Source organism: Lytechinus variegatus, chromosome 8, assembly GCF_018143015.1.
Source record: "Lytechinus variegatus isolate NC3 chromosome 8, Lvar_3.0, whole genome shotgun sequence".
In the NCBI taxonomy this organism is placed as follows: Eukaryota; Metazoa; Echinodermata; class Echinoidea; order Temnopleuroida; family Toxopneustidae; genus Lytechinus; species Lytechinus variegatus.
In genome coordinates, this window is record NC_054747.1 from 36,281,956 (window position 1) to 36,354,044 (window position 72,089).

At 35.3% G+C, this 72,089-nt stretch overlaps 1 protein-coding gene and 1 long non-coding RNA gene across 2 annotated transcripts; both read left to right on the top strand.

Moving 5' to 3' along the window:
* The first annotated feature begins 18,700 nt into the window (after nucleotides 1–18,700).
* LOC121420265 lies at nucleotides 18,701–19,701 on the top strand. Its single transcript, XM_041614839.1, has 2 exons — nucleotides 18,701–18,769; nucleotides 19,269–19,701. The coding sequence occupies exons 1-2, from the start codon at nucleotides 18,719–18,721 to the stop codon at nucleotides 19,608–19,610; spliced, it is 393 nt and encodes a 130-aa protein (XP_041470773.1). The 5' UTR covers nucleotides 18,701–18,718; the 3' UTR covers nucleotides 19,611–19,701.
* A 29,004-nt stretch (nucleotides 19,702–48,705) lies between these two features.
* Nucleotides 48,706–51,799, top strand: LOC121420721. Its single transcript, XR_005970808.1, has 3 exons — nucleotides 48,706–48,786; nucleotides 50,662–50,781; nucleotides 51,722–51,799. It is a non-coding gene; the product is annotated as an uncharacterized LOC121420721 (long non-coding RNA).
* The last annotated feature ends 20,290 nt before the right edge of the window (nucleotides 51,800–72,089 follow it).

Sequence of the window (72,089 nt, forward strand, 5' to 3'; positions counted from 1 at the left end):
TAAGTAGGCCATTGTACATTTTATGCTGCAGAATTGCTGCGTGACGAGTTTTTTTGTTTGTCATGAGTATATCTTAAAAAGCGAAATGGCTAGGTCCTAATTGAATCATCCAACTCATAGTAGGTTGAATGACGATTTCTGTTTTGAGTTGCTATACCTTTGTGTTCTTGAATATTTGACATAAAAACCCTGTTTTACAATTTTCCTTTTTATTATTTAGTATGTTCGTTCTTTAAAATTCTATCTTGGTTAAAACGAAAAATAATGAATAAAAGTTATTTACGATTCAATTTTTTCCCTTGGGCTCCTGTTTTCACGCGGGAAGGTTATATATCTAAAGCTCAAAACTTAAAACATTTGAAATTTATATATCCATCTCTATCAGTAATAGGCCTATAACTATCCAAATTATTTGGATTAAGACGTTTAGAAATATGTAAACCCCGCTTCTGCCACCTATTGGGAATAGTGGTATTCAGATTAAAGCTGTAAAATGACAATTGTTAAATCAACAAAATAAAATATAAAACTTACTTCCCTGATTAATAGGATTCTCAAAACCATTTGTCTACGAACTTAAATAAAACTGGCAATTTGTTTGGCTAAATATCACGTGGTATTCATGCGGAATGTGACCTTTTGGTCTGTTGTGATTAACGAAGAAATACAATGTTTGTTTTTTTTATTAAAGGTTTAAAACGTATAAATGTAACTGCTGGAAATGACGTCACGCTACAGTGTCCCGAAATCGACCTAACCAATGTACTGCAAGTAACGTTGACGCGGAATAACGGCTTAGACAAAGTATTCAATTGCGCTAAAAAGGATCATCCATGTGACAGAAATGCTTCGGTGATCGCCTCTAAGCTAACAATATGGAATGCTTCGCTGACAGATGAATCAGAATACCATCTCCGTGTGCGTCGTCCTGACAACACTGAAGAATGCACAATCAACTTGACTGTCAATGGTAAAATACTCTGCTGCAATTAATACAAGTTATGATTGAACTTGCTGCATTTTGGACAAGTAAGGCATCACAACTAATAACTGTCAGAGTCGTAAGATACTGGAGTAAAATGCTCGCGTTTTTTTAATTATCATTTAATATTAATATATGCAACGTAAATTATTTGTCATAACATGCATAAAATATAAAGGAATTAAATGAAACGTATAAGGGAATTGTATACAAACTTTAGGCTTTTTTCTTCCTCCGTTAGTTTATCACGTATGTTGCCAAGCTCCTTACTTTATTTTTACAATATACCCCTGCAAAGATTAGACATTCTTGTTATCTCCATAAACCCACAAAAATTACAGTTAAGGCCATTTGATATGATTAATAGATTCTCTCGATTTCCAAAAGACAGCGCTCATGTTGACATTTAAAGGGCTAACTCTGACTAAAGTTTTAAAATGGCATGTCCATGAGTGAGATGCCTGCTAAAATGTCCAAAGTAGGTTTTTATTTTTCTCAAAAAACATGCTTGCAAATTATAACAACAGTTTAAATCGGGTAATTATTTAATCTGTAGTTAGTTCTTTAATCATAAAAACTTATATTGACTCCTAATTTTCTTTTAAAAATTCATGTACTAGTTCCAGTAAAAGGGTTGACGTTGGTTGAAGATGCCTACGACCGGGATGATAAAATCATTCCGAAGAACGGATTAATTGCTGTTGAAGAAGGGGAAAACAAGACGTTAGTCTGTAAGACAAATATGTCAGTGAAACCACCTGTGGACCTGGAGTGGGTCATTCCAGAGGACATGCTGGAGTATGTCGTTCAAACGCCAAAGCTTCTCAATGATTCAAATGATAAAAGACTTGCTTTGCCTGTACAAACAATAGACTTCTCACCAACTTATATGGATTACGATGATGGTGAAATAGAGCTCCTTTGTGTCGTCAAAAATTCCAGCCAAATCAATGCATCCGTCATAATAAAAAAGAAAGGTGCGCATGGTGACTTCGTGTATTTTTTTTGACACAATTATAAGAAATTGAAATCATTTCCTAATAAATAACCCTCAAATATTGCTATATCATTTAAACGAATGTGTGCATTGCATATGCAGATGGAAGTGAGAATTAGATTTGTTTTGCATTACATGCATATCCAATCAACCAAAGATCATTTGTGAAGGACGAAACACGGACTTGGGTCATTCTTACAGTTTCAAATTCAACCCCCCTTTTTAATATTTATTGCGATTCGTGTAGAATTTGATACAGCTGAACCTTAATTAATATGAACGAAATATTGTAGTTTATGATTCAAAATTACAAAGAGCAAAAAGAAAACTGTTACGGATTTTTATTCAGTAAATATCTACAAATGCGCAATAGTGCATATATAACTATGAATTTATTCATTCATTTTTCTACTTCACAATCATCATAGTGGAAATTACCGTTTAACACATTTATAGTTTATATTTTCATTATCATCATGTTTTTAATTTGTACATGACTTGTATTTTCAATTTACATATTAGTCGATTTGACAGTCTCATAGGCTCAATACACCAACCTAGAAATGTTCTTTCCGATGAAGTTTTTTTCTTGATTCGTGTTCCTAAGGGGTCCTAGAACAAATTCAGCTTGGTTGCCAAAAGTTGCCGTTTGGGCAATTTTGCTAATTTGCATAAATCCAAAATGGCCGCCAGATGCCATCTTGAAAACCTAACTTTTGAACCCCTGTCCACAAAATGATGAGTAATGACTCGTTTTAGGGTTTAGAGATGTGTAGAACTGATTTCTGTAATCATTTTTGCAATATAAGGTCATCTTCAGGTCAAATCCAAGATGGCCGCCATATGCAATCTTGAAAAATTGACTTGTGTTCCCCTTGCCCCAGAATGACGAGTAATACCTCTACTTAGGGGTTTTGGGTGTGCAGAATCCATTTCTGCTTTCTATTTTGCAATAAAATGTCATCTTCAGGTCAGATCCAAGATGGCCGCCATATGACACCATCTTGAAATATCAATTTTTGAACCCTTTGCCCCAGAATCATGCATAATAACTCTATTCATGAGTCATTAGGTATGTTGATTCAATTCATGTAGTTATTTTGCACAAAGGATAATCTTCAGATAAAATCCAAGATGGCCGCCGCCAACCGCCATCTTGAAAAATTACTGTCTGAGGCTTATACGTGTTAGAACTAATGTAAAGGGATTTCAGTAAGATACTCATTTCTTTTATTAATTCTCAAGTTTTTGTCCCAGAATCATGAATAATATCCCTCTTTTCGTGAGTTATTTGGTATGTTCATTCAATTTCTGTTCATAATTTTGCAATGTAGGATCATCTCCAGGTCAAAATAATCCAACATGACCACTAAACGCCATATTAAGAAATAAAAAAAACTACTTCCGAGACTATTGAACCTTGAAGAAGTGCTGTCGCTAATAAGGTTGTTGTTATGTATTGGAGCTCATGTAAGGGGATTTCAGTGAGAATGATTCATTTCTTTTAATCACTCCATTTTTAGTTCGAGGTCAAGTCATGTCTAAGATGGTCAGATGGTTGATAGATTTCGTCATTAACCGCTTACTTTAGAATTAAACCATTCAAGGGTTGGGCTATGATTTCGGGAGTTTTGATCCTTTTTTATTTCTGTGCAACCATACTTTTCCAGTGAAATGACTTTAAAGTATTATTTGAATTAAAAAGTGATTTCTCCGTATTTTTTTCAAAAAAATTGATTTAATTATTAACTTCCTTTATAATTATTATTGGACTTTTCCTCCTGACAAGAGCCATTGACTTGGTCAGCAGGAGTGCACTCTTTAGCCTCCTGCAGAAGATAGGCTCCTCAAGACTGTTCCACGGTCAGGATTGTTCTCATTCGTGAAATGTTTTACGGAAACGATGTCGCCCCTGCCTCTCAAGAAGTGGGAGTACAAGACCTAGTCATACATAACAGCTGCCTGTCTTGTGCATGTAAGGGGTTTGGACCATCCATCAGACTTTGAGACAGTCAGAAATCCTGATAGACTCAAGACACCGACTGTCCTCCAGATATGTATATCAACAGCACACACTCGTCTGGTTATGGTGGACTCCTCACCTACCTTGGACCGACTATATGTCTCTTGTCCCCTTTCACAGGACAAGCATATAAGCATCAGGATTGTAAAATCTGTCTCAGTCATGGCCAAGCTGCACGGAAGTAAGTCCTGGAAAACGTACGCCGACCAAGAAAAGTGGCTGAACACCTTCCATGTCAGCTGCCTCGGACGTATCATGCACGTTAAATGGCAGGACAAAGTGAAAAATACAGAGGCCCTTCAGCGTGCGTGCTAGCATCAAAAGCTTATTCTCGCTCCTTAGTCAAAGGCACCTCAGTGGTTGGGGCATGTTTGCCCCATGAAACTTACCTTACCTTGGCGAATCCAAGAAGGGATTCGCCAAGGTAAGGTAAGCTGTGTGATTGGTCTCACCCCATCGATAGATCACACCTCCGTTTTAAAGACACATGCAAATATGACATAAACTTGCCGGCATAGACACTAACACTTATGAAGGTGTAGATGATAGTTGCCATCCATTCTACGGAGAGCTACTAAGTACAGGGTCAAGACGTCAGAAAATAATCGGAATGCTAAATCGGCAGACAAAAGGCCTAGGAGGAAGGCTAGGGCAGCATCTCTATAAAACGTGTGTCAGCGCCATCCTCCTTCATCTGTAAAAATTTGCTCTAGAGACTGCCACTCTAGAGTGGAGCTCTATAGTCACTCTCGAAAATGTAAGGCCTAGCGCTACACCATCGTCTTTTAAGGCGAACTGATGCCTACCAATCATTGGACACATTGATTTAGAAAAATAATATTGATAAAACACTTTCAAATTGAAATAAGACCCTAAAAGCCTCTTCAGTACAAAGGTATGAATGGACCTTAAAAATACACTCGAAATGGATAGCCCAAACCTAAAGAGGATTCATTTTAAGTTGAGCAATTAATGTTGAAATGAACTTAAGAATTAATAAAAGAAAAGAAATGAGTATTCTTACTGAAATCCCTGTACATTAGTTCTAACACGTATAAGCCTCAGACAGTAATTTTTCAAGATGGCGGTTGGCGGCCATCTTGATTTGATTTGAAGATTATCTTTTGTGCAAAATAACTACATGAATTGAATCAACATACCTAATGACTCATGAATAGAGTTATTATTCATGATTCTGGGGCAAAGGGTTCAACAATTGATATTTCAAGATGGCGTCATATGGCGGCCATCTTGGATTTGACCTGAAGATGACATTATATTGCAAAATAGAAAGCAGAAATGGATTCTGCACACCCCAAAACCCCTAAATAGAGGTATTACTCGTCATTCTGGGGCAAGGGGAACACAAGTCAATTTTTCAAGATTGCATATGGCGGCCATCTTGGATTTGACCTGAAGATGACCTTATATTGCAAAAATGATTACAGAAATCAGTTCTACACATCTCTAAACCCCTAAAACGAGTCATTACTCATCATTTTGTGGACAGGGTTCAAAAGTTAGGTTTTCAAGATGGCATCTGGCGGCCATTTTGGATTTATGCAAATTAGCAAAATTGCCCAAACGGCAACTTTTGGCAACCAAGCTGAATTTGTTCTAGGACCCCATAGGAACACGAATCAAGAAAAAAACTTCATCGGAAAGAACATTTCTAGGTTCGGAAAATGTCAAATCGACTATATTACATTTTCGTCTGGTGTTGAATGTATTTTCATGTCAACGCGTGTTTTTGTATTACGTAATTTAGAACCCACAACTGTCGGAAACAGTCCTATAACGAGCCTCTACTATAGTCATTCAAACACAGCTAACTATGGACCGTCGAAAGGTTAATATTCTTGATCTCATTAATGTTTTTTTTTTATTTAGCAATCGCTCGTTAAAAGATTAATCTATAATATTCATTTTAGTTAGGTTTGGCAAATTTTAAGAACTCAAATGTTCATGATCATTATAAGAAAATAAAAATTACATGTATCATAGTCTGATGTCATTATTGATATAAAATTCATAGTCAGTAAAATTATAATCATCATTATTGATATATAAATCTTAGATCATCATCCTCATGAATACGAATATTCTTTTTGTTTTTTGACAAGTGCACACCTAGTTACCAATCATGCACATAGTATTTTCATCATTTGAAAGCAGGATAAAAGAGCATTGTAAATTAAATTCCTTGCTCACGGGCATAGGTGCCGCGGCCGGGGATCGAACCCCGGACTTCCATATATAGCCAGGCGCCGTATACTACTCGACCACGGCACCTCCACTATAATGAATATGAATATTGACACCAACGTGGAATTTTCTGATTGATATAATATCCAAATCACAATAACCATTAATACAATCATTTTGTTCATCTCATCTACACATTTCATTTTCGTCTGGTGTTAAATGTATTTTCATTTTAAACACGTGTTTTCTGTTATCCATTTAGAATTCACAACTGTCGGAAACAGTCCTGTAACAAGCCTTCTACATAGCCATTCAAGCACTGCTAAATGTGGACAGTCGGAAGGTATATATTTTTATTCTATTTAGTTTTAGTTTAGCAAGTAATTGTAGATAATAAACATGTAATGTTTAATTCTCAATGTTTTCAATTCTCAATGTATAGATTATCTGTATCATAGTTGTACCATAACTATCTTGTATGTTCATGAAATGTCTCTGGCAGGGGAGAGAGATGGCTCTTCTTCACTCGGTACATACCTGTACCTGTGAAACCTCGGCCCCGTCTTACTAAAAGTTGCGATGATGCGATCAATCGCAACTATGGACGGCCAGCAACGTCATCATCTATTATTCATTTTTGTTCAACATATTTTCTTAGTATGATGTCAATTCATGTATACACTTATCTTGAAAAATCGCTGTGCTTCTCTTTGTATAGAGAGGACAGTGTGCAAATTTCCTGTAGAACAAATTATGACACTGATGGATTTCCATAGAGTTACGAATGATTGGATCAATCGTAACTCTTCTTTTAAGACGGGACCCTGGCATGCTTGTATGATGTTAAGGAAGAGAGGTGATGTCTTTGTAAAGCTTATAGTAGTCTTGTAATCATTAAAGTGACTACCCAACGATGGGTTGTAGGAATCGTCACAGGAAAATCTTATAAAAAATTCAGTGTTAACGAAACGCGATCGTAAAATAAACATTTTATTGATATCATCCTTCTCTTTACACCCTCTATTCACTCAGATTTAGTTTAAAGAAAACCAAAAAAAAGTTTATATAAATTTTGATACAAGGCACATTTCCATTAGGCTTATTAAGGTATTGTTTTCTTGTTCATATTAACTTGAAGATTGGAAGCCAGTATACACTGTTATTGTTGTTGGATGTTTGAGCTTCGTGCTTCTCATTATAAGCGTTTGCGGTATCATCGGTTATAGAAAGAGAACTGGTAAGTCATTGTTTTTTAAGATGCCAGCTGAATATAAGTGTCACATTTGACACAAGATAGTTCGTGTTCGTGTTCGTGTTTGTCAAATCAAAAGCTTACATGCTTTAGATTCGGACCTTGTAGGGTGCAGCCATATTAGGCTTTGGTAAACATTCTACATTTGAAGGTATACTAACCATAAAAAAAATCATCGTGATCCATACAACAAAACTTATGCATTTCATATTGGACAACATTTCATCTTTCATATTGGACACCATATGGAGCTGCTGCTCGTTTATGACGTCACAAATCCAAAATTTAGAATCCTAATACCTTTTTTTTAATATTTAATCTTAAGCCATCTCAATTTGTTCTACTATAATTTTACAACACATTTTTGTTCAAAGCGAATTTCCCAGCCGATTTGATTCGTATCCAATGTTGATAAAAATAACAAGTTCAACAAGCACATTGGTGCACTTTAGGGCAAAATGCAATGATAGATTAGAAGGGAGCCACATTTAATTTGTTCTTTGTATTGCAGGGAACAGAATATATCTTATATCTTATATTTTATTTTATGTTTTATATATATATATATAATATATATATCTTTGTTAATATGTGCCAGATTAATTTGAAATAAGTAATTGTTCAGTAATTACCGTTGTATACTTCCAATCAAACGAGTGATTTTTAACTGCCATGATGCCTCAGCCCACCTTGATTTTCTTTTTTGTTTTGCAATCTTCTTGAAATTTTTTTCGTATCTGTGGTCTACATTTTCATATTTCACGACGCGCTATGTGTTAGATTTTTACCATGGTGCCATAATTGTACATCCCCTTTCCAATCATCCGCTCATTTAGATTACTCATTTATTTGAAAAAAAATATATACACGGAGTTAACTTTGAATATACACAATCTTTTTACCTAAAATATGAGTTCTCATGACTGTCTATTAACGACTCTCACGAATAATTACTTATATTACTTTCCAATTGTTCTTTAAATTGCAGGGAATGCAGACGGAGTTTCAATGACCACCAAACAAAAGAAGGACTCGAACCGAGAACCCGCTCATGCTGATTTTGCCATGGTAAATATAATTGGTAATACCACTCTGTGCAATATTGTTGATAAAATCATAACGATCAAGCTATTATTTCTTCACCGAGATTTTAAATAAAACAGAATGTATGCTTGAATAGAATCCAGTCTAGAATATCACCCATACCAAATTGTATAATCTTGTAGGGTTCGTAACATTTTATTATATGCAGATTGTACAATGGTAAATGAAAATGGTGACATTGGTGAAGAAAAAAAAAAACAATTATAAATATATATGCTCACTTTTCTACGCCATTATTTTAATACAACGGAATATAGATTATATAGATACGTTCAAAATCGTATCCCCTAATGACATTGTATATACATCATGTACATTGTGCATCTACAATAATTAAATTGGCGTAAATCGAAACTCATTTGAGCCAAGTGGGCCATTAGATGTCTATCTATATTTTCTACAGCCATTTGAACAATTTGATTTTTTAATAGGATTATTATTCGCAAGAGCATAGTGTTTTGGTATAACAATATTTTTATATTTTAAAGGTGTTACTCAGTAAATGTTTCAATCTTATACATTTACAAACATTTTCCTTAACTGTAGTCCAATCCTGGTGTTGGTGGAGATCCCGCTGTTCCCCGAAGTGATGTGGATCCTCATCAACCCATCCAGGATGCCCACGAATACATGGAGATGAAGCCAATAGCTCACCTAGGTATTCAACCCAATCATTAAACCAGTCTACCTGGTAACTTTTCTTCTCTGAATCCAACAAAGTCAGCATGTGCTTCATCACTGCAAGGGGTGCAACTTTAGATGCCATACTTCAACAAAAGTTGAATTCCTGTGACGGGGGATACATATCCTGTTTAGGTCCTACAACATTTCCCAGGAGAGGAATTGCGTTAGAAAGTCCTGATTCGGTGATCACTACATATTTATGAGTTATTTTCCAATGATTGAATTGAAAAGTTGTCATATTCCATAGCTAGAAAAATGACTGGTTTGCGGTTTAAATAGTTCGAATAGACCGCAAACATATCGCCAAATGAGCGAATTATTATTGTTTTGGAACAATCACTTAAATAAATAAAAATATATCTGATGACGTAAGACAAATTTTGTATAGAAATTGGTCATCTATTTTTAATATTTTTTTAATCGTTTTTTTAGATATTAAGATTGACTCCTGGTCATGAAATCCATTTGTCTTCCTAAACTGTCTCTAGATGATTGAAAAAAAATGAATAAAAAGTTTTAAAAGATAGTAAATGCGTTTAATAATGCATATAAATTACTGCATTTTCCACGACTTTACACTGCATGCAAGGGACAACTTACAATTTAAGCGTGGAATAGTTCTGAGATACTTCGAAAAGAAATGCACGATTTATGAAATGTCCTAGAAAGAGGATTTATCTATTAATCACTACCATTTGTAACATACTCTCATCGTGAACGGGCCGGGTGTGACAATGATACTGTGATTTATGTATATAATTTGGGGCTAGTCAAATCCATGATCAATGTACATACATGTATCGTAGTATATCAACGTATATCAATTTCACACTCAGGCATCGGTATTATTGTAAGACTCACACATATTACCAAAACTGATACCATTCCATATTTAAGAGCATACGCAGCTAATATTATGCACTGTTAGAAAATTTATCCTTAAAATAAAATAATTTCCTGCAGCAGAGTATCGAGAACACCTGTAATCTTACCAGATTGCGTATTTTTTTTACATTAAATCATGTAAAATTACAGGAGATTGGTATTTGGCGTATGGATTCTTACAAATTTCTAAAATAAAACACCATTTTCCCCTTTTTAAACAGACCTGTTTTGTTAAATTGTAGAAAAATTGCCGTTTTATGAGTTTACAGAATGATTCTGTTATTGCTTTCTGCAAAATCTTGTTTTTTTCTGTAAAATCAGGGGGGTTAACAGTGTGTGTAATGATGAACAATTTTATTTATCCGTATGAAGTGCTAATTTTATTTTGTTTTTGTGTTTGTTGTTGTTATTTTTTCTATTCAGAGGGTCAATGATTTCAGTTTGTGTTTTAAAATGCACAAGTTCTTACACATTTCTAAGAAAATATGGCTCACCGCTCTTATAAATACTTCACAAAGAGTTCACAAACTTGATTACAGATAACGAACCTCAGTTTTCTCACGTTATATCAGAATGCATAGCATCTAAATTAGTGAGAAAATTAATGTCGCTTAACATGCATTCCCCCTCAGTTTTCTCACGTTATATCAGAATGCATAGCACCTAAATTAGTGAAAAATTAATGTCGCTTAACATGCATTCCCCCCTCAGTTTTCTCACGTTATATCAGAATGCATAGCACCTAAATTAGTGAGAAAATTAATGTCGCTGAACATGCATCCCCCCTTCCCCGAAAAATGATGGGGGGGTGGAAGTCATACTTGAACTTTGAGATGAACATTAAATTTCAGGGATTCATTTCCCTGAAGCAAAATATGATCTGTTAGCATGCAGAAAATGTGCCATTATGACAATTTTCTCCTTAAACATATACAATTTACTTTAATAAGGAAATTCTTGTTTGACCTCTCTACAACTCATCTTCAAGGGGTGACATGTTTCGCTTTCTAGAAATAGACGATGCTTCAAAGTAATTAACTAATGGTTAAAAAGAAAACTCTTCATAGCATTCAAGGTTTTAAAGTTTGTACAGATGTTACATTTGATGAATTTTAGGAAAATTGGGATGATTAGCGATGGAAATGCCCTTCAACTATAGGTTTATTTCCAAAATATGTGGATGTAATTTTACCCCTGGTTACCGGACAACCCCATCTCATCATCCCTTCCAAACAAAGGGAACAAAAAAGGAATAATGATAAAACAAAAATGTGCTAGGTTGATCTAATCAGTTTGATCCAAATATTTAACAGATCCCATAGAGTTGATTGTTTTGGGATCTTTAAAAGGGTAATTAATCACAAGTCAAAAGATTTTTTAAAGTTAATTAGAGGAAAGGGAAACCCTTTAAAATGTAAAAAAGTAATACTTATACTGGACGCCGTAATTCCGATACTTAGTCTTAAGCAGATTTTGAGTTGGTCGCATAGCTCGTGTTATTTGAATACAGCGTTTATCTTTAGACTGTTGTACTTGTTCAAAGTAACAATAAACAAAATTGTTCGACAGGTTTGTACTTAGAGTACTAACGTCATGACGTTTGACGTTACAGATAATTATATAATGTGATGTGTTATTTGTATTGTATTTTGATTAACACAGTTCTATTAATGGTCCATAGGAACAAATGCATAAATAAATAAATAGCTTTAAATATATGATGATGATAAAATAAAGTATATAACCAATGGACAAGAAGTCTCCACAAATTGTCACAATAGGCCTATAACGAGTACAGTTTCCAATTTAAGATCTGTATGTATGTTTATGTATTCAAGTGAAAATTATTTTTTACACAATTTACAGTAAACAGTTGCTATCGGCATAATTATCAATGCAGTATTGATGCATGTTAAATGTAAACAATAAACAATTGCCGATGCTGGTGCGACCAGAATATAATAATCGACATATCTAATTCTTACTAAGTAATTAAAATTTCCCGCCTGTACCTTAGTACAATCGACAATCGCTTGCACATTGCACCAGCTATGCCAACGCAAATGAAAACTGACTAGAAAAGTGAATAATGAGATAAAAGACAAAGGGAGATCGAGAGAGGGATTTGACTGTATGGGTGTGTGTGGGTGTGAGGGCGTGTGCATTGGCGTGGGGGCTATAATGGCATGCTACGCTGTGTGTGCGTAGGTGTGTTTTTGCAAGTATGTTGTATGTCTGTATGTGCGTGTGCCTTGTTTTTCAAGTAAACTTCAAGGGTTGTCAAAATTACTAAAGACCGATGACGCTTTACAAGTCTGAATATGTACTAATAAAGTCCGGGCAAAGAATTTAAAGGAACCTCTGCATAGTGAACAAAATTCATGTGTATTCTGCTACATGGGACTCAGTAGGGATCAGGACAATTAACCCCCCCCCCCCCCGACAACTACCCCCCGGACAGCTCCCACCCCCAAGACAATTTTCAATTCTTCTTCTCACAACGAATTCTTATCACGATAACATAAGTTAATAGCGCCACCTCTATTCAACTCTTATCATCTTCTTTCTTGTAAGTTAATAGGATGTCGTTTTGGCAGTGACAAATACATGTAATCACACTGCTTCATAACTTCGTCTTCATCACTTGTAATTGTATGAAATCCTATATCCTAAAAATGTGGCATTTATTCATTTTAGCTATCAGCATCGGATCGGTGTTTTGTTCTCAAGGTAAGCATTGCAATATATGGATCGAGTCGTCGTTTTAATGACAGGTCCCATTTTGCAAAATAAATAATCCTGTAAACTCTTGTATCATAATTGACAATTTTTTTTCTTGCACGGTCCGTTACATCGATATTTAATAACATAATGTTTATTTTTTCGGCCGTCATGGAGAAGCTATTAATAAATGCTCACATAGTGGATGTGTACATCTTAAAACTAATATGACAGATAATCGCTAACATATTTTTTTTTTCATTCTCTTAAATAATTTCTACTTTTTAGATATAATCAGGGAAGCAAACACTGGGACGACGTACGTCTAAAGTGCATATCAACCAACGTAACCGAACAATTGAAAATTATTTCTTGGGTGAGTGACGGCTCAGTGTTATTCAAATGGATTTCGCAGAGTGGCAGTCCAATAAATACAACGATGCACACACTTGAAGTTAACCATGAGCCGGTCAGCATTCTGACACTGAGCAACGTTTCATTTGCCAATGAGGGTATATACATTGTTCTCCTTCTGTCTAACAACTACCGCAGTGTGTGCAGAATCAACCTGATTATGAATGGTAGATGTTATACTTTTTTAAGAAGTAGCATATTCATTTATTACATAAATATATGCACAGTCAGAGTCCGCATTCTAAGTTCCTAGTAACTAAAAGTGGGCTATCATAAATCAGAATCGGTGTTTCCTTTTCAAGGCAATTATAAGAATTTCATATAATTTATAATTAAAACCTTGGAAAAAAAGTCAAAGGTAAAAGTTGATACTTCAATTACGCATCATAAAGGAAAGATGAATTAGCAGCAACATGTATCATAAAGCATACCCCATGGTAATTTTGTATTATGTTATAGGAGCTTAATAACTTATAACAATTTAGGAGCTCATAGTAGTTACCATATTGGCAGAGATAACAAAATGGAACAGGCCATACCTGTCAGGTCCCATTTATATATACGCAAAATGTTATTCTTTTTTTAAACTATTATACTTTGAATATTAGCAAACTATTTACAATGAATTCAGCATCTGCACGTTTTAGTTTAGTTCAAACAAATTACATGATTTTTTAAACCCTTTTTAGGCCAAATTATTAGCAAATGGCTGGGGAGGGGGTGCCTCCTAAGCCCGTTTTAGATTACGCCCGCCCCGCCGACCTCGCATACGCGCCAAATATTGGCACGCAGCGACCTACAAAGTTGTATAGAAATTTATTCATGCAAAGTGATATTCATTGATAATGCTAATCTATGCGTAATTAATGTGCAAAATCCTACGTTTTCCTTCAACTCCCCCCAAAAAGTTCAAATGTTATATCGTTTGGTATAGAAACTTGTTGCGGTGTTCTCAGCAAATGTATATGATTTTTTTTCCCTATGATTACATAGGTATTTCTTTTTTAACCTGTTGTTTTCATTCTTTTTTTCGATGATCTTTGCCGGGGACTCTTGAGATTATAGACAGCATAAAACATATACATTAGACCAGCAAAACTAAAAATAATCATAAATTTAAGATTTTTGAAAACACACTATGCATTGATAGCGTACACGAAATCAAGTTTTTAAAGAAATATTTGGTCTGACATATTTTCGCGTAATTTCAGAACCGCGTATCCGGGTGTTGACAATATTCTCAAAAAATGCGCGACTTGAAAATCCTCCGACGGCGCGGTCAATGTATTTCGCGCGGTGAAAATATTACACGAATCTTAGGGAAGGAGGGCTCTGAGCACCCCGGCTTTGATGTGGACTCTGCGCTTAAAAAAAAATATATATACATATATTTACGCTTTGTTGCAATGTATACGTAAGTTATAATATGTTGAAATGCGCTTGAGCCGATATGGGAATAGCGTTACATACAAAATGGTTATTGCTACCATTATACTTATTATCACTATCAATTCAGTTTTGCTATGCATGGTGAAAAAAAAATATATCATTGGAATGATTTCAGTTCCGCCGGAGGGGCTGGAATTAGTAGATGGAATGGACAATTCTACTCTACACAAGCAAGAAACGCTTACGGTTGGAGAAGGGGAAACAGGACACTTGTCTGCAAAACCAAAGGATCAGTGAAACCACCAGTCAGTTTGGAATGGGATGTTTCAAATGAAATAATCCTATATGATGATTTACAAGATAATGTGAATGTTACCCATGATGGACAACTAACAGTGCCTACACGAACTATTGTCTTCACACCATTATACAACGGTACTGATGAGCTTGAGGTAGTGTGTAGGGTGGCAAACGAATCGTATCGTAACATAACAACTTCAGTCATCATAAGGAAGGAAGGTAATCAGTCAATGAGTGTAATTGGTGATTTTTTTTCAAAGCAAAGTGTAACAATTTTGTTTTTAGCCATGGCATGAAAATGAGATTGTACCCTGCATTACAGAGATTAACAACATTTTTTTTCCACTTTTAATTTGATACAAATATCGAAACTCTACTGCCATTTTATTGTACTGTCATTTGCCACACGTGAATATTTCATTTCTTTTGCTTCTCCCAATACTCTTTCCTTGATCACATGAAATCCACACGTATTCAGAGTTATTTCTCTTCTATATATTATTTCAAAGAAGAGATGTAAATTTGTTCTATTTGTCCCTTTTGCTAATATGGTATTTTTTACTTCTATTGTTACCTGTTTTTCTCCCCTCGAACCATTCCTTTTTTTTCTTTTAATATTACCTTGTAAACAACCGACAGGGATTGATAAAGGAGTTTACATTTTCCATATTCGACCAGCATTATTTATTTTAGGATTATATGAATAGTATTCTTTTGAATTCTTACAAACAATTGCTAAAGCTTCATTTTTCGGTCAGTGTATACAAAATATACGCTTGCATTTATGGCATTTAGTTCATATGTGCTATTAATGGCGGACGTCTCATTTTCAGGTATAAATGCATTAAAAAAATCCGCTCATGCTTTGTTCTCGAAATATTTTTCTAGACATAAATGTTTCATGATAATAAGTTCCAACATAACAAACTCGTAAATTATTTCTATTCAGCTAAATATATATGGAAATTAATGTGCTTTAGTCACTTTGTAGAGTGAGATTTGTATCATGTCAATGAAATTCAAATGGTAACAAATCCGTTCTGATCTTAGGTCAGGATATCACTTTTATTAGAATTTTTGTATTATTTATTTCATTCGATTTTCAATAGAGCAATAACCCCCCCCCCCCGATTATTAAGGGATCTTGGGCACAAGTAATGAAGTAACATGACGAATGCAATCAAGTGTATTCTTTTTAATATAGTTGATGCTTGTTTAAATGTTAGTATTATGCACTCGTTTTATTTCCCAACATGTGTAGGAACAACGCCATCAATCAAACATCTTGCCACAACTCATAAGGAAAGTATGCTAAGTCTAACAATTAGTGATGGAGAAATACAAGGTTAATACTGTTTTTCATTTATTTCCTTTGCAAAATATGAGTAAATGCGCCATTTCGTAATCACATATTGCGCATGAGTAGATGGAGGTCAGTCATTGGCTGCAGACCACAGTGTATTTTTTTAATTTATGAGATGAACATCATTATTGTATGTTTTAAACTATACTTGTCATCCCATATATCGAATAACGATACTTTTTCCGTCATGTTTGGTATTTGGCAGCGGATCAGAGCGGACTATATGATATCAGTTTTCAAACTGTAGACTTAAAGCACAAGGCATTTTATTTCAAGGTTTCATTCTTAGCATATTCATATTCATCCCTTTTTGTAATTGGTATTATCACATTATTGTCATTAATATTATTATTATTATTATTACTCAGTTGCTCATTATTTCATTGTTGGCATCACGTGCCGGTACCATGTTCATTTAGCCGTGTTTATTCTTTTATTGCCTCATCAGTTTAATTTTGTGATTACATTTTGTACCCCCCCCCCCCTGTTGATATAAATGAGTGTATATCATGATCTTAGCTGAGATTTGATATGAGATCAGACAATGCTATTCAATTCATAATTTCAACAGAATATCAATAGAATAAAACAGTGACTATTATAAAACACGATATTTAAAATAATCCTAACTAATTCATAATGGTTGTTATTGTATTTTAGGTTGGTGTCCGAAGGACTTTGACAAAGAAAATGCACAATGACTAATTTTGATTTACGGATCAAAAATGATTAATGAAATATGCCATAACAAGCATCTAATGACAATGCACGTTTGGAGTACTCGCAAATGAATACAAGAATACGTTCCAAGAATAACTTTCAGGCATTCTAAAGGAAGATTTCTATATATGTATCTGTATATATATATATATATATATATATATATATATATATATATATATTATATGTATATATATATACATACATATATATATATATATATATATATAATATATATATATATGTTTGTATATACACATGTATATATTTATGAATGGCTCACAGATTTTAATTTACAGCATTTCATTAACATGAATGCTACCTAATAAGCAGTGTGTCTTAACAAAACTGTTGTGTTAATTTGAAATTCAGTGCTTATATTAATTACAGTCATCATCTAAATTTACAGGTTGTTTTACATTTTAGTATTCTAGTTGTAATGTCACGTCATTTGAACTACATCATTATTCAACGAGCTGAAAGTAAGACATATATATTTGGATTGGCTCGCTTGCAATTTGAGGAAGACTTGATATTCATATTTGTAAGAAGAAATAACGTGTTATTTTATGTTTTGATTCTAGACAACTGTGCTCTGCTTCATATAGTTATATACATCTTGGGAGGATCATTAGGTGCAATGATTATGGGCCTAGTTGCAGTAACAGTTTCGTACAAGTGCTTACAACATAACACAGATAGAGGTGGGTTTTTTTCTGTTCAATAATTTAATCAAGAAATATCAATATAAAATCAAATTTTATGAAGTTGTTTGATTAGTAATGACACAGAAAAAACTAAATCTCATATCTATGAAAATATTGTAAGAACTGGTCTTTTTTAAGGACCAGAAGATTGTGATATTTGCTGTAGTCTTTCATATCTATGTGGATTGTATATGAATATGGTAATTACAGGGCTGTTATATAGCTATAACCATATCCAAGATATTTGTATAGTTGATCGCAACTGTTTTATTAATGTATTTACGAGAAATGTCATTTGACTTTTTGGACAATTCAACCAAAATCTAGCCAGTTTGGACTCATACTCAAAGTTAATAAACATGATAAACTCAACATGCACATTATGTGCACTTTTATCGCAATTTACAATGAGAGATTAGAAGGGAACAAAACTGGTTTTATTTCCAGAATATGACATTGAAATGAGCTATTAGTAATTTGCCATTGCATGCTGCAAATGAAACGAATGTTGATTTTGTTCTCTATGTTGGCGATCTTTTGGTGAATTTCAGCATATCCGTTGTCTAGATTTATTATTTCACTATTCGTTAATACATCAGTTAACTTTATTTGACCAATGCAGTCCAGTGGGTGCTCAATCCATACTCGATTCATTATGTTTTATGTTTCATTGTACCAATTTAGTATACTTTTATTGCCAAAATAAAATAATTGTAGTAACAATTAATAGCAATTCGCTATAGTGTGCGATATCTAACCATAATGTCAGAATATTAAAGTGCCTTTCTTTCCAATTATTTTCTCGCGTTCATTACCCATTTCTTCGCGGAAAATACATGTACACGTAATCAAAGCAGACTATACAATATCCGTTTTTTTATATAAAATCTCCCTAAATTTCTTTCATTTTCAAATTTGCTTTTGTAGCAGGGGACGCTGACATGACATGCAGATGGAGTGTCAGTGACTGCAATGCACCAGAAGGACTCGAACCACGAGCCTCTTTACGCGAATTCCACCATGGTAAATATAATTGGCAATACCAATCCAATCTTGTTCATTTTTTAACGAATTTTTAAGTAAATCTGAATATATATTTCAATAGATCCCGTTCGAGAGTACTAATTCATGTGATATTGTTGACGAGAAAAAGCAACATTTATAACAAAAATAAGTATACATATGCTGATCATAATCACGCTCAATTTTCGACGCCTTTTTTTCTAACATACATATGTAACGAATTATGCATTTTAAATAGATATACTAGTATAGATATATTGAAAATCGTATCATCTTATGGCATTATTCTATACATTGTGCATCTGCAACGATTAAATTGATGTAAATCGAAACTCATTGGATATAAGAAGCCCATTAGATTACCTCCTTGATTGTTTCTTAATTATTGGCAAGAGCACATTGGTTATGGTATAAGAAATTTCTGTTTTGAATTCCAGGTCAGCTTTAAAAGGTGTTACTCAGTAAATTTTTCTATCTCATACAATTTTCCTAACTGTAGTCCAAACCTGGTGTTGGTGGAGATCCCGCTGTTTCCCGAAGTGATGTGGTTGCTAAGCAAACCATCCAGGATTCCCACGAATACATGGAGATGAAGGCAATAGCTGACCCTGGTATTTCACCCAACCATCAAACCACTCTACCTGATAACTCTTCTTCTCTGCATCCAACACAGTCAGCATGTGCTTCAAATCTGAAAGGGGGTTCAACTTCAGATGCCATACTTCAACAAAACTTGAATTCCTGTGACGGGGGATACATATCTTGCTCAGTTCCTTTAACATTTCACAAGAGAGGAGTTGCAACAGAGAGTATTGATTCGGTGATCACCACATACTTATGAATTATATCCCAATGATTGAATTGAAAAGTTGTCATATTCCATAGCTAGAAAAATGACTTGTTTCCGGCTTAAATAGTTAGAATAGAACAAACATATCGCCAAATGAGCGAATTAATATTGTTTCGGAACAATCATTTAAAACAATAATGATATATATGATGACGTAAGACAAATTTTATAGAAATTAGTAATCTATTTGTAATCCAGAATTATTATATAATCAACGTTGACTTGACGAAATAAATATATTATATATAGCTTTTTCAATTCTTTTTTAGATATCAGGATTGATTCCTCGTCATGAAATCCATTTGTCTTCCTAAAACTGTCTCTAGATGATTGAAAAAAATGAATAAAAAGCTTTAAAAGATAGTAAATGCGTTTAATAATGCATATAGATTATTTCATTTTCCACGACTTTACACTGCATGAAAGGGACAACTTACAATTTAAAGTGATTGGTTAATACTGGTTTGACTTTTTAAAAATCTGAGCTAGAAGGTCACACTTATCACCTATGTCTGTGATATGTTACAAAAATGGAGCCCTGAAAAAAATGCGTTCGAAAATAATTATTTAGTGCTTCAAAAATTGAAATATATAGTGACCGGATACACCATCTTAATTTCATCCCGTACACTTATGTGTACTATACAAAATCGGGGTTCGCCTAGTAGTTTTAGCTTTTCATTCTCAATAATGGTTGTTTTCAGGGTTTATTAGTTCTAATACATGCACTTGTACACATTTTTTATCTTGGTTTGAGAATTTTTTTAAATCGGCTGCTCAAAAAGTTAAACAATACCTTTAAGCGTGGAATAGTTCTGGGATATTTCGGAAAAGAAATGCAGGATTTATTAAATGTCCTAAGAAGAAAGAAAGATTAATCTATAGATCAGTACCAGATGTAACATACTCTCATCTGTGAACGGACCATGCCTGACCAAGATATTGTGATGTTATGTTTATAATGTAGGGATAGTCAAAAGCACGATCAATGTACATACATGCATTGTAATATATCAACGTATATCAATTTTATACTTAGGCATTGGTACAATTGTAAGGACACACATATCAAAACTGATACCACTCCACATTTAAAGGTCAAGTCCACCTTAGAAAAATATTGATTTGAATCAGTAGAGAAAAATAGACAAGCACAATGCTGAAAATTTCATCAAAGTCGGATGTAAAATAAGAAAGTTATGACATTTCAAATTTTCGCTTATTTTTAACAATATTAAACAAAATATGAACGAGCCAGTTACATCCAAATGAGAGAGTTGATGATGTCACCCACTCACTATGTCTTTTGTTTTTTATCGTTTGAATTATACAATATTTTATGTTTTACGAATTTGATAATTAGGACCTCCTTGCCTGAAGCACAAAATGTGAAAATAATGTAATTCCACATGTTCAGGGTAAAATGAAGCTTCATTTCACATTACAATGACGAGAAAATCAAAATATTTCATATAATAAAATACAAAATGAATAGTGAGTGAGTGATGCCATTAGTTCCTTCATTTGCATACCGACCGAGATGTGCATATAACTGTTTAAAACTTTAAAATTTAAAATTAAAATAACTTTCTTATTTTACATCCGATTTTGATGGAATTTTCAGTGTTATGCTTGTTGAATTTTTCCCTTTCTATTCGAATCAAGCTTTTGTTGGGGTGGACTTGTCCTTTAAGAGCATTAATACTAAGCTAATATTATGCACTGTTAGAAAATTTATCCTTAAAAAAATAAAATAAGTTCCCGCAGCAGAGTCTCGAGAACACCTGTATTCTTACCAGATTGCGTAACATTACATTATATCATGTAAAATTGCACCTAATTTGTATTAGGTGTATGGAACCTTACAACTTTCGTTAAAACACACCATGTTTCTCCTTTTAAACAGACCTGTTCTGTTAAATTGTAGAAAAATTCCCGTTTTATGATATTACAGAATTATTCTGTTATTGCTTTCTGCAAAATCCTGTTTTTCGTGTAAAATCAGGGTTTTTTTAAAAGTGTATTTAATGATGAACAATTTTATTTCTCCTTATGAAGTGCTAATTTGCGTTGTTTTTGTGCTTGTTGTTGTTAATTTTTTTTTCTATTTAAGGGGTTAATAATTTCAGTTTATGTTTTACATGCACAAGTTTTTGCACATTTCTAAGAAAATATGGCACACCGCTGTTATGAATACTTCACAAACAGTTCACAAACTTGATTTGAGGTAATGAACCTCAGTTTTCTCATGTTATATCAGAATGCATAGCACCTAAATTAGTGAGAAAATTAATGTCGCTTAACATGCATTCCTATTACCCCCCCCCTTCCCCGAAAAATGAGGGGGGGGGGTTGGAAGTGATACTTGAACTTTGAGATGAACATTAAGTTCCAGGGATTCATTTCACTGAAGCAAAATATGATCTGTTAGCTTATAGAAAATGTGCCATTGTGACATTTCTCGCCTTAACGTAATGCACTTCACTTAAAGGAAGTGCTTGGTTGACCTCTTTCTTTCTCCTCTTGAAGGGGTGATATGTTTCACTTTCTAAAAATAGATGGTGCTTGAAAGTGTCAACGGTAAAAAGAAAAATCCTCAAAGCCTTCAAGGTTTTGAAGTTTGTATAAATGTTACATTTGATGTGTTTAATCTTTCTCTACTCCTTACCCAAAGTCACTCAAATGGTTCTTCAAGATATGTCAGGAATGCACAAATCCTTGCAAGATAAATAAAGGATCCCGAGAAAAGATAGTCTGACAATTGTCTGTTTTATTTTTACGTCAGTTATATATAGTTTGTTTAATTTCATTCAGTTTCGTTCTTTTTTTAATTCTCGCTTAACATCAAGAAGAAAATGCATTTCCCAAATTTGTGAAACTTTCTCTGGCAAACCAGTACAAATACTCTTCACCCGGTTTTGAAAATATATCCAAAGCTTTGCAGCTACTTCGAAGCCCTGAGGCCCATCATTATTAAAAAAAGGGAAGTCCCTCGATTATTTTCCAGATTAAAGATATTACTAAAAAGGTCTCTTTTCTGTAAAAACCTTTTTTTCCCTTATCATAATCTTATCCGTGTTGGATAGTCAAAAGAAGGAACAAAAACAGTCACATCCCGCCGTATCGATATAACGTCGTTGAACGTATATTTATTCGATCTGTTTAAACACAATATAAAACAATAATAAGTCTTCGTTAACATAAATGATTTCAAGGTTCAGTTTACTGTATATCAATAAATAAAATTGCTTTAGCAAATTATCCCCCCACCCTCCCCCGCAAAAAAAGAAACTTTTTTAAACTTTTGGAATAACGAGGTAGCTAGAAGTGTATGAGTGCAAAGACCTACTTTGCACTGAATCTCTCAGCCACACAATCTGGGGTGACCGAGCCTTTTACATCTCTGGACAAAAGCTGTGGAATAGCCTTCCCCAATTTATCAGAAGAGCAGAGACCCAATCAACTTTTGAGTCTTACCTGAAGACCTTTCTTTTTAAAGTACTTAATATATCGCTATATACCTGGCTATTAAGAAGGTTTGCACGCCAACTACATCAGTACATGTAAGTGACTCGAAAATCCCCCATGCCATAGTATTCATTCAATGATACTAATAGACATTTAGGATGGATTGCGCATAAATTGCGGATAAAATTTGATTACAGACGCTAAACATCCGCAATATTCGTAAAGTATGCTGTTCTAAGACGGTTATTTTCCGCACATGTCCGTAATCATCCGCAAAGGTACATTTTTCCGTTCCCAGGAGTTTTGGGCTGCCCAAAACTCCTGGGAGCGGAAATCATCCGGTTTATATGCGCAATGTATACGCAATGCATTCTCAATGTATGCGCTGAATTTTCGCAGTTATCCTGTGATATCCGCAACAGACATGGGATTGCGGATAAGTAGCGGACTGGGATAGAATGCGAAACGAATGCATAGCGTGCCTAATACGACTTTATACCAAGCTATAATAATTTATAAAGAATGCTTACAGACTGGTCACCAATAGTGCGTTTGTATTGCGACTGTTTCGCGAACAATTTGCGAGTACACAGCAAACATTCATCGTAAACCCAGATTACTATATAAAAATGTAACAGAAAATGAAATTTGACCGTCATTTTAAGAACAGTTGTGTAGAATATAGGATGTTGCCATGGATCATCACGGACATTTGATAGTTTTTTTTGTGCAAGAGAAATGGATAGAGAAAATAAAAATAAAGTCTTTTGAGCAGGATTTTAATGTTTTCTTTTATTATGTAAAAGCATGTTAAAAGATCTTACACCCAGCATTAAAAAGGGTGGTATCAGTAAGTTAAAAGAAAAATAACAAAAGAAAAATTGTTATTATGTTATGTTTGCTTTAACTCCATCTGCATATCCTTTTTCTTTATGAGAATAATTCAAATGAGGATAGATGAAACCGTTTATGTTATGTTAATGTTTTTTGTGGAAGAGAAGTGGATAGAGAAAATATAAATAAAGTCTTTTGAGCAGGATATTCATGTTTTCTGTCATTATGTAAAAGAACTAACACCCAGAATATTAAAGAGGGTGGTAGAAGTAACTTGGCTAGTCCATAAGGGCAGAAATTATCGTGACGTTGTTATCCATACATACTGGCACCGCCCGTTTGCTTTAGCTTTATCAAAATCCCGGATGTCATTTCCATATTGCCCCTGCCACTTTAATTGTATTTTTGTTAATAAAAGTATAACCCCACCCCCCCCCCCCCGTGTGTCGCCAGATAGAATATGACACTTATACCATGGACGTACCTAATTCCAGATAGTGCGGAGCTATAATAATCATAGCTTATCACCTCAACGAGATTTTAAAAATGGTTGGAATTTTTTTCAGGTATTCGTTGACAGACGGACACACACACACAAGCATGCACACACGGACACTTATGGAATATGCCCATACACTTCAATACACATACATACTCCTTTCATATTAACCATACATCATTGTCACATGTGGAAGAGGTAAATTGAACCAAAGGCTCGATTTATGTTTGTATCCCCTCTTAAACCCTATTAATATCCTCATATTCTTTTGAGAATTACTATTCGATGTGAAGCTACATTTTTAATTTAATTTTTTAAAAAAACTTTTGTAGTATAGTATTTTATAACGTTTTATGTGTTAACAAGTAATTAACAGTGGAAAATAAATTTTCATGATCGGAAAACACATAAACTGATAAAACAAAAATAAGTATTAAATCTCAATACCTTCTTTTATTTTGTTCAAGATCAACATTTTGAAAAAGCATAAACATTTATAAAAGTGTAACATTGTATGTAAAACATAAAATAAACAAGTGTAGGCCTATCTTAAGTATAAGGCAGATAAATAAGACATAAACATCTAAACAAACGTTTATTGTCTTTTTTCATTGATACTTAATAAAAGATAAGGTAATATGGTTCTATTTCTGAACTAACCCATTCATTCATGTGGTCTTAAAAAAACATTCATGAACTTTCCATGGAATGAAAACAAAAAGTTTTAAAAAATATTCTTTTCTGTTCATAACTGGTATTATAACAATTTTTGATGAAAATATGGGATAATAAGAATAGACGAATGAATTTTCAAGGCATAAAACGTGTTTCCCAGTCTTTGGTGATGTTAGAAGGCCAAACCGTCATGTTGTTTGACACATTTCTCACTTGATAATGTTACCAAACGCACAGGCAAACACCTGTAACTTTGTTAAAAAATATCAAAAGTATAACGTTAACAAAGAAAACATGGAATAAGCAAACTATCCATAAAATCAAAGAGAGCACTGGCGTAGCCAGGGGGGCACAAGGGGGCCATGCCCCCCCCCCCCCCCGGTTGATCGGAGAGCAAAAGAAAATCCTATTTCATCTGTCACTTCTCAAGTAGGTTACACCAGAATAGAATTTTAGGGTGCAGAAAATGCTATTTTCATGACCTGGTTTTAATTTTTTTTCCTACCGTGGGAGGGGGATACCCTCTCCCACACCCTCGCCTTGGCCCCCCTCTTGAAAAATCCTGGCTACGCCAGTGAAAGAGAGGTTCAAAACTTAAACTTAACTTAAAGATAATGACGCTGAAGAGTGGAGTGCTCTTCTTTTATATGGTCTCGATTCAAATGTATCACATTCGCAATGCGACCGTTGCTTCCGCACCACGTGCGCATTGCATTCTCTATGCATACGTAATACTTCCGCAATAATCGTTTAGCATCCTGTTTTTGTCCGCAATACATGTGTTTTACTTCCGCGTTACTTTCGTTACATTTTCGCAATGTCTGCAATACATTCCACAATTTTACAAGCAATATCCCTCGTAAAATAGCATTCGCAAGGTAATTCCTTTTTATTCGTGATATTTCCGCTTTTAATCGTAATTTGTTCGCTGTACATTTTTTATGTATCCGCAATTTTAAAGCGGATTTTTATCTTTTTTGCAAAATTTAATGCGGATGACAACGAATGACCGAAATTTGTATTCGCAATTCATGCGTAATTCAACTTCCCCCCCAGTGGGACCGGGCCTTTAAGGCCCGGTCCCACTGGGGGGACATTACGAACTGTTCAAGGTTCTTTTAAGAGAAAAACGTAAGAAAGCTTTAAAAAAATCCGACATTTAAAGACATAACTTTTTTATTTAATGTAGAATTGGCAGGTAAACAGGTCAAATATGTCGGATATTCATCATGCTCAATGAAAATAGGATAAAATTGAATTTCTCAAAAAATAATATATCCGATTTACTGTTTTACAAAGGGCAAATTAATTGGATTATACCTATCTTCTTTCTCCGTGATCCCTTTTCTTTCACAATATTGTTGTGACCCTCAACGCAAAAGAAACCGATATCCAGAACATTTTGCAATGAGAGGTATGCCGTGTTTTGGCTAGCCTTTCTATGCCGAGCTTTTACGTGTTAAAAAAATTATATGGGCTGACGCATCCAATTTTGAATACATGTCCTTTTTAAAGAGCGCCAACACCATGCCTTTTGTGTTCTGAAAAGTATAGGGTCAAAATGTGCAAACTTAAAACATTGCAACTAGTACGTATTTCTCTAGCGTTCTGTTACAGAATACTTACATTCTCGTAGAGTGAACACAAATCTGTACTAGTTATCATGTGCAAGTTGAATATTTTCATAATCGGATTCGTAACTTGCTCTGTTGGTAAGTAGGTCATTGTACTTTTTATAGTGCATAGATTTTGCATGACTTTTTTCTCTCTCCTCTCGCATGAGTATATGTACAACTATCGCAAAATGTGACAGTTCTTAAATGATTCAACCAAATCATTGTAGGAAGAAGGGCTAATTTTCTTTTTAGCAATCTGCACAATTTCTTGTTCTTTTTCACAATTCTTACTTTTCAAGATATAAGATAATTTACACTAGCTTTCACACATGAAACTGTGCCGGAGCCCGGGGGGGGGGCACTCGACCAAAAAAGTGGTAGGGGTGTGCTGCAGGCGAGACAAGAAACGGGGGCCTTGGAGCGGGCTAATTTCAAAAAGGAAGGTCCTCGGAACAGGCATCGGAACTACAATTTTGTGAAAACGGGGGTCCTTGGAACGGATCGCCAGCGTGTGAGTACGTGCGTATGCACCCCTATGGAACGGGCATGCGTGCATGATGCAGCTAGCGCGGCCTCCCCGGGAGCTCTCGCGCAGAGACGATGATCTGACAGCGCTCGGCGGCAGCTTTTCTTCTGGAAACAGTACAGTCCACCGTCTGGTGTATTGTCACCAAAATTGCAGCAGATCAATGAGACCGGAACGGGGTAACGAAAAATATGCGAAGCTTTGGAGAGGATTTCTTTCCTTTTTTCTCGATGAGAACAAAATGCTATGCCTTAGAGCGGCTTTCTTTTTTTTTCTTAATAAGACAAAAATGCTATGCCTTGGAAAGGAAATTTTGGTGTAAAAATGGAGGTCCCCCTCCGCGGCTCATACCCACTATGCATTATATACTGAGTGCCCCCCCCCCCCCGGGTGCCGGAGATAGTAAGAGGGGTGTGTGATCCTTTATCCCTCCAAAGGTAAGAAAAAGTGTCCCGATATCACCCCTATAGACTCGAAATGTCTAATTTGCCCTATCCCCTAAAAAAAATCGATTAATCACCCTCCCCCTTCAATCCAGAATAATACTTTTCAGAAAAAATGCCATTTGTACTGCTTCTAAGCCCCTTTTACACCTTCACGGATGCAACACGGATCATCACGGATCTCAGTCCGTGATGATCCGGGGTGCCAAATTTGTATTTTCCTAGCATTCCCGGAGTGAGTACGGAGTTAACTGGTTATTAACACGGATATGTACGGAAAAGTACGGAGTCTACAAGGATAGGCAAGGTAGCAATAGGGATCCTGTTTGATATGCTCCCGGAGCCAACACGGAATACCCGGATGATCACGGATGTTACTGGTCTTTACACGGACCTTCACGGTTGCTCACATTCTGTACTGGGATATATATCAAGTGCATTAGGCAAGTATTCTGACGATAAAATACATAGAAAAATTGACCTAAATATTATATTTAAGGGCCAAACAATTATCATAATGATACAAATGCTATTTGTACCCAAAATGATAAACTTTTTAGGTGTAATTATCAAATTATACATAATATTGCAAAATATGCATAAATTTGCATAATTAATTAGCCGCAAACAGAAATAACAAATTTTCCCGAATGGTATGTATGCAGGATTTTGCAGTATCCACGTCGATGAAAGCGAGTATTATAAAAGAATATTGTAGAAATAAGATTTTAAATGGTCAATTTGGCAGCCATTTTGTTTATGCAAATGAGGTGGTCAAGACATTAAAAATTGGCTTGGGAACCGGTCTTATCAGATTCAGCACCTTCAAATTAGGTGAAATAGACCGGTTCCCAACTATTACCCCAAAATGCTCCTTGAATTCAAATTCTCCCAATATTGGTCTTGTCTAGATATGAATACGGACTATTGTTCATGTACGCAAACAATACAAACATTTGACCCCGGATAAAGCCGGTATCAACAAGGATCACCCGGTTCTTACAAGGAGCCTCCCGGATGCATTCGGTAGCTACACGGATGTATAAGGTGGCTACAAGGATGAACACGGATGATTATCAGTCCGTGTACTCCGGGATGAAACATGTTCAATTTTTCTCCCGGACATGCCGGTACATCAAGGATGGCGCCGGATGAGTAGCCGGAGTGTACACGGTAGTCCCGGACTGTACACGGATGACCCCGGATTGACAATCCGGGATGATCCGTGTTGCTTCCGTGAAGGTGTAAAAGGGGCTTTAGGCTCACCTTAGCAGTGTATGCAAATTTTAGCCTATTAATTGTCATGAACGCATGAAATATAAATAGAAAGAGACTTGACATGCCAGTCCGAGAGAGTTGTCAATATGTTTTCAGAGGCATTTGGGAGGCAAGAGATAAAGCTATCATAAAATATGTATCTTAATTTCTTTTACAGATTTTTCTTTTCACAAAGCCTCTTTGTTTTTATAAGTTCTCTTTTATTCGATGATAATACGTAAACAAGGCAATGTTTCGCTTATTCATGATATAATGTTATCTTGCAGTATTTCTTTGAACTTTTGATAAGTTTTTGCGTTGTTTTTTTACCTCTTTAAATTTGAATGAATAAAGAATTGATTTTTAAAAAGTATTCAACTTGGAATCAATCACTTTTGGATTAACCACATAGCCAATCTATTATCAAGGTCCATACGTTTAGGATAGTCTTGATAAATTTCTGTGCAATGTAGCAATGATATGAAGAAATTCAATGTTTTTTTTTATTCAAGGTGCGCAACATCAATATAATATAATCGTAACTGCTGGAGATGACGTTAATCTACAGTGTGTGCACATTAACCTAACTTATGGAGTGCATATAATCTTGAAGCGGAGTTACGACTCGGAAATATTATTCAATTACATTGTAAAATGCACCCCATGTCACAGAGATGCTTCGGTGATCGCCTCTGATTTAACAATATGGAATGTTTCGCTGGCGGATGAATCTGAATACGATCTCCTTGCGCGTTATACTGACAAGGATTTTGGATGCAAAATCAACTTGACTGTTTATGGTAAAACACTCTCTGTCGTAATCAAAACAAACTATGGTAAAATTTGTTGCTTTTTTGAATTGTTAGGAATCACAATTAATTGCGGTCAGAGTAGTAAGACACAGAAGCAAAATGCTCTTATTTTTCATCAAATCATAATTTAATATTTCGTTGACGGATGAATGCGAATATGATCTCCGTGTGATTTATCATCAGGATATCGTGGAATGTAAAACCATCTTGACTGTAAATGGTAAAAGACTCTACTGTAATCAAACTTATAGGTGATAACATTTGCTACTTTGGGGAAATGTAAGGTAGCACAACTAATGACGGTCAGAGTATGGATGATGTTTTGGGAGTTTAAGCCTTTTACACGCAAAAATCACCTCCGGAGTAGAATTTGAATTCGTGATTGTGATTAGCGTTCGTAATTTTAATCATGTTCTAGTTTGCTGAAAATTCGTTATTAACCTTATTTCTGCACTGAAATAATCATTCAAATTACAATTATTTGACCAAATGAAAGGGCGGGAAGTTAGAAGCATGACAAAGCAAACATTTATTACCGAGGAACACACAAGTTTTAATGAATTTATAATTAATTTTTAAACATTTTGTTTTGCATGTTGTGATTTTTTTTTTTTTTTGGGGGGGGGTTGTTTCAGACGTCAATATGAAAGTATAATTTGATAAACAAATAAGAGCATTTTCTTCTGTGTCTTACTACCCTGACCGCAATTAATTGTGATACGAAACAGTTCCAAAATTGTATTTGTTTTGATTACAAATTTATTTTATTCTTCTAAAGTATTACTTTTCTATTGAGTGGAGCAAACATATCATGTTTGATATCAAATTGAAGCAAGTCCAAAGAAAAAATGCACAAATTATAATCACAAAGCATTTAATACGTTTCAAGTGCAACTAAAGGTCATTCAATGTCATAAAGTGTCAAAATGGGTCACAAAATAGTAATACAACATGCAATGCAGAATAAATGATGTTTTGAACACACTTCGCTGAAAGATATGTTGAGGATGTGTATATTCTGACCGGAGCTATGTTGGCATCCTTAGGCAACATCATCATTGTCATTTTAAGCAAGTTTTTGAAATTCATTAGGAGCAACCACCATGACCACTGTGTCATGAACAAGTACGGGTAATGTCCTGTTCCAAGTACTGAAAATGTGACTGTAGTAGAAGCATGCATTTATGTAAAAATATATTTTTTTCTCTGACGACACTGCTTTTTTGTTCTACCAGTGTTCTCCTTTTGGGTTTACAAGTTTTATGGAAAACTGGGAGAGAATTGCTGGCTGTGTACAGACAATGCCCTATAAGGATGTGACACCATGGTGTTCAATCGGAAAGGGACAAACTACCACTCTGAACTTTCTGCTCGAAAAAAATCCTAATCTATCGAGTATGATGCAGAAAAAGATGTAAACGAGAGCGAAGTTGGCTCAGTCGGTAAAGCGTCTGCCCGTCGAACCAACGATCGTGGGTTCGAGTCCAACCCGGGCGAATGACTGAAGCCAGTGCGTTGTGTGTAAACGTCTCTCCCCTGTTTCATAGGTGCAGGCTATGTTACAGTGGAAAACACTCCTTCCCTCGGATAGGACGTTAAATGGAGGCCCCTTGTAAAGGAGAATCACCACCTTTGCACGTTAAGAACCCACTGCACTATTCAAATAAGAGTAGGGGAAACCCTGGTGTAGTGGTCCACCTGCATTCCCCAACCAGTTATCGGGAGGAGAGACCCGGCGGTCACAGTTCTGTGTGCGCGCCCACAAATTCGCCTTTGAATGTCTTTGACAGATATATATATATGTCTTTGACAGATATATATATATGTCTTTGACAGATATATAGCACTATACAAATACTGTGCATCGACATCATCATCAAATTACTTCACAATGTAGCAAGAACTGTAATTGACAAGTATCAAACTAGCATATCAAAGAAGATGTTCTTCGGGAGCTTTATCTGGAGAGCAACTGTTTTAAATTACTCCCCTGCAACATTACACATTCCATGGGTGAATGAGAAGTACAAATAAGAGGGCATTCATGTTCCTGTTCATAGCACAGTGGTTACCATTAAGGACTTATTAGAATTTGTTCCATGTGGATGCAAATCAGGGCTATAATGTTCCAGGGCTAGCATTTGCCGCTTTGGTGTATAGTAAATAACATCGTGACAATGAAACTGAACATGCGGAGCTCTGAGAGAGAGAAGAGGGTGGGGGTGGGGGTCAGACGTGGAAGAGGAACCAGACAACAAATTTTAGGGGTGTCAGGATGGTGCAATTTTTTTAATTTATCTATTTGGATAATTTTCTAAAAATGTGGACTTGTGTTTCAGAAGTCACATTCCTAGGTACGATCGATCTTAAACCAGAACTTGTGTGTAATACATTATTTACCGTGCATTACTCTGGCCTTGATTATAGTTAATATCTTTTATTGCAGTTATAAAACCAAAACACTGTGTATTTTTATTTAAGAAAATGGTGTGATATGATACCAAGCATAATTATAACGTCGTGTAAAGTTCATTGACAGCATTTGACCTATCATTAGCATACATGTACTTTAGGTAAACTTGACATGTATTCAATCTATTATAACCTTGAGTTTTATATTTCTCTTGCCACAAATTTTAATTAGACACCACACACAATAGGTATATTCTGTAAACTGTCATTTTCTGTCATAATCACATGTAGGCCTAATTGAAAAGTGGGCGTGGTTTATGACGTTAGAGAACAGACATTAGTGCCAAAGGGTGAGGAGGTGGTACCCGTCAGATTCTTGACATACACACCCTCAATTTTATCTTGCAGCAATAAAGAGCATTCTATTATATCAAAATTGTTTTGATATATTCGGCATTAATTACTTACATTTTGAGATCCAGCTTGACCTTTTATGACCGTAAGTGAACTTTAATTACCCTTGCTTTAATCGGATACTGAACATGTGTTTATCCCTCTCAATTGAAAATTCATAATAAGGAGGAATGTAAGAAATTTGATGTGGTTTATGACGTGAGAAAAAAACTGAAATTCCTCATGATGCCAAGGTAGTATCCATCAGATTCGTAATATTCTCACTCTCAACTTAATTCTTAGCAAAAATAATGCATATATTAGATAACTTGCTTGACATCTATTATGCATTACTTACATTTTAATGCAATATGACATATGACCTTAAATGACCTTTAGATAACCTGTATTTGCATTTGATTTTCATTTGCTTTAATTTGATACCAAACATCACTTGCTTATCCTGTAAAACATGAAAGTCATATTTAAGAGGTACGTCAAAAAGTGGGTGTAGTCTATGACGTCAACTATTGACAAAGAAAGGTGGCCAGGTGGCACCCATCAGATTCTTGAAGTAGACACCATATTTATACTTCAAATTTCAACAAAAAATGCGTACATCATTTTGATCATATCTTCCCGACTAAACATTACTGAATGGAAAAATTTCATTCAAGTTGGGCCCACTATTCCAAACGCATTTCCATGAAATAATTCACCTGCTTAAATGTCTGGAGTAGATTTTGATCTTTCCCAAAGATATGATTGTTAATAATATAAACATATTTTATATAAAGTTATTTATTTTATGATAAAAACTTATGTTACTTCTGAATGTTATTTACTAGTTCCAGCAAAAGGGTTGACGTTGGTTGAAAATGCCTACGACCAGGATGATAACATAATTCCTAAAGGAGGATCAATCGTTATTAAAGAAGGGGAAAACAAGACGTTAGCCTGCAAGACCAATACGTCAGTGAAACCACCTGTGGACCTGGAATGGGAGATTCCAAAGGGTGGGAAAATGTTATGGTACATCGTTCGACCTCCGAAGCTTCTTTATGACTCAAATGATAGTAGACTTACTTTTCCAAAACTAACAATAGACTTCTCACCAACTTATGTGGATGACGATGATGGTGAAATAGAGCTCGTTTGTATCGTCAAAAACTCCAGCCAAATCGGTGCATCCGTCATAATAAAAAAGGAAAGTGAGCTTGGTGAGTTCGTGTACACATTCCTTTCTTGTAACATTTAAACTAAACTGTTAAAAACTATGTCATAACAAATTACTGTCATACATATAGTCCGGCAGCCCGGGAGATTTATTCAACCGAAAGCCGGACAAGCAAATGACCCCACAGCTGGATGGCATGAACCCTGAAATTTACAAAAATGCATTGCTGCCGGGTTCTATCCGTGGTCTTCCCTCCGAAATGACGTAATATATGACGTCACTACACGGGGTTCAAAATTGATATCTTTGGCGGCCCTTTTGGATTTTTTTTAATGAAAAGTAATTATTTTCATATTTTTGCACAGGGTGACATTAGGACATTTTCAAATGAATACACATCTTACTATGATTCGGATAGTAGAAATTGATTGAATGCGTTTTCTGGACAGCTAATATATGTTGAAATAAAATTTATCCCGAAATTGGCATGATTTGGTAAAAAAAATGTGCATGTGCATTGATATCTATCTGTTCAATCATTAACATTAACAACTATTGCAAAATATCAGCATTCGACATGAAAGAGGATATAATGTACCGATATTACTAAAACACTTCATGACAGTATGTATGTCTTTATTTGCTTAGTTAAAGGTCAAATACCGTATATTACTCGATATTGCGATAAAATGACACCAAAAAGCATCCTCTGTTAGAGTAGATTTCTCTCTCAGCTACATCATAAAGAAGTGAGGGCGTAGCAAAGCCTACCCCCCCCCCCCTTAATGGGAACGCCAGACCAGAGTCCCCAATCCTTTTTTTTTCGTTTTTTGCCCATTTCTTGGAAAGACGTTTCTGCTTTGCAGTAAAGTCACTTTTATTGTTTTTATCTACTTAGGGATAACAGACTAGAGTTTCCTCTATCTGCTACAGATATAGAAGTACTGGTACAGCTAGCCTTTACCCTCTGAGGACTGCCGAAGTTACTCACCCCTTTTACGTATTTTACCAATTTATGGGAAGATATGCCAATTTGGAGCCCCGATTGAGGCAAAAAACGTTTCTGATATGGAATGAAGCCACTTTTATTCTTTTGAAACTATATGGAGATAAAATAGTAGAGTTTCTTCTATCTGCTACATATAAAAAAGTTCTAGCATATTGAAGCATACCCCCTAAGGGAGCGTCGAAATCACCCATCCCTTTTTCATATTTTACCTATTTATGGGAAAATATGCTAATTTCGAGCCCCCATTGAGGCAAAAAGTGCTTCTGCTATATAGTAAGACCACTTTATTGCTTTTAAACTATATGGAAACAAAAGCGTAGACCTTCCTCTATCTGCTACATGTAAAGAAGGGCTAGTACAGCAAAGCCTACCCACTCTGGATACTGCTGAAGTTACCCGCTACTTTTATATATTTTGCAAATTTATTGGAAAATATGCTATTTTCGAGCCCCCGTCGAGGCAAAAAGTGCCTAGTAAAACCACTTTATTGCTTTTAAACTACCTTGTATATGGAGAAAAAAGCGTAGAGTTTCTTCTTTCTGCTACATATAACGAAGTGCTGGTGCAGCAGAGCCTACCCCCTCTGGGAACTGCTGAAGTTACTCGCCCTTTTTACTATTTTGCCCATTTATGGGAAAATATGCTGTTTTCGAGCCCCCATTGAGGCATATAGTGTTGCTGGTATGTAGTAAGGCCACTTTTATTGTTTTTAAACTATATGGAGACATTGAAGCCATTTCTATTCTTTGAAACTACGTGTAATTAAAGAGGGAGACTTTTTTACTATCTGCTACATATAAGTGGTTGTGCAGCAAAGCCTATCCCCCTTCAGGGGTTTCCCAAAGTCACCCACCCCTTTTCCATATTTTTCCAATATATGGGAAAATCTGCCAAACTTGGAGCCTCTGAAGAAGGTAGATATTGATGTGCCAGCACTTTTTTACATGTAGCTGGTAGAAAAAAAAATATATTCTTTTATTTCCAAGTGGTTTTCAAAATCAAAACTAGCTTTACTATATAGCAGAAATGCCCTTTTGCCTGAATGGGGGCTCAAACACTGCAATTTTTTTCAATAAAGAGGGAAAATAGACACAAAAGTTGGAAGAGTTCAGAAGCCCCTAAAGGGGGAAGGATTCAGCGTGTTGCCTCATCTTATATGTAACTGATAAAGAATGCCCTACTTTGTCATCTTTATGTGGTAACAAAACAAGAACAAGGGCTTTACTGCAAAGCAGAAACCTTTAGCCTCAATGGTTCTCAAAATGACGAGTTTTCCGAGAAATTGGCAAAATACGAAAAAAGGGATTGGGTGACTTTGACAGCCCCCCCCCCCCCCCTAGGCGGCAGGATTTGCTATGCCCTAACTTTTTTATAATGAAGCTGATAGAGAAAATCCTACTCTTTTGTTTCTAAGTGATTTAAGGAAAAAAATTACATACCCAAAATAAAAATCGTTCACATTGGGGGCTCCGAAAAGCACGATATCATAATAGTCAAGCTATACGGATAAGGGTGTGTTATGAACCTTCTACTGGCTCTTGTGGGACTATGCGTTAAGGTGCATGCAGAATGAAAATGCAGAGCAATGCCTCGATCCTCTATCTTTTTCAAGAGATTTCATTATTATAAAAGTTGATTTGTGTAGAAAACGCCTCTTACCCTCATACACATGATACAAGTAATACATACCTTTCTATCGATCGCTAAGCAAGTTACATGCATTTCTGCGTGTTAGGCACATCAACAAAGGCGATGCAAGATCACATCAACAGACAGATGTCAATGCACATGATTATTTGGTTCAATTTTTTTTGATGATTTTTTTTCAAAATGTATTAACCGGACTATTCAGAAAACGATTTCAACCGATTTCTACTATCCAAATCATATATATAGTGAAATGTGTATTCATTTAAAGGTATTGTTTAACTTTGTGAGCAGCCGATTTAAAAAAAATTATCAAACCAAGATGAAACATGTGTACAAGTGCATGTATTACAACTAATAAACCCTGAAAACAACAATTATTGAGAATAAAAAGCTAAAACTACAAGGCAAACCCCGATTTTGTAAATAGGCGTCTTATACACACCTAAATAGTACACATAAGTGTATGGGATGAAATCAACTTGGTGTTTCCGGTCACTTTATGTTTCAATTGTTGAAGCACTAAATAATCATTTTCAAACACAATTTTTCTGGGCTTCATCTTTGGAACATATCACAGACACAGGTGACAAGTGTGACCTTCTAGCTCAGATTTTTTAAAAGTCAAACCAATGTTAACCAATCACTTTTAGATTGTCCCATTGTCAGACTCTGTGCAATAAAATATGAAAATAATTGATTTTCTTTTTAAAAAATCCAAGAGGGCCGCCAAAGATATCATTTTTGGACACGATTTTTCAAAGGGACCATCAAGATTCATTAACTAGACACTTCAGGCAAATACAAAAACGTTGAGTGAAAAATATTTTGATGGTACAAAGGATCCCCCACATCCGACTCGACTACAACGAGGCAGTCATAGATGGTATAGGTTCGTTGTTGTAAACTAGGCTGAAAACGTAGCCTATAGACTGCCCAGTGAGCAATCAATCTTTGCAGAAATCATTTATTTATCAGCAGAGACATAATGAAGATGAAAATATGTTGTTTGGATGCAAAATGCTGGAAACATCAATAAAGTAGGCATATCGTTCGCACAACTCAGCTATATGGAGAAAATAGGCCCAAAACGCACGATTTCTATATTGAAAAGGGGGCTGAAATCACAGTCAATAATGTTATTTCTAATTACTGACATATATTTTTCTAAAAGTAGAGATATAGATGAAGCGAATGATATTATGCTTGAGAGGAAATATATCGAAGAAAATACACTAAAAAAAGAAAAGAAATTTCTGAATCGATTTTCGACATTTTTTTACGCAAGAAATCTCCGAAACTTATAATATGCAAATTTCATTACGTAATTTGCATATGTAAACAATAATTTCTGTTCGTGAAATTTTGCATATCGCTTGTGCACTACTTGAACAACATTTACGAATGCGCGATAGGGCATATAGAACAATGAATTCATTTATATTTTCCATATTATGGTGGAAATTGTCATTATATCGCTTATTTTTCTTTATGTTTTCATTATTATAATCATTTGTTCATCTCATCTACACCTTACATTTCCGTCTGGTGTTGAATTTATTTTAATTTTAACACGTGTTTTATGTTATCTATTTAGAATCCACAACTGTCGGAAACAGTCCTGTAACAAGCCTTCTGTATAGTCATTCAATCGCTGCTAAATGTGGACAGTCGGAAGGTATTTATCTTTACTCATCAAGTTTAAATTTAATTGTAGATAATAAATATGTAGTATTTAAATTTAATAATAATAATAACGAAGATCTTGTATAGCGCATATCACATTATGTCATAACGTCTCTATTCGCCTCCAAATGACTTGGATATTAGTTCGGTTTTCATTTTCAAAACGCACATGTGTCATGTTTGTATGATTATAAGAAGATTTGTAGATTATTTGTCATAAAAGGACGTCATTGTTAATACCATAACCATCTTGTACAGTAGTATACCGTGGGTGACGGCATTGGGGGGCACCAGCCAAAAAAAATGAGTCACTAAGTGACCTAATAGAGACATTTTAAGGAATGTGCCATTAAACGGATATGTTTCTCACTGATCAAATATTGTGAGCGCGGAGTGCGAGCTGATCATTTTTGATATTCGCTAAAAAGGGACATTATACGCAATTTTTGGATGAAGTACCTGCCTCACTAAACAAACAATAAGAGCGTAAAGCGCGAGCTGAAAATTTTGTATATATTAACCCCAAACAGGGACATTTTAAGGACTATATTTTAGGAATCAATCAACGTTATACATATCTCACCATAGTCATCTAATGTGAGTGCCAAGCGCTTGCTGATTTGGTTAGAATTACATCTAAACACAGGAAGCACATGTAATTGCAATCAAGATTAACATACGCAACTCACTAATCAAATATTGCGAGCGCGAAGCGCGAGCTGAAAATTTAGCAAATTCAGACTTGAAGAAGGCCACTTTAAGGCTTGTTTGTAGGAATGAACGAAGACCATAAGTATTTCACTAATCAAAGGATGCGAGCGCGAAGCGCGAGGTGATATTGACTCGAAACAGTGTATTTTTTTTAAGAATCCATGAAGAACTCTCACGATTGTCATCTAATACGAGTGCCAAGCGCTTGCTGATTTGTTAGAATTACATCCAAACACATTAAACACTTCTTGTAGTCATTATAATCATACCCATCTCACTAATCGAATATTGCAAGCGCGAAGCGCGGGCTGAAAATTTAGGAAATTCAGATCTGAAGAGGGGCATTCTAAGGCTTGTTTGTAGGAATTCACTAAGACCATTCGATTCATTTAAATGTACCAGATCTCTGGCGATATAAACTCATGTTGACGGCAACTACTCTGATTTACCTTTAAGTTGAAGTTAAATTGGCACCTGTAATCACCCATACTTCTTTTTACTTTGGACTTGCGTTGGGACATGTAAAATACCCATAGTTCCTTTTCAGGTTGATTTGTCATGGATCATGTTAAAAACACCTAATTCTCTTTAAGCCGGAGTTGTATTGTGCGTGTAAATACCCTAATTGTTTAATTTGGTGTTGCATGTAAACTATACACATTCCATTGACATAAAGAACTTTCGGCAGAAGCATGCCTATTTAAACTTAAGGCCAATTAAGATTTCCTTGCTCTTCTCATGCACGTAGCTCCCGACTTTTTATCTCTGTTTTCCAGTTATCAAATTTATGAATATTTTTTTTTCCAGCCTTTATTATTATTTTTTTCATTTATTTTGGCATGTTAAGCAATTTATTTTAACTAATAGTTGTAGCAGAAGAGTATTATAATCAACAATATTCATACACTGTTTATAACCTCTAAAACTACAGAAATAAGCCAAATTGCAGACGCCTTTCTTTCATTTTTTTTCATTTATTTATTTTCTTTTTCTTTGCATCCCGCCAATATTAAAGGTATTGTTTAACTTTGCGGGCTGCCGATTTAAATTTTTTTTCAAACCAAGATGAAATATGCGTACAAGTGCATGTATTACAACTAATAAACCCTGAAAACAACCATTATTGAGAATGAAAAGCTAAAACTACAAGGCAAACCCCGATTTTTTAAATAGGCGTCTTATAGATGCTTAAATAGTACGCATAAGTGTATGGGATGAAATTAAGATGGTATTTCCGGTCACTTTATATTTCAATTTTTGAAGAACTAAATAATTATTTTCGAACGCAATTTTTTCTGGGCTTCATTTTTGTAACATCACAGACGCAGGTGACAAGTGTGACCTTCTAGCTCAGATTTTTTAAAAGTCAAACCAATGTTAACCAATCCCTTTAAGCTCTTGCAGAATCAGCAGCAGACCACTGGTCACCCATATTCCCCTCACTGATCATTTAAAAAAAGCAGCCACATGTACATTTATGAAACGTGCTGAGTGAGTAATCAGTGGCTTTCTTTGATATAAACCATGGCATGGATGTGTATCTGCGTAACATCATCTGAATTACAAGAATGCACTGCCATCCTCCCCCGAAAACCAATTATCCAAACTACTACAGTTGGGTAAATACCACCCATTTTATCACATAAAACATTTACGACTTCATTTCCAGGTTCACCCGTTCACCTACATGTACACTTGAACTAAATGGCTTACTTCATTTGTATGTATTGTATTAAAAAATCGCAACACATGGAAATTATGACCGAAGCTTAACAGGGCTCAGCCACATCCAAATACAAGCCCATGCCCGCCTATCTATATCCATTAATTTCCACTTGACCCCTTCCGGAAATATTGTTTCATCATTATTTATATTTACCGCTATTAACATTACTAGCAAAATTATTATTACAATTGTTGCCATTCATGATATAGTCGATATCATCTCAGTTCCAACTACTCACGGGCAATCTAGGCTCCTGTACTATTACTCTTCAACCATGAATTGTAATGTTTCATTGTGTTGGAGATTGACAAAGCGCTATATAAAAAACAATCGCTGCTTGCCGAAACCCTTGAACTTGCCCCTTCCAAAAGAGAGCAAAAATATTGCAAAGTATTAGTAGGAGTTCCATGCTAGTTCGCATTGGTGAGTGCATGGTAAATTGACCGTTACTGTGTTTTCTCGAGATTTAAAACTCAAAAGCACTCCCAAACATCGACATCCATTCCATACAAACCTAATTCCAAATACCAACCTCCTTTCAAGGCGTATGAACCGAACCATTATTGATGCTTCAAGGTGTAGATCTTGGGATATTTATTTTTATATTTCATTATCAATACTACCAACTCTACGGTTCCTTCATTTACCGTGTTTGTTTTCTATCTAGGCCTATCCCTTTATTTATTTTATTTAGGCCTATTTTTTATTATTATTATTTTTTTTCTTTATTTATTCATTTTTTGTTGAAAGACTGAGAGAATTCCATTCAATCACATTTCAAGCTAGCCGGACAGGGATAAATTCGAGACCATGATCAGATTAAATCAAAGAGGTCAACATTTATCTTTCAAGCTGATTTATTGCGCATACTATAGACGGCCTTTATGGTTTATCTGCCAGCTGAACCAGGGCCTAAAACAGACAAGTCTAGTCTATGGCTACATCTACTCAGAAATAGAACTAGGCCTAGCCTAACTTCCATTGTGAAGTTGATATTAAAGATGTAGGCCTAGCTGTAGGCTGCGCACAGAACTGGCAGTAGACTGGATCTGACAAAGAATTGACTTTTCCCATTCAATTTGATTTGAAAAAAGTTCGAGCATGTCTCCAATTGCAAAAACGGCGTCTTAGAATTAGGCCTAATTCTGGTCCTAAATAGATATTCTAACCCTATACGTATCAAATCTGGCCAAAACTATGAAAATGAATATAATTTAGGCATTGAGATCTTTAATTTATCCAGATCTAATCTAGCCTACTTCTGACGTAGAGTCTAGACTACCCAAAAAATCTAAACAACAGGCTTCGGAATTACATGAATCAGAGTTATTGGCCAAGCCGGGCACTACGTTGTAGTCCTTAGTAAGACCAGGTCCCGGCCAGGCTAACGTTAGGCCCGGGCTCGATATTTATTTATATTTTCACCTATGCGGCAGTGGTAATACCACTAATTTCTTCAGTTTAAACGACGTTTGTACCCAATTAGTAGGCTTATGTATCAATCCATTCTGTATAAATTCATCTGAATTGGCAGCAATTTCAAAATTTAGACCCCTAGGCCTAGACCTTGATCCACAGCCAAGTGATTAAAATTAACTGCAGGCTAGGTCCACATCTACATGTGCTATGGCGTGACATTAAAATAGGCCCTAATCGCTAGCACTTGCATTTTCCCTGGATCTGGGACTAAAGCCCCGGTTGAATTATCACTGCAAAATGAGCGAGATGTTAATCTAGGCCTAGCGTTATTGTCAGCTGTATTCCCAGGTTCACCCCCTGAGTTACCGTCGAGTTAACCCTCATTCTATTTCTACTAGTTTCAGGCACAATAGGCCTACTAATGAGAATGACACAAGTTCACCAAAGCCAGAGGCCTGCATTACAGGCCCTAGGCTGGTTAACTCACCGGATGACTGGTGGCTCGTCGTGGGTTAACGTGGGTGGGAGGTGGTTGCTTGTTGAGAGCTCTATCTCTGGTCCATCGCGTAGCGAAGGCTCGATCACCCCCGGTCTGGTCGGCTGCTGGCTTGCCGGGCTCTCCGTTGTGGCCCTCGTTGCTCGTAGTCGTACCGGTACCCGTACGGCACTCTGACCGCATAGACTGCGTGGACGTGGGCGTCTCCTTGAACCTTTGGCTCCTTTCCCCCTGCCTCCCCCGGTGGGGTCACTCTATATGACTTGGGGACCGCATGACCGTTAACAAAATCGCGGGAAAAGGGGTCAATTTCACGGAACGTCCGCGGACAGAACACTCCGCGAAGTAGTGAAAATAGGGGTGCTCACCGTCCTCGATCTGATGGAAATAGGGGTCAGGAAAAAGGGGAGAACGATTACGTGAAGTAAAATCCGTCGCCGAGTCACCAGCCGCAGAGCGCGCGCGCATCATGCTCTGTATCTTTATATGGACAACTCTACATTTATTTTTACAAAGAATTCTACTTTTCTTATTTTTCAAGAAAAATAAAGTTCTTTTGGATTATTGTATCAGTATATGACATGGTTCTTGGTCATCTTTAAGCCTAAGGACTGAGCACTCTGACGCCTGTGTTGCAATTTCCTCTAATGAGGAAAGGGTGTAAATGCCATGTCCTTGAAATACGGTAAATAGGGGGTAAATTTGAGAAATGGGCAAAAGTGTCCTTACAATCTTATAATTAGGGGTGTTTCAAGGTACCATTTTACCGCAAATTTTTCCTTGTTTTGCGTGAAAATAGGGTGGTTAATTTCACAAAATGTCCTTGAAATTGACTGCAATAGGGGGTCACTTGAATTTGTGGTAACGGTCATACGTGTCCCCCTCTGCGGCTGAGTGACCCCACCGGGCTGCCTCCTCTGCTGGTTGATCCTTTATGTTTTCCCATCTTGAGGCATTGATTATTTCATCGAACCAGTCAAGTTTTGATGTCTGCCGCGATAATCATACTTAAGAGTCGACCGTCGAAATTGAGGAGCCAGTATCGTAATGTGGTCGAAGTTAGCTTATCGATCTGCAGTGTAGCTGGCCTACCTGCGACTAAAATTGAGTTTTAGTGAATTCACTTGTGAGATGTCTCCTAGACCTAGGCCGATCATATCAATTTGTTGTGTACAAAAAACGCTCCTTTTATAAGGCATAGAAATGGGACGTTTAACGCACAGTCACTAATACGCGCCGCTGTCTTCGCATCGTGCAGGCAATCTACGTGTATAGTGGCGGGCTGCTACATTGCGGTGCAGGGGTGTTCAACTTACATATCGTGAGCGCACTCAGCTGCGTGTTTTCACTTCTTCTCCTTTCTCTCCTTTTCTTGTCATTTTTCCTCGCATTACTTGTTTTCATAAATTTCCCTCTCACTTTCCTTGTTTTCTCACTCCCTTCAGTTTTGTAACTCTTCTTGATCACTTGCATTCATTGGCACACCCCCGGTAAAAATGGTACGGTCCTATCCAACATACACTCAAGTCGTCGCTGGAAAACATGCAAAATTCTTCACGCGTTGCGTTGCCTAGCTATGCGTGTGTACTGTGTACACACAATGCCATCGGCTGAACCCGCCAAACTATAGTGACCAATTATTGCAAAAGCTTTTGCAAATGTGAAAAGTGACAGAGGTTTTTTGATCCAATCAAAATAATTCTTAGGTATTCGCAATCTACAGCATTTTCTGCAAAATGTCTTTTTTTGATAGGGTCTATTGTGACGTATATATTTTTTTACAACAATGTGAAGTCGCACCAAACGTTTCGTTTCCTGCACTTGCCCATTGGCTCATGTACAAATGGATTTCCAAAATCATCAAGAAAGGTTCCAAAAACCTCAAAAGTGACAGAACTTAATTTGACTAAAATTAAATGAAAATCATATCATGTTCAAGGTGAGAATCTGCTCTATTCTATTCTGTTTTGATAGATCACCTTGTTGACGCGTTTGGGAGATATCTTAGCAAATCCGTCAAAAAAGGCGTATTTTTCTATTATTCTCCATAGGGAAATAATTTAACACGCTACGCACTGCAAAAAAGGAGCGCAAACAAATTGATATGGTATAATAAATTGGTTCCGTAGATCTGTCCGAATTAAAGGACTACGCCGAAGCGAAGAGTACCGTATAGGCCTAGAAGTAGAACTTTCACCATCTTAACAGTTTCATCACAGATGTACGGTATCAGTGCCAGTGAATATGTTCCGATGTTATTAGGTTAGAGTCCGGCTAGGGTTGGATTTAGTTTTCCGTGTATAGATCCAGATCGCGATATAGAGTACCGTATATAGTTCTCTCTGAGATATCTCCGTGCATGGGGATCGTGTTTCCGATAAATCCGAGTAAAGGGTACCGGTACCGTAGTACCACCGTGAAAATGTCTTTTCCGGACGGAAATTAGAAAGTGAATGACTCGTTTTCATCCGCGCTGATCACGCATTCAGAGCATTGGCGCATTTCGGATGTGTAAAATTACCGCGCACGCTTTAATGTGATACAATCCTTCCGGGTGCGCGTTTTGACCGACTTCCCCCAACAGAAGTACACGTGAACTTGACCTCCTTCTGAAGGGCAGTGAACTGGTTCATAGTCAATATTTGTTTACATACTAAAACTTGTATTCTCTCCCAATAGAATTTATTCGATAATCGAATAAACATATTACAACCAACGAAATTCTCTCCTCTCGACAGTTTGGTTTTAGAGAAGGCTATTCAACATACATGGCACTTCTTCAATTTACTAATAGAATTTCAAAAGCTTTTGAGCATAAAGAATTTCTAATTGGACTTTTTTTGGATATTTCCAAAGCGTTTGACTGTATTAATCATGAAATATTGTTTAAAAAATTATATCATTATGGTATCCGTGGAACAGTTTTGAAATGGTTCGATAGTTATTTGAGCGACCGAAAACAATATGTATCTTTAAACAATTATAATTCGAAAATGTGTACCATAGATGTATGAGTACCACAGGGATCGGTATTGGGTCCGCTACTTTTCCTTTTATTTATCAATGATCTTCAATATTTCAGTCAACGACTTTTTTTCTATCTTGTTTGCAGACGACACAAATTTATTTATCTCTGGTAATAATATAGAAATGATCTCTACTTTGAATCTTGAACTTAAGTCTATTCATGAATGGTTCACAGCAAACAAGCTTGTACTTAATCTAAATAAAACATTTTATATGATCTTTAAACCCAAAAATAAGAATATAGATGACGAAAATATTAAAATATGTATAAATAATTATGAAATTCAGCGAACAACCAATACCAAGTTCTTGGGTGTCTATATAGATGAAAATCTAAGTTGGAGTATACACGTTAATGATATTTGTTCCAAAATTTCCAAAAGTATTGGTGCAATGAATCGTCTTAAGAATGTAGTACCCAAACAAGTCTTATTAACTTTGTATTATTCAATGATCTTGCCATATATCTCTTACTCCTGTATCTTTTTAAAGATCTAAGGATTCTTAAGATCACTGAATTGTATGAACTACAGGTTGCTATATTCATGTTCTCATATTTTAAAAACATCTTGCCTTCAAATTTTAATGAATCTTTTAGGCTTAACAGTTTTTTCCATTTTTATGATACAAGGACCAGTAGCCATTTACGCTTGCCGTTATACAAATATCAATTTTCTCGTACAACTATATCTTTTGTAGGAGCGAAATGTTGGAATGACATACCAAATGATATAAAAAATATGCCCACTTTATCGTCTTTCAAACGTAATTATAAAATGTACCTTTTCTCTCGATCACAAAACAATGCACTTAAATGATTTTTTTTAACCAACTCAAAAATATCGAATTACTTGTTTGTTCGTTTGTCTGTTTTGTTTTGCTATTTCCTTTAAAATATTTTAATTCATACATGTAACTCAATAATTTTACTGATATCCTTTCGGGGACTAGCCCGTGATAGGCCCTTGGCCTTTACTAGTTCCATCATACTCTCAATTGTTATGTTCATGCTATTATTCAAATTTTGAATACTCTCGTTTGTACTTGTTTTGTAAATTTTAATTGTATTTGATGTTTTTTATTGAGATAATGAAAATAAATGAACTGAACTGTTATTATTGTTGCTCTTTTAGGTAATCAAATCAGGAATTTTGAGGTAAACACTGGGGAGAGCGTTCACCCGTTCTGTCATGTGGACATTGACATCGACTCTTTACAATTCATTTCTTGGAAAAAGGGTATTGACTCAATAATATTTTCTTGCTCCGAAAGTTCCCAGGAAAGAAAATGCCGAATGAATACAACAGCACATACACTTGGAACGAATCATGGGATTGTCAGTATTTTGACAATCAGAAACGCTTCTCTTGCTGATGAGGCATTATATCATGTTGTCATGAGCGCCGGTCCGGACAGAGAGACATGTGACATCAGCCTGACAGTAAATGGTATCTATTTCACTAACTCCTTTTTTTTCTGGTAATATGAGGTTTATTGATTGGTTGCATGCCTGTTATTTGATTGCTTTCTTTATATTTCATTTTATGCATTAACTTTAAAATCAACCCTCTTTATTATTGTCATAATTGTTTTAACGTGTATAGTTCCAATTGTCTTTTCCATTGTCATGATTGTGATGCGAATGTTCATGTATGCAAACCTGTGAAAAACAACAATGGTTAAACATTTTCCCCGACAATAATGAAATAATATAAACCCTCCCTATCAGCATATTTCGATTATCATGGTTGTGCAAATTATCGAATGTGTTGCGAAAACACAAAAACAACAGCATCACTGATTATATTTCGGGGGATATCTTTTAAATGATTTCAGTTCCACCAAAAGGACTTATTGTAATCGACAATGTTGACCAAGCCGTTCTACATAATCAATTTCTACTCACGGTTGCAGAAGGGGAAAATAGGACATTTGTCTGCAACACCAATGGATCAGTAAAACCACCAGTCAGTTTGGAATGGGATGTACCAGATGGAATAAATATACATGGTGATTTACAAGAGAATGTGAATGTTACTCACGACGGACGACTCAAAGTGCCTACACGAACTTTCGTCTTCACACCATTATACAACGGTACTGATGAGCTTGAGGTAGTGTGTAGGGTAGCAAACGAATCGTATCGTAACATAACAACTTCAGTCATCCTAAAATATGAAGGTAATCATTTAGTGAGATTAATTAGTGATTTTTTCAAAGCAAAGTGTATAGAATTTTTCAGCCATGGAATGAAAATGCGATCGTACCCTGTATTAAAGACATTACGTGTATTTATTTCATTCTACATAATCATTGTGAAATTCGTTAAAGATCAAAAATATCATTTTTCCACCTTTAATATGATGCTAATATCGAAACTCTACTGCTATATTTTTGGACTGCCATTTGCCACAAGTGAATATTTTGTTCGTTTGGTTTCTCCAAGTTCTTTATCTGTGATCACATGAAAGTGATTTCCCTTCTATTATTTCAAAGAAGAGATGCAAATTTATTTGCATTTTCTAATTGCTAATATAATTTTCCTTCTCTTGTTACCCGTTTCCCCCCCCCCTCGAACCATTCCCAGTTTTTCTCCTTTTAATATTACCTTGTAAACAACCAACAGGGATTGATAAAGGAGTTTACATTTTCCATATTCGACCAGCATTATTTATTTTAGGAGTATATGAATAGTATTTTTATGAATTCTTACAAACAATTGCTAAAGTTTCATTTTCTGGTCAGCGTATACAAAGTATACGCTTGCATTTATGGCATTTAGTTCATACGCGCTAGTAATGGCGGATGTCTCATTTTCAGGTATAAATGCATAAAAAATTCGCTCGTGCTTCGTTCTCGAAATATTTGTCTAGAGATAAATGTTTCATGATAATAAGTTCCAACATAACAAATTCTTAAATCATTTCTATTCAGCTAAATATATATGGAAATTAATATGCTCTAGTCACTTTGTAGAGTGAGATTTGTGTCATGTCAATGAAATTCAAATGGTAACAAATCCGTTCCGATCTTAGGTCAGGATATCATTGTTATTATATTTTTTTTGTATTATTTATTTCATTCGATTTTCAATAGAGCAATCAAAGTCCCCCCCCCCTTAAAATTAAGGGATCCAGGATACAAGTAATGACGTAACATGACGAATGCAATAAAGTGTATTCTTTTAATGTAGTTGATACTAGTTTTAATGTTAATATCATGCATTCGTTTTATTTCCCAACATATGTAGGAACAACTCCCTCAATCAAACATCTTGCCACAACTCCTGAGGAAAGTAATCTAAGTCTGACAATTAGTGATGGAGAAATAAAAGGTTAATATTGTTTTTCATTTATTTCCTTTGCCAAATATGACTGAATGTGCCATTTCGTAATCACAGATTGCGCATGAGTAAATGGAGGTCAGTCATTGGCTGCAGATCGCATTATTATTTTTTTTTATTTATGAGATTAACATGATTATTGATACGTTGTTTGAAATTGTACTTGTCATCCCATATAATCAATAACAATACCTAGGTCAGGATATGATTTTATTAGAATTTTTGTATTATTTATTTTATTCGATTTTCAATAGAGCAAAATAGTTCCTCCTGATTATTAAGGGATCCTGGGCACAAACATGACGAATGCAATCAAGGGTATTATTTTAATACAATTGATACTAGTTTGAATGTTGATATTATGCACTCGTTTTATATCCCAAAATATGTAGGAGCAACTCCCCAAACCAAACATCTTGCGACAACTTCTGAGGAAAGTAATCCAAGTTTGACAAGTGATGAAGAAGTACAAGGTTGATATTGTCTGTCTTTTATTTCCTTTGCAAAATATGAGTAAATGCGCCATTTCGTAATCACATATTGCGCATGAGTAGATGGAGGTCAGTCATTGGCTGCAGACCACAGTGTATTTTTTTCATTTATGAGATGAACATGATTATTGTATGTTTTAAATTGTACTTGTCATCCCATATATCGAATAACGATACTTTTTTCCGTCATGTTTGGTATTTGGCAGCGGATCAGAGCGGACTATATGATATCAGTTTTCAAACTGTAGACTTAGAGCACAAGGCATTTTATTTCAAGGTTTCATTCTTAGCATATTCATATTCATCCCTTATTGTAATTGGTATTACAGTGTATCACTATTATTGTCATTATTATTATTATTCAATTGCTCATTATTTCATTGTTGGCATCACGTGCCGGTACCATGTTCATTTAGCCGTGTTTATTCTTTTATTGCCTCATCAGTTTAATTTTGTGATTACATTTTGTACCCCCCCCCCCCTGTTGATATAAATGAGTGTATATCATGATCTTAGCTGAGATTTGACATGAGATCAGACAATGCTATTCAATTCACAATTTCAACAGAATATCAATAGAATAAAACAGTTGACTATTATAAAACACGATATTTAAAATATTCCTAACTAATTCAAAATGGTTGTTAATGCATTTTAGGTTGGTGTCCGAAGGATTTTGACAAAGAAAATGCACAATGGCTTAATTACTTTGATACTAATTTTGATTTACTGATCAAAAATGATTAAGGAAATATGCCATAACAAGCATCTAATGACAATGCACGTTTGGAGTACTCGCAAATGAATACAAGAATACGTTCCCAGAATAACTTTCAGGCATTCTAAAGGAAGATTTCTCTATATGTATCTGTATATATATATATATATAATATATATATATATATATATATATATATATATATATATGTATGTATATATATATATATATATATATATATATATATATATATATATATATATATATATATATATGTATATATATACATACACACATATATATATATATATATATATGTTTGTATATACACATGTATATATTTATGAATGGCTCACAGATTTTAATTTACATCATTTCATTAACATGAATGCTACCTAATAAGCAGTGTGTCTTAACAAAACTGTTGTGTTAATTTGAAATTCAGTGCTAATATTAATTACAGTCAGCATCTAAATTTACAGGTTGTTTTACATTTTAATATTCTAGTTGTAATGCACGTCATTTGAACTACATCATTATTCAACGAGCTGAAAGTAAAACATATATATTTGGATTGGCTCGCTTGCAATTTGAGGAAGACTTGATATTCATATCTGTAAGAAGAAATAACATGTAATTTTATGTTTTTGATTCTAGACAACTGTGCTCTACTTCATATTGTTATATACATCTTGGGAGGATCATTAGGTGCAATGATTATGGGCCTAGTTGCAGTAACAGTTTCGTACAAGTGCTTACAACATAACACAGATAGAGGTGATTTTTTTTCTGTTCAATAATTTAATCAAGAAATATCAATATAAAATCTAATTCGATAAAGTTGTTTGGTTATTAATGACACAGAAAGACTAAATCTGATATTTATGAAAATATTGTAAGAACTGGTCTTTTCTAAGGACCAGAAGATTATGATATTTGCTGTAGTCTTTCATATCTATGTGAATTGTATATGAATATGGGGATGACAGGGCTGTTATATAGCTATAACCATATCCAAGATATTTGTATAGTTGATTGCAACTGTTTTATTAATGTATTTACGAGAAATGTCATTTGACTTTTTGGACAATTCAACCAAAATCTAGCCAGTTTGGACTCATACTCAAAGTTAATAAACATGATAAACTCAACATGCACATTATGTGCACTTTTATCGCAATTTACAATGAGAGATTAGAAGGGAACAAAACTTGTTTTATTTCCAGAATATGCGCCAGATGACTTTGAAATTAGCTATTAGTAATTTGCCATTGCATGCTGCAAATGAAACGGATGTTGATTTTGTTTTCTATGTTGGCGATCTTTTGGTGATTCTCAGCATATCCGTTGTCTAGATTTATTATTTCACTATTCGTTAATACATCAGTTAACTTTATTTGACCCATGCAGTCCAGTGGGTGCTCAATCCATACTCGATTTATTATATGTTTTATGTTTCACTGTACCAATTTAGTATACTTTTATTGCCAAAATGAAATAATTGTAGTAACAATTAATAGCAATTCGCTATAGTGTGCGATATCTAACCATAATGTCAGAATATTAAAGTGCCTTTCTTTCCAATTATTTTCTCGCGTTCATTACCCATTTATTCGCGGACAATACATGTACACGTAATCAAAACAGACTATACAATATCCGTTTTTTCATATAAAATCTCCCTAAATTTCTTTCATTTTCAAATTTGCTTTTGTAGCAGGGGACGCTGACATGGCAGATGGAGTGTCAGTGACTGCAATGCACCAGAAGGACTCGAACACGAGCCTCTTTACGCGAATTCCACCATGGTAAATATAATTGGCAATACCAATCCAATCTTGTTCATTTTTTAACGAATTTTTAAGTAAAACTGAATATATATTTCAATAGATCCCGTTCGAGAGTACTAATTCGTGTGATATTGTTGACGAGAAAAAGCAACATTTATAACAAAAATAAGTATACATATGCTGATCATAATCACGCTTAATTTTCGACGCTTTTTTTTCTAACATACATATGTAACGAATTATGCATTTTAAATAGATATACTAGTATAGATATATTAAAAATCGTATCACCTTATGGCATTATTCTATACATTGTGCATCTGCAACGATTAAATTGATGTAAATCGAAACTCATTGGATATAAGAAGCTCATTAGATTACCTCCTTGATCGTTTCTTAATTATTGGCAAGAGCACATTGGTTATGGTATAAGAAATTTCTGTTTTGAATTCCAGGTCAGCTTTTAAAGTGTGTTACTCTAGTCCAGTAGACGGTCTCATAGGCCACGTACAAGACCTGGAAAAGTTGTTAAGTACAAGGTTTTTTGTTGATTCATGTTCTAGATGGGTATTGAAGTAAATTCAGCTTGGTTGCCACCTTGGCAACCTTGAGCATTTTTTTTAATTAGCCTAATTAGCATATTCATCTAATTAGCATATATACGATATGTAATATACTACTTCTCTTAAACCAGAAAGACTAAAAACATAAATAATGTCATTTTTCTAAGAGGTCCTGTGACGTTGAATCCATGCATAACAATATTTTAAATTCCTAAGTTATGCAATTATCGTAATCAGCCTAATTAGCATAATGAGCTAATTAGCATAAGTGTAATACACTGTATATATGTATTATTTTGTGGATGTCTATCCAGAAAATTCCCAATACATATATAATGCAACCCTTTTATGGTTTTCTATGGCGAGGAATTCATTTATGACATTATTTTTCCATTCTAACCAATGGATGTAATCGCTGTAATTAACATAATTAGCATAATGCCTTAATTAACATATATGTGTGTGTAATATACATAAAAATACATATTTCTTTGTCATTTCATATCGAGAATGCTTGAAAAATGAATTATACAACTATCATGGTTTTCTATGGCGAGGAATTCATTTATGATATTATTTTTCCAATTTAACCAATGCAGTCGCTGTAATTAGCATAATTAGCATAATCAACCTAATGCACTAATTAACATATATAGATATATTTGTCAAAGTACTACAGCAGCCTGAAAACATTAAAAATACAGCTATCCTATGGTAATATTCTATAAGGAATTCTTTTGTGAAATTATTTTTCCCGATTAACAAATGTTATTGTTTTAATTAGCGTAATTAGCATAATGCGCTAATTAACTCATGAGCATGAATATGAATATATATTCATTTGTCATTTTGTATCAAGAATGCCCGAAAACATGAATAGTACAGCTATCCGATGATTTCCTATGACTAGGAATTCACTTATGACATTAGTTTTACCTTTTTTACCAATGTAATTTTCGTAATTAGCATAATGCGCTAATTAACATAATATGTGCAATATATAAACATAAACAATTACAGCTATCCTATGGTTTTCTATGATGAAGAATTATTTTGTGTCATTTATCCCCTTTTAACAAATGTTATTATGTAATTAGGGCAATCAGTATACTGCGCTAATTAACATAATTACCAATATAATTACATATAAATATATATTCTTTTGTCATTTTATATTTAAAAAATGCCCGAAAACATGAATAATACAGCTATTTCATAGTTTTCTATGACGAGGAATTCATTTATGATATCGTATTTCACTTTAAACAATGTTAATGTTGTAATTAGCTTAATTGGCATAATGAGCTAATCAAAGTGGAACGCCTCTGGCTGTCTAGCCTGCATTACGTGATTTGATATAGCAGCAGTTTTGACTTTGAAAGCAGCTATTGCATAACGTGTTCACGTAGAACAATTCATACGATGTCCATTGATCCGAAATGACCTTTGACCATGATCAAGTGACCTATCATGTGTGCAAAACAATCCTTCATCCTTGATTATATGTTTATGTTTCATGAACTAGATCCATAAACTTTCTAAGATATGATGCCAAGTTAAAAAATACCCCTAACATGGCCAAAGTTCATTGACCTTACATTACCTTTGATCTTGGTTATTTGACCTGACATGCGCACAGGATATACAGGGATAGGCCTACATGGTTGCACTTATATTAACTACATGTGGTTCCATAAACTCTCAAAGTTATGACAATTCCACAAATACCCCCAACATGGCCAAAGTTCATTGACGCTAAGTGACCTTTGACCTAGGTCATGTGACCTGAAACTCAGACAGGATATTCAGTATTACTTGATTACTCTTATATTTAAGTTTCGTGAACTAGGTCATACACTTTAAAGGTTATGACATTTCAATAACTTATCCTTGGTTAAGATTTCGATATGTATTCCCCCAATAAAATCTTAGTTCATTGGCACTAAATGACTATTGACCTTATTCATGTAACCTGAAACTAAGGCAAGATGTTCAGTAATACTTGATTACTTTTATGTCCCAGTTTCATGAACTAGGTTCATATACTTTTTAAGTTATGATGACATTGACATTGGTTGGTTTATATGATATCAATGTTGACGACGCTGCCGTCGCCGCCGCCGTCGGAAAGCGGCGCCTATAGTCTCGCTCTGCTAACTACAGTGACAACGAAATATACATGTATGCATTGCACCTGTATTTTAATTATACCACTAACCATAGGATAGCTGTATTTCTGATGTTTTCAGGCACACCCGATATAAACTAACATGGAAAAAATGAAAATCCATAATTTATTGTTCGAGATAGACATGAAATGCTCCGAAAATTTGCTGTGCAGATCGCCAGATCGACGAGGCTCTATCCCTTTTAATCGTTGATTGTCAAACAGGGTAGCAGCAACTCCCATCTTTTAACGTCATTTGGTCTGATGTGACACGGCCGGGGTTGAACCCCGGACGCTTTACCAACTGAGCCAACACATCGGTTATATGAATATATAATATATTGTACATAGGCAGTGGCGTAACTACGGGGGGGGCATGGGGGCACGTGCCCCCCCCCCAATCGGCTGGCCTAACAAAACGGGGAAAAGGAGAAAAAGAGGGAAAAAGGAAAAGAAACGTAGTGGGGAAAAGAAGAAATTGTTGTTTATTATAGTGTTATATTATGTTATATAACACAAGAAGCATTTTTTCATAACTTTAAGAAACATTATTTGCTTAATTGTGTCTTCATTGTTCCTGGTGCTCGCATAGACTGTTTAACGAGATATATAAACCTGCTGTACTAAAGCCTCCCGTTTTCAAATCAATATACAACAAAATAATATATTTCCTCGCAATTAGAGTTATTATTGTTTTAAGTAGTGATATATTCTTTTTCATGACTACTGAAAGTTGTTGCCCTATTTTAAGGTCTTAAAATAAAACATTTCCTGTCCGTGCTAACGTTCGCATTAGTGGATTGGTGAGATTTCTGCTCTTCATGAACTCCTAAAATCAGTCCTTAAAATGTCAATTTTTCTGATCTGAATATAAAAAAATTTAGCTCGCGCTTCGCGCTCGCATCATTTGGTTAGTGAAATACGTTGGTTCTTAGTGAATTCCTACAAACAACCCTTAGAATGCCCCTCTTCAGGTCTATATTTCCTAAATTTTCAGCTCGCGCTTTTGCGCTTGCAGTATTTGATTAGTAAGATGCGTATGATAATCATGATTACATGACTACAAAAGGTGCTTCATGACTGTATTTAGATGTAATTCTAACAAAATCAGCAAAGGATGGCACTAGCATTAGATGACTATGGTGAGATATTTATACTCTTAATGGATTCTAAAATATAATCCTTAATATTTCCTTGTTTAGGGTCAGTATATACACAAATTTTAGCTCGCGCTCGCATTGCTTGTTTAGCGAGACAGTTAAGTATCATGATTACAAAACAATTTGCTTATAATGTCCATTTTTAGCCCTCAATATCAAACATTTTCAGCTCGCGCTTCGCGCTCGCATTATTTAATAAGTGAGATACATATCCGTTTAATGGCACTGCATGTCCTTAAGATATCTCTATTAGGTCAGAATACCTGACAACTGAGCGCGCTTCGCGCGCTCCCTAAGTGACCCGAAATTTTTGCTGGTGCCCCCCCCCCCCAATGCCGTGACCCACGGTACGCCACTGCACATAGGTGATAATTAGTGCATTGGGCAAGTAATTCTAATCAAGGCATTGACATTGTTTAAAATGAAAAATTACTGTCATAAATGAATTCATCAACATAGAAAACATTAGAAGAGCTGTATTATTTATGTTTTCAGGCCGATGTAGACAGTACTTTGACACAGAAATCTAAATGTATTAATTGCAAATATATGTTAATGTGCGCATTATGTGCTGATTAAACCAATTACAAAAATAACATTGTTTAAAGGAAAAAGATAATGTCACAAAAGAATTCCTCATCATAAAAAACTTTAGGATAGCTGTATTCTTTATGTTTTCAGGAATTCTCACTCAGTATAAAATGACAAAGGAATATATGTATTGCACATACATTGTATATGTTAATTAGCGAATTATGCTAATTATACTAATTAAGACAATTACATTGGCCAAAAGGGAAAAAATAATGTCAGAAATTAATTCCTCGTCATAGAAAACCATGGGATAGCTGTTTCATTTATGTATTCAGGCATTTTTTAATATAAAATGACAAAGGAATGTATATATTGCACACATAGGCCTATGGTAATTAGCACATTATGCTAATTATGCTAATTACGACAATTACACTGGTAAAAATGGAAAAATAATATCATAAATTAATTCCTCGCCATAGAAAACCAGCATATAGGGTAGCTGTATTAATCATGTTCTTGGACATTCTTGATATGAAATATAGAAAGATAGAAAGAAATATATATTTTTTATAGGTATTACACATATACATATATGTTAATTAGTGCATTATGTTCATTATGTTAATTATAGCAATTACATTGGTTGACTTGAAAAATAATGTCATAAATAAATTCCTCGCTATAGAAAACCCGACAAGGGATGCATTATCTGCATATTGGGCATTATCCGCGTATTGGGCATTTTGGGGATAGACATCCACAATTACGTATATATTGCACTTATGCTAATTAGCTCATTATGCTAATTAGGCTGATTACGATAATTGCATAACTTAAATATCTAAATTATTGCTATAAATCGATTCCTCGTCACATGACCTCTTAGTAAACTGACATTATTTATGTTTTTAATCTTTCTGGTTTAAGAGAAGTAGCATATTACATATCGTAATATGCTAATTAGATGATTATGCTAATTAGGCTAATTAAAAAAATTGCTCAAGGTTGCCAAGGTGGCAACCAAGCTGAATTTACTTCAATACCCATCTAGAACACAAATCAACAAAAAAACCTTGTACTTAACAACTTTTCCAGGTATGAAAAAATTCTACTGGACTACTCAGTAAATTTTTCTATCTCATACAATTTTCCTAACTGTAGTCCAAACCTGGTGTTGGTGGAGATCCCGCTGTTTCCCGAAATGGTGTGGTTGCTATGCAAACCATCCAGGATGCTCATGAATACATGGAGATGAAGGCATTAGCTCACCCTGGTAGTCCACCCAATCATCAAACCAGTCCACTTGGTAACTCTTCATCTCTGCATCCAACACAGTCAGCATGTGCTTCAAATCTGAAAGGGGGTTCAACTTCAGATGCCATACTTCAACAAAACTTGAATTCCTGTGACGGGGGATACATATCTTGCTCAGTTCCTTTAACATTTCACAAGAGAGGAGTTGCAACAGAGAGTATTGATTCGGTGATCACCACATACTTATGAATTATATCCCAATGATTGAAATGAAAAGTTGTCATATTCCATAGCTAGAAAAATGACTTGTTTGCGGCTTAAATAGTTAGAATAGAACAAACATATCGCCAAATGAGCGAATTAATATTGTTTCGGAACAATCATTAAAAAAAATAATGATATATATGATGACGTAAGACAAATTGTATATAGAAATTAGTAATCTATTTGTAATCCAGAATTATTATATAATCAACGTTGACTTGACGAAATAAATATATTATATATTACTTTTTCAATTCTTTTTTAGATATCAGGATTGATTCCTCGTGATGAAATCCATTTGTCTTCCTAAAACTGTCTCTAGATGATTGAAAAAAATGAATAAAAAGCTTTAAAAGATAGTAAATGCGTTTAATAATGCATATAGATTATTGCATTTTCCACGACTTTACACTGCATGAAAGGGACAACTTACAATTTAAAGTGATAGGTAAACATTGGTTTGACTTTTTAAAAATCTGAGCTAGAAGGTCACACTTATCACCTGTGTCTGTTATATGTTACAAAAATGGAGCCCTGAAAAAAATGCGTTCTAAAATAATTATTTAGTTATTCAAAAATTGAAATATAAAGTGACCGGAAACACCATCTTAATTTCATCCCATACACTTATGTGTACTATACAAAATCGGGGTTCGCCTTCTAGTTTTAGCTTTTCATTCTCAATAATGGTTTTTTCAGGGTTTATTTGTTCTAATACATGCACTTGTACACATTTTTCATCTTGGTTTGAAATTTTTTTAAATCGGCTGCTCAAAAAGTGAAACAATACATGGAATAGTTCTGGGATATTTCGGAAAGAAATGCATGATTTATTAAATGTCCTAGAAAAAAAGAAAGATTAATATATAGATCAGTACCAGATGTAACATACTCTCATCTGTCATGTCTGTGAACGGGCTATGCCTGACAAAGATATTGTGATTAATGTAGGGCTAGGCAAATGTACATCAATGTACATTCATGTATTGTAATATATCAACGTATATCAATTTTATACTTAGTGATTGGTACAATTGTAAGCTCACACATATCAAAACTGATACCACTTCACATTTAAAGGTCTAGTCCACCTTAGAAAAATGTTGATTTGAATCAATAGAGAAAAAATAGACAAGCACAATGCTGAAAATTTCACCAAAATCGGATGTAAAATAAGAAAGTTTTGACATTTCAAATGTTCGCTTATTTTTAACAAAATAAAAAAAAATATGAACAAGCCAGTGACATCCAAATGAGAGAGTTGATGATGTCACCCACTCACTATGTCTTTTGTTTTTTATTGTTTGAATTATACAATATTTTATTTTTTACGAATTTGATAATTAGGACCTCCTTGCCTGAAGCACAAAATGTGAAAATAATGTAATTCCACATGTTCAGGGTAAAATGAAGCTTCATTTCACATTACAATGACGAGAAAATCAAAATATTTCATATTTCATATAATAAAATACAAAATAAATAGTGAGTGAGTGAGTGATGCCATTAGTTCCTTCATTTGCATACCGACCGAGATGTGCATATAACTGTTTTGTTAAATGAAGCAAAACTTCAAAATTTAAAATTTAAAATAACTTTCCTATTTTACATCCGATTTTGATGGAATTTTCAGTGTTATGCTTGTTGATTTTTTCCCTTTCTATTCAAATCAAGCTTTTGTTGGGGTGGACTTGTCCTTTAAGAGCATTAATACTAAACTAATATTATGCACTGTTAGAAAATTTATCTTTAAAAAATAAAATAAGTTCCCGCAGCAGAGTCTCGAGAACACCTGTATTCTTACCAGATTGCGTAACATTACATTATATCATGTAAAATTGCACCTAATTTGTATTAGGTGTATGGAACCTTACAACTTTCGTTAAAACACAACATTTTTCTCCTTTTAAACAGACCTGTTCTGTTAAATTGTAGAAAAATTCCCGTTTTATGATATTACAGAATTATTCTGTTATTGCTTTCTGCAAAATCCTGTTTTTCGTGTAAAATCAGGGTTTTTTTAAAAGTGTATTTAATGATGAACAATTTTATTTCTCAGTATGAAGTGCTAATTTACGTTGTTTTTGTGCTTGTTGTTGTTATTTTTTTTTCTATTTAAGGGGTTAATAATTTCAGTTTATGTTTTACATGCACAAGTTTTTTGCACATTTCTAAGAAAATATGGCACACCGCTGTTATGAATACTTCACAAACAGTTCACAAACTTGATTTGAGGTAATGAACCTCAGTTTTCTCATGTTATATCAGAATGCATAGCACCTAAATTAGTGAGAAAATTAATGTCGCTTATCATGCATTCCTATTACCCCCCTCCCCCTTCCCCGAAAAATGAGGGGGGTTGGAAGTGATATTTGAACTTTGAGATGAACATTAAGTTTCAGGGATTCATTACCCTGAAGCAAAATATGATCTGTTAGCTTATAGAAAATGTGCCATTGTGACAATTCTCGCCTTAACGTAATGCACTTCACTTAAAGGAAGTGCTTGGTTTACCTCTTTATCTCATCTCCTCTTGAAGGGTGACATGTTTCATTTTCTAGAAATAGATGATGCTTGGAAGTGTCAACGGTAAAAAGAAAAATCCTCAAAGCCTTCAAGGTTTTGAAGTTTGTATAAATGTTACATTTGATGTGTTTAATCCTTTTCCACTCCTTACCCAAAGTCACTCAAATAGTTCTTCAAAATATGTCAGGAATGCACAAATCCTTGCAAGATAAATAAAGGATCCCGAGAAAAGATTGTCTGACAATTGTCTGTTTTATTTTTACGTCAGTTATATATAGTTTGTTTAATTTCATTCAGTTTCGTTCTTTTTTTAATTCTCGCTTAACATCAAAAAGAAAATGCATTTCCCAAATTTGTGAAACTTTCTCTGGCAAACCAGTACAAATACTTATCACCCGGTTTTGAAAATATATCCAAAGCTTTGCAGCTACTTCGAAGCCCTGAGGCCCATCATTATTAAAAAAAGGGGAAGTCCCTCGATTATTTTCCAGATTAAAGATATTACTAAAAAGGTCTCTTTTCTATAAAACCTTTTTTTTTCCTTATCATAGTCTTATCCGTGTTGTATAGTCAAAAGAAGGAACAAAAACAGTCACATCCCTCCGTATCGATATAACGTCGTTGAACGTACATTTATTCAATCTGTTTGAACACAATATAAAACAATAATAAGTCTTTGTTAACATAAATGATTTCAAGGTTCAGTTTACTGTATATCAATAAATAAAATTGCTTTAGCAAATTATCCCCCACCCTCCCGACCCCCCCAAAAAGAAAGTTTTTTTAAACTTTTGGAATAACGAGGTAGCTAGAAGTGTATGAGTGCAAAGACCTACTTTGCACTGAATCTCTCAGCCACACAATCTGGGGTGACCGAGCCTTTTACATCTCTGGACAAAAGCTGTGGAATAGCCTTCCCCAATTTATCAGAAGAGCAGAGACCCAATCAACTTTTGAGTCTTACCTGAAGACCTTTCTGTTCCCCACTCCAACATTATCGCAAAATAACTCAATTGTATCATTACTAGGACAGTATTTGAACTGAATTAGGATTTTAAGCACTATTTGAAGACATTGCCATTTATTATCTTTTTCGAGCAAGCGCCATTAACATGATTAACGCCCAGCAAAGGCTGAACTCGGTGCTATACAAGACCCAATCATCATCATCATCATTCTATTTTCTCTGATCTGAATATAAAAAATGTTCAGCTTGCGCTTCGAGCTCCCATCACTTGGTCATGGAAATACGTATGTTCCTAATGAATTCCTACAAAAAAACCTTACAATGCCCCTCTTTAGATCCAAATATAAAGAATTTTCAGCTCACGCTCCCGCTCGCTCGCTATATTTTATAAGTGAGAAATGTACACCCTTAATGGATACCTGAAAACTAGTCCTAAAAACGTTGTTGTTTGAAGTCAATATATACAAAAATTTTACCTCACGCTCCGCGCTCACATTGTTTGTTTAGTGAGACAGGTAGGTATCATGATTACACACAGTTACTGATAACGTTCTTCTTTAGGCCTGACTAAAACAAAATCAGCTCGCGCTTTGCGCTGCTTTTATTTGTAAAGTACTTAACATATCGCTATATACCTGGCTATTAAGAAGGTTTGCACGCCAACTACATCAGTACATGTAAGTGACTCGAAAATCCCCCCATGCCATAGTATTCATTCAATGATACTAATAGATGCAAATTAACAGATTGAATATTCAGTTATATATTCGCTGTCTTCTTCTTTAGCGTCTATCAATGTCCCCTTCGATTAAAGAGGTTTCCTCTGACATTTGTTGATAAGACTTTACGAACTGTTCAAGGTTCTTTTAAGAGAAAAACGTAAGAAAGCTTTAAAAAAATCCGACATTTAAAGACATAACTTGTTTATTTAATGTAGAATTGGCAGGTAAACAGGTCAAATATGTCGGATATTCATCATGCTCAATGAAAATTGGATAAAATTGAATTTCTCAAAAAATAATATATCCGATTTATTGTTTTACAAAGGGCAAATTAATTGGATTAAGCCTATCTTCTTTCTCCGTGATCCCTTTTCTTTCACAATATTGTTGTGACCCTCAACGCAAAAGAAACCGATATCCAGAACATTTTGCAATTAGAGGTATGCCGTGTTTTGGCTAGCCTTTCTATGCCGAGCTTTTACGTGTTAAAAAAATAATATGGGCTGACGCATCCAATTTTGAATACATGTCCCATTTAAAGAGCGCCAACACCATGCCTTTTGTGTTTTGAAAAGTATAGGGTCAAAATGTGCAAACTTAAAACATTGCAACTAGTACGTATTTCTCTAGCGTTCTGTTACAGAATACTTACATTCTCGTAGAGTGAACACAAATCTGTACTAGTTATCATGTGCAAGTTGAATATTTTCATAATCGGATTCGTAACTTGCTCTGTTGGTAAGTAGGTCATTGTACTTTTTATGGTGCATAGATTTTGCATGACTTTTTTTCTCTCTCCTCTCGCATGAGTATATGTACAACTATCGCAAAATGTGACAGTTCTTAAATGATTCAACCAAATCATTGTAGGAAGAAGGGCTAATTTTCTTTTTAGCAATCTGCACAATGTCTTGTTCTTTTTCACAATTCTTACTTTTCAAGATATAAGATAATTTACACTAGTTTTCACACATGAAACTGTGCCGGAGCCCGGGGGGGGGGGGGCACTCGACCAAAAAAGTGGTAGGGGTGTGCTGCAGGCGAGACAAGAAACGGGGGCCTTGGAGCGGGCTAATTTCAAAAAGGAAGGTCCTCGGAACAGGCATCGGAAATACAATTTTGTGAAAACGGGGGTCCTTGGAACGGATCGCCAGCGTGTGAGTACGTGTGTATGCACCCCTATGGAACGGGCATGCGCGCATGATGCAGCTAGCGCGGCCTCCCCCGGGAGCTCTCGCACAGAGACGATGGTCTGACTGCGCTCGGCGGCAGCTTTTCTTCTTCTGGAAACAGTACAGTCCACCGTCTGGTGTATTGTCACCAAAATTGCAGCAGATCAATGCGACCGGAACAGGGTAACGAAAAATATGCGAAGCTTTGGAGCGGATTTCTTTCCTTTTTTCTCGATGAGAACAAAATGCTATGCCTTGGAGCGGCTTTCTCTTTTTTTCTCAATAAGACAAAAATGCTATGCCTTGGAACGGAAATTTTGGTGTAAAAATGGGGGTCCCCATACCCAGTATGCATTATATACTGAGTGCCCCCCCCCCCCGGGTGCCGGAGATAGTGAGAGGGGTGTGTGATCCTTTATCCCTCCAAAGGTAAGAAAAAGTGTCCCGATATCACCCATATAGACTCGAAATGTCGAATTTGCCCTATCCCCTAAAAAAAATCGATTAATCACCCTCCCCCTTCAATCCAGAATAATACTTTTCAGAGAAAATGCCATTTGTACTGCTTCTACAGTTAGGCTCACTTTAGCAGTGTATATTTGTATGCAAATTTTAGCCTATAAATTGTCATGAACGCATTAAATATATAAATAGAAGTGACTTGACATGCCAGTCTGAGAGAGTTGTCAATATGTTTTCAGAGGCATTTGGGAGGCAAGAGATAAAGCTATCATAAAATATGTATCTTAATTTCTTTTACAGATTTTTTTTCACAAAGCCTCTTTGCTTTTATAAGTTCTCTTTTATTCGATGATAATACGTAAACAAGGCAATGTTTCGGCTTAATATTCATGATATAATGTTATCTTGCAGTATTTTTTTTTGGACTTCTAATAATTTTTGCGTTGTTTTTTTTACCTCTTTAAATTTTAATGAATAAAGAATTCGATTTTTAAAAGTATTCAACTTGAAATCAGTCACTTTTGGGTTAACCACTTAGCCAATCTCTTATTAAGGCCCATACGTTTAGGATAGTCTTGATACATGTAAATACACGTTTTAATAAAAAATGTGAATTTTGATTGATTTTGATTAGATGCTAATTCAATCTTTATGAAAAAAAATACACAGGACTTCTTGGCACCATAATAGAAACATATTATTACTTATATTGGCAAATGTTGTATACATTAGCGAATAAAAGTCATCATGAGCAGTGGATATCTATTATCTTATATAATATGATTGGAATGTTCCCCTCTTATTCATACTGTCACTAGGAAAGATCATTTATATAAAGCTCCAATTATGACAATATGTACATTACATTTAAATGTAATCTATCCATTACTATCTGAAATAGGCCTATATTTTTACATGAGTATATCTAACATTCGATCCTATATGATTGGTTGTAATATATGAATATACAATATATAAAATATATATCAACCAGCTACATACTCCATAGGGGTAACTAATATTAGTGATCAATATATCCATGGAGTCTTATGCAATGTAGTAATGATATGACGATATTCATTTTTTCATTCAAGGTGCGCAACATCAATATAATATAATCGTAACTGCTGGAGATGACGCCAATCTACAGTGTATGCAAATCAATCTAACCTATGGAGTGCATATAGTGTTGAAGCGGAGTTACGACTCGAAAATATTATTCAATTACATTAAAAAATGCACCCAATGTGACGGAGATGCTTCGGTGATCGGTTTTTATCTAACAATATGGAATGTTTCGTTGGCGGATGAATCAGAATACGATCTCCGTGTGATTTATGATCAGGATATTGCGGAATGTAAAACCATCTTGACTGTTAATGGTAAAAGAATCTACTGGTGCATTTGGGAATTGTAAGGTAGCACAACTAATAACGGTCAGAGTATAATGTTTTGGTAGTTCAAGCCTTCCACACGCACAATTCTTACCGTAATTTGAGTGAAACTTAACTGTAATTCACCTCCGGAGTAGAATTTGAATTCGTTATTGTAATTAGCGTTCGTAATTCTAATCATGTTCTAGTTTGCTGAAAATTCGTTATTAACCTTATTTCTGCACTGAAATAATCATTCAAATTACGATTTGTTTTAACAATTGAAAGGTCGGAAAGTTGGAAGCATGACAAAGCAAACATTAATTACAGAGGAACACACTAGTTTTTAATGTATTTATAATTAATGTTTAAAAATTTAACTTTGCATGTTGTGAGGTTTTTTGTTTGTTTCAGAAGTCAATATGAAAGTATAATTTGATAAACAAATATGAGCATTTTTGCCTCTGTGTCTTACTACCCTGACCGCAATTAATTGTGATACGTAGCAGTTCCAAAATTGTATTTGTTTTGATTACAAATTTATTTTATTCTTCTAAAGTATTACTTTTCTATTGAGTGGAGCAAACATATCATGTTTGATATCAAATTGAAGCAAATCCAAAGTCAAATGCACAATTTATAATCAAAAGGCATTTAAAACTTTTCGAGTGCAACTAAAGTTCATTCAATGTCATAAAGTGTCAAAATGGGTCACAAAATAGTAATACAACATACAATGCAGAATAAATGATGTTTGGAACACAAACAAGTTAGGCATTATACAAGTATTTTTCGCTGAAATATATGTTGAGGATGTGTATAATCTGACCGGGGCTATTTTAGCGTCGTTAGGCAATGTCATCTTTGCCATTTTCTGACGTCACAACCCAACCTCACTTTTCATATAGGTCAACCTCTTACTTATGACTTATTTAGTGTATGCGGTAAACAAGTCATTCTTGGTAATAATAACAATAAGGGGCATTTATATAGCGCCATCTATCTAAAAATATTATATTCCGAGGCGCAATGTTATCATTATTATTACCCCGGATTTAGCTCGAGCTGCCTTCCGGCGGTCATGCATTCAAGGAAGTAATCCTGCTGGGTACCCATTCACCTCACGTGGGTTGAGTGCAGCACAATGTTGATAAATTTCTTGCTAAAGGAAATTACGCCATGGCAGGGATTCGAACCCACGACCCTCTGTTTCAAAGTGAGAAGACTAGTCCACTGGGCCACAACGCTCCACTCAAATTCAGATTCAATTGGTATCAAATTCAAGCTTATGGAAAATGGAATATATATTTACATGTAAAAGGTTAGACGAAAGCGTATAGAGATCACCATGTGGCAATTTACGCTCATAAACGGTCAGATAAACAAAACGTCTAATATATATTTTTTGAGTATTAAGCAATGCATGTGATTCCAAATAATATAATTGAAACATTTTGGGTTACATTCGTTGTTGCGAAGGTTCGCTATTTCGAAGGTTCGAATTTTCTGCAGGTTCGTCATTTCGGAGGTTCGTTAGTCCGACAACGAAACTTACCTCCAGATAAGGGATTTATAGGGGAGGAAGTGTCATTTTTAACATCTACTGGTTAAAGATGAAATAAAAATTTCCGTAGGAAAATGCACTTTTTCAATAAGGCAAATGCTTTTTCTTTTTCAAAATGAAATATGCATTTTTTGTCAATATTAATACTCTTTCGGAATTACAACATCATTCAAATTACGATTTTTTTTTCTTACCGGGTGTAAGGGCGGTAAGTAAGGTACTCACCTTTTTTCTGGTTACAAAATACTAGAATACTAGGTTGGAATATCATAGATTTTCAGCTGGCGCTTCGCACTCGCGTTAATTCTTTAGGTAGATGCAAACACCTTTTTCTTGATTACGTGAACTGCTCGGAATATATAATTTTCATTACTTAACGGAATGCCCAAAAGTTTGAGCTTCCGATTAGCGCTTGCATCATCTGGCGCGGGATGCCTTTTTATCAGTATGACATAATTAGCCCATAATGATTTTTTTTTCCAAAAATCCGAAAATTTGAAAAATTTTCTAAACCGTATAATAGCCTATATCAATGTACAATAATAATCAGAAATCACTTCAATAAGGCTTTGCTCAACTTGAAAACAACAAAAGACACAACGATATCCCACAGATGATAATCCCATGGTAAAACTATCACCAAATGGATCATTTTGACATAATAAGTGCCCCTTTTTAGCCCCCCCAGAAAAATGCATTCGCTGCGCCCCTGCCCTCCGACCCTCATAACATTTAAAGCAATTAAATATGATACGGTGTTTCTAACCCCCCCCCCCCCCCCTCCGACAGTTTGCCCTACCGGTTTTCCCGGCTTCGCCACAGATAATATCATTTTCGGAACAACGAACCTTATTTCCTTTTCGGATTAACAAACCATTTTTTCATTTTCGGATTAACGAACATCGAGGTATATAGGCAATATACGTTGTTACGATACTGCAACAAATAACAATAAGAAATTGAGATATGAAGTTTAAATTTCCTTTTTTTTTATTACAGGAAATAATTATACATAAATAAAACAAATAATGTTCTTACATAAATCTCTTGAAGTGTCCGATGTAAAATCCCGAAGTGATGATACTATATCCAAGTAATAATCCAAATGATAAAATCCCAGTTGACTGGCGAAAATTCACAATGATGGCGATGATGAAACTGATGTTGAAGTACGATGAATAATACGAGTCACTGTAACGAGTTGAAATGTCCGTGAAGACGATGTTGATGATGATTAACAGTCAATTTCAGCAATCCATGGGTTGAAGCGTGTTCATTGAACAGGTTGATGATGTTGATGATCTCGATGAGAACTGATAATTTCTCTCTCAAAATAACTGCAAACAGTTCATTGATGGTGGGCAAATAATTCCACACAATATATATTCCAGGTGGAAATAAACTGCTCTGATCTGATCTGGTGAAGTGATCTCATATGATGTGATGAGATCTCCTGCTCTCATATGATGTGATGTTCTCATATGATGTGATGATCAAGTGATCTCATATGATGTGATGATGTCCTTGTAGAAACTGCAGCTTTATATACTAAATTTCAACTGTCTAGATCATTCTAAAATTTCAACTAATCTACAAGCTTCTAGTATTCACTCTTCTGGAAGCTTCTTTATTTCTAAAACATTCTTGAATGACCTCATTGAAATCAACAGTGTCAATAAAATACCTAAGCCTATTCATTTCCACTACCATACAATTCTATTGTTTGACTTTTTCCTATTCAACAATAAAACTCCTTGGCCTTTAAATAGGCAAGGCCTGCATAATAAAAAGACATCCTGGAATGTTCTTTACAATTCTTTAAAGGGAAATAACTAATAGATTAATGGAACTGCTTTTACAATTCTTCTACAATTATTCTTATATATAACACCTCCCTCACCGGGGAAAAGAAAGCTTTACCGTAGTAAAGGTTTCTTTAAGATTACTTTTTTTTAACTGCTCAAAGTCATCTTGATAAATTGTTTACAGTTATCGTGTACAAAGATATAGTACTTAACGAACATGTTAAAATAAATGAACATCAAAGATGTTTTCTTCAAATGACACACTTGGTCAAAATCATGAATAATTTCACTTTTTATACTCTTGACAGAGCATCAGCAATTACATTATTCTTTCCCTTTATGTGTACAATTTTCAAAGGGAATGGTTGGAGCATTAGGCTCCATCTATACAGTCTTTGATTCTTTGTTTTGAATTTCTCCAAAAACACAAGAGGATTGTGATCTGTATAGACTGTAATCTCTCCATTGGTTAGATACACGCCAAACTGCTGAAGGGCTAGTACGAGACTCAGGGCCTCTTTTTCAATAGTTGAGTACTTCTTCTGAAATCGATTGAGTTTCTTAGAGAAGTAGCACACTGGTTTTTCGATGCCTTCTTCATCTTCTTGGAGCAATACTGCTCCTACTCCAACATCACATGCATCAATAGCTACTTTGAATGGCTTTGTGAATTTTGGAGCTGCCAAAACAGGCTCATTCACCAAAATGGCCTTTAATTTCTCAAATGATCTTTGACATTCGTCAGACCAAACATACTTCACTTTTGCCTTCAGCAGGTTTGTCAGAGGACTAACAACTGTACTGTGATTTGGAACAAATTTCATGTAGAAGCCACTCATACCTAAGAATCTGAGCAATTCTTTCTTAGTTGTGGGAATTGGGAAGTCTAAGATAGCTTGTATCTTGGCTTCTCTTGGTAGCACTTGCCCTTGACCAACCACATGACCAAGATATGTGACCTTTGCCTTGGCAAATTCACTCTTCATCAGATTCACTACTAGATTGGCTTTGTCCAGCCTGTCAAACAGTGCTCTCAAATGATTCAGATGATCATTCCAAGTATCACTGTATACTAGGATGTCGTCTATGTATACGACACAATTGTCAAGTCCGGCAATCACTTGATTTGTCAACCTTTGGAAGGTTGCTGGTGCATTTTTCATTCCAAAAGGCATGACTTTGCATTGAAATAAGCCTTCAGGTGTGACAAAGGCTGATATCTCTTTGGCTCGGTCAGTCAGTGGCACTTGCCAATATCCTTTAAGCAAGTCTATCTTTGTGATATAGGCAGAATTTCCAACCCTATCAATACAATTTTCTAACCTAGGAATTGGATACGAGTCAGTCTTAGTTACTGCATTTACCTTTCCAACTTGCTTGGATTGAGCCTATAAGGATTCTGTTTGATAGGTCTTACATCACCTATGTCTACGTCATGTACAGTTAAAGGTGTACGACCTGGTTTGTCTTTACATACATTCTCATATTCTCTTAACAGGCCAGATATATCATTTCTCTGATCTTCAGGCAGGTGTTTTAATGCCTCATCCATGTTTCCTAACATCTCTGAGTTAGACAACTTTACACCACATGGTTCGTTCTTAGATACATCTGTATAAGACAATTCATTATCTGTCTTTCCATAGCATTCTTCTTCATGAACATCTACATGCTTTTCTTCTTATTTGACCTGTGTTGTACCTATTGGCTGACTAGCCTCTCGCTCAAAGTATTCTTTCAACATGTTTACATGACAAACTCTTTGAGACTTTCTTCGATCAGGGGTACTGATCACATAGTTGACATCATTCAATTTCTTTTTGACTATGTAGGGACCACTAAACCTAGCTTTCAAGGGCTCACCTTGCAAAGGCAACAACACTAACACTTTGTCTCCAGGCTTGAAACTTCGCTCTTTTGCATTTTTGTCAGCTTGAGCTTTCATTTTCCCCTGCGACTCTTTCAAGTGTTCCTTAGCCACATCACAAGCTTTTGAGAGCCTTTCTCTAAACTTTGACACATAGTCTAGAAGGTTTACATCATCATCCTGAACCATAAACCTCTCTTTGATAAGCTTTAGGGGACCCCTAACCTCATGACCATAGACCAATTCAAATGGACTGAAACCTGTGGACTCATTCGGGGAATCCCTAGTTGCAAACAGTAGGAATGAGATCCCTTTGTCCCAGTCATCGGGATAGTCTTCACAATAAGCCCTAATCATGGTTTCCAAAGTCTGATGATATCATTCTAACGCTCCTTGGGACTGTGGTTGATAAGCAGAGGACTTGATCTGCTTTATTCCCAACTCCTTCATAACTTTATACTGAAATATTCCCGACATGAAATTTGACCCTTGATCAGATTGAATTTCCTTCGGCAGACCGTACCTAGTGAAAAACTGCACTAACGCCTGCACCACTGTCTTTGCAGTGATACTCCTCAAAGGTATCGCCTCTGGAAACCGTGTAGACAAGTCCATAATCGTCAGGAGAAATCTGTGACCCGACCTCGTTCTGGGTAAGGGTCCGAAACAATCAACAAGAACCCTAGTAAAAGGTTCATCAAATGCAGGAATGGGTATCAATGGAGCAGGCTTGATAGAAGGCTGTGCCTTACCAATAATCTGAAATGTGTGACATGTCTTACAGAAATGCACAACATCTTTGTGCATCTTAGGCCAATAGAAATGCCTCATAATTCTGTCTTCTGTCTTCCGAATACCGTCATGACCTGTCATAGGTAACTCATGAGCCATTTTCAGAATATCTGTGCGGTAACAAGGAGGAACTACAACCTGGTGAATTATACACCAATCTTCATCAGCTGGTCTCCGGGGAGGTCTCCATTTCCTCATCAAAATGTCATCTTTGACATAAAAGCACTCAGGAACCTTATCAGCCTCAGCCTCAGAACATGCTTTTTGTGACAAGCTTTTTAATTCTGGGTCTGCCTGTTGTGCCTGTACAAGGGAGGATTTACTAAACAAACTATCATTGTTAGCAACAGAGCCTTCAACACTATCCCCATTCAAATCCTTGAAAAAGGTTTCAGCTAACCAGACATCAGTACTCTCCTCTACATCAGCAGATTCCGCATCATCCTTTTCAGCTCTACGAGTCTGAGACCTAGTAACAACACAATCCGGGAAAATCCCAGGAAAATCTTCCTGCAACAATTCAGTTTCAGCTACCTCAACGGGCTTCTCCGAAACCACTGGAGATGCAACAACTTTATCTCCAGCCAAGTCGTTACCTAACAAGAAATCAACACCTTCCATGGGTAATTCTGGAACGACACCAACAGTCACAGGACCACTAACTAGGTCACACTTTAAGTCGACCTTATGCAAAGGAACCGACATAAAATTTGGGCCAATACCTTGAACTAAGACGTTGGCATTCTCTGAACTCTCCGGAGGAAGAGCCGAATCCCCTGGCACCATCAGGGACTGTGCAGCCCCTGTATCCCTAAGGATCACCACTGACCTACCAGCAGCACCAGTCGAACAAGGGGATACTTCACCATCATGCAAAAAACTTCTAAAAGTTTCATCAACCTGCTTGACTTTATCAGCAAATACCAGAGAAACACTCTCAACATCTCGATTGGGCTCTGATGGGACAAACTCCATCGAGGGAACACTTGTTTGTTTGACAAAACCCATGTCTTTCTTAACTTTGGTTGGCATTCCAACCAATTTCCAACATGATTTTTTCAAATGTCCCGATTTATGACAATGAGTACAAATTTTGGAAC

What these genes read in the sequence shown, in the direction of transcription:
- LOC121420265 (XM_041614839.1), top strand. Translation starts at nt 18,719, where the DNA reads ATGCACCAGAAGGACTCGAACCACGAGCCTCTTTACGCGAATTCCACC. An exon ending in TTTACGCGAATTCCACCATG is followed by an intron (nt 18,770 to 19,268) that starts GTAAATATAATT and finishes TCCTAACTGTAG; the next exon opens with TCCAAACCTGGTGTTGGTGG.